The sequence below is a fragment of the Salmo salar genome, chromosome 18, assembly GCF_965601325.2.
Source record: "Salmo salar chromosome 18, fSalSal1, whole genome shotgun sequence".
NCBI lineage: Eukaryota > Metazoa > Chordata > Actinopteri > Salmoniformes > Salmonidae > Salmo > Salmo salar.
Window position 1 is genome coordinate 64248137 of NC_138308.1, and position 72089 is coordinate 64320225.

Genomic DNA, 72089 nt, shown 5'->3' on the forward strand with positions numbered 1-72089 from the left:
GTGCCTACACATTGCACACCCTTTAGTTTGTCCATTTTCATCTCACTTGATTTTACATTCATTTTTCAAAATTGAATATTTCTATAGCGCCTTTGTCATGTGACCTAACTTCAAACAAGGTGCAGAATGTCCACTGACTACCCTTCTATATTGCACACCCTTTAGTTGGTCCATTTTCATCTCACAGGTTTTTACATGAATTTTTCTAACTTTACAATTTCATTAGATCCGTGGTCATGTGACCTACTGACTTCTGGATTCAAACAAACTTTAGAATGTCCACGGACTAGCCTTATATATTGCACACTCTTGTTTGTGTACTGTAAAATCACTCGATGTAATGTACATTTTTCATAGTTTTACATTTCAATAGCTTTTCAATAGTTCCTTGGTCATGTCAATTACACACCTAAGAAGTGTGCAGTGGATATACACCCATATTGCATAACCTCTAGTCATGTATCTTCTATATTGTTGTACATGAATATTAGTTTGACAATTATGGGGTTCAGTCCAGTGTTGTGTTTACCCTTTTCTTTATATTTATCTATAATAATTGGTAGTTCTAAGTAATTATTGTCCCTGTTTTTTTATTTTTACACAGTATTTAACAGTAGGAGAGAGACATATAATATCTCCTTTCATAGTTAATATCAACCATAAAGGAAAAGGGCAAAGTACGAGAGTCATGTTATTATGGTATGGATCAAGGACAGAGGTGTTCGAACAGAGGTGCTTAAAGGAAGGCGCACAGGTAGGCCTCATGAAAAATAATGTTTCATATGCTCTTATTAATCACAGTAATAGGCAGTGATTTGTCAGTCAGAGTGAGCTTGATAATGTGAAATAATTATTTTCATAGCATCACTTTCATATACTGTATATTAAGACAAATCCTTCTACTGTGAGTATTAGCACGCAGTTTACATGACTTGATATTTGAGTGCATTCACATTAAGCCACCTGCAGACAACTTACAAAATCCAATAGTGCATTTGAGGGTTCCTTTTTCTGATGAAAATAATTATTTGATGCATGGCCTACTATTTCTAACTGGAAAATAAATTCCTATGTCTTTTGTGTAACACCAAAATGTATAACATTCACACCACAACTACACGTTGAAACTACAGTTATTTTCCTGTGCAGTGATCAACTTACATTTTGATAGCTTTTTGTATTTCTAAGTGACATAAAGGTATCGACATAGTGATTAACTAACTTTTAATGTCATTACAGAAAACATACAACAAAAACAAAATGATTGAGTTAACAACACATTACAAACAGAGCATGTCATGAAACGGGCAAAAAAGATGACAATGGAAAGGGAAATATTGATGATGGCCAGAAATTCAGTCAACACCAACTAGATCATTACTCCAGAGACAGAGGGACAGAATGTGAGGCAGAGGCTCTAGAGGACAAGAAAGATGACATACCATTACAAAGTGACAAAGAGTACTCCAGAATCAGAGAGACAGAAGATGAGGCAGAGACTCTAGAGGACAGGAAAGATGACATAAAGGCACAAAGTGACAAAAAGTACTCCAGAGACAGAGAGACAGAAGATGAGGTAGAGACTCTAGAGGACAGGAAAGATGACATACAAGCACAAAGTGACGAAGAGTACTCCGGAGACAGAGGGACAGAACAAGAGAATGATGCTAAAAGAATGACCAGACCAGGGGCAAAGTCATTTTCCATTTCTATTAAGATGGACAGGTTGGAAGAAAATAAAGCCCTTACCAGGTACCTCGAATCTACAACAGCCATGGACAGATGTGCTATATTCTGAATTTAATAAGGTCAATCCATCAGCACCTTGGCATTCAAATACCAGCATATCAAAGCTAGTCACAGCCGAAAAAAGCCTCACCTTACTTCTGTGTCTCGGCCACCTACACCTTTCAGTCGTGTAAAGCGAAATACATGTTGAAACAACAAAAAAGGCCTAGCAAATATAGCAAATAACATCATGGTATTCAGATTTGGTGAGGTAACACACCAATGAAGTGAGAGAAGATGTAGGCATGTAAGATATAATCGCAGAGGTGCAGTAGCAAAGGCAGCACAAAAAGCTGTCAGCAACTACCACTACAGACAGTTAAAAAACACACGTACAGAAGAGATTTTGGCAGGCAACATTACAAGAAGCCTTTCAAAAGATATTCTCAAAGTGATTGGGGCTGAAATTAGAAAGAGCACAAGGCTACACGATGACATGATGCTAGAGCCCATGCTTGCACAAAAGGTTTTGAAGGAGTGTGCCACAACTTCAGCTACTACATTTGGATACATGCAGCACCTCTAAGTCGAGCCGTTTGCCATTCACTTGTACACAGAAGAGGGTTTGAAGATCCTAGTTGAACATCTGATAAAGCGCAGTCCAGTGACTCTTCATCTTGATGCCACTGGTGGGGTTGAGGATATACTAAATGGCTGAGGATATACTAAAAATGTCTGGTATGTAATGACATTGAATTCAAGGTAAATGTAAATTCTTTATTTGTATGTACTGTAGTTGTGTGGGACAGCCATACGTTCAGTTCATGCCTATGATTTCAACAAAGCCAATAACTGCTTCATGTGTGCGACTGAAAAAGAACCTGGATGTGGACCAAAGACTGACTGGGTTAGTAACTTTATTTAACATGTTTATAATCTTTTGACAACAGTGACGGCATGTAAGACAATTTATGATATAACACAATGGATGGCTAATTCTTCATACTGCATTGCTATTTTATTATTTATAACGTGTTACGCTTTGTTTTGTTTTAGATTGAATGTTTTGCATGTCAACGGTGGTTCCATGTGCTGTGCCTAGGAATGAAGAGAAGAGTTCAACAGAGTAAAGAACATAAACTGGAAGTGTTGTCTTTGTTGTTGAAAATGTATGCTATACCCCATCCAAATTGAAGAGGCTATGAAATGTTCATCATCCATGTATAAAGAGAAAGTTAACACTGTGAAATGTTTTGCATTTATTTGAAGTAAAGTGTCTGTTGACATGTTGGAAAAGATTAAAGGTCTACAATTTCTGTTTAATTGGTCAATATTACATTTTTATTCATTGATTTTCTGGCCACCATTACTGTGGTTACATGTTCAGTAAATGTATTGACCAGCAAACCCACTGCAGCCTACCTTACTAGCTCACTCTCCATCCCTGCTTTGGGCAATTAATAACATGACTCTCGTACTTTGCCCTTTTCTTTTATGGTTGACATTAATGATGACCAAGGAGCTATTGAGATTTTAAAGTTTGAAAAATTAATGTATATTAATGTGAGATGAAAATGGACAAACTAAAAGGTGTGCAATATAGATGGGTAGTCAGCGGACATTCTGAAGCTTGTTTGAAGTCAGTAGGTCACATGACCAAGGAGCTATTGACATTTTTAAGTTTGAAAAACTTCATGTAAAATCGAGTGAGATGAAAATGAACAAACTAAACGGTTGCAATATAGATGGGTAGGCAGTGGACATTCTGAACCTTGTTTGAAGTCAGTAGGTCACATGACCAAAGAGCTATTGAAATTCAAAAATGTAAATAAATAATTTCAAATAGTGGGATGAATCGACAACAAAAAGTGTGTGCAATGTGTGTCTATGCCATCGGGTTATCTACAACCAGTTTTGAACGTTTTAGGAGTATATGTTAAAGAGCTATTGAAATGATAAAAATTAGATTTGTCACTATGTTGACGGTCCCTATGTTGATGGTCCCTAACTGCTGTTGGTGGACGTAAGGAAAACTTCATGCGAATATCTGTCGAATATCCAACCTGAAACGGATTTTACCTCGGTGTTCTCTCTCGCTCTGTCTGCCTTTATCAAGGGCTGTCAAGGACAAACAGGAAAGTAAAAGGGTGAAGGAGAAATCCACCAAGATATTAAGATAGTTCAGTCACCTGAGCTACAAAATTTACAAGCTATACCAGTGGACTTTACGCACTGCACGTTCTTAACACCAGCTCACAGAATGAGAAAGAAAAGTCAGCCTGCCGACTTCAGAGGCACTTGAAAAGAACTGGGGAATAATAGAATGTCTTTGCTCTGAAAAAAACGAATGACAGAGTACATGAACACATTTATTTTCGGCTCCATTCATGTGTGGATTATTTTTCAACAGGACCATGCTGTGATCAATAGCTAAATCAATAAAAACGTATCTGCCAAGTAATAAAAGCCAGCCAAGAGTGACTTGAGGGCCTTTTTTATGGCAATGACAACAAGTCAGTTCATCAAATGTATGTCTTGGAAAATTGTCTTAAGAATAACACTTCTTACAAGAACTTGTAAATTCAATATAGACTTTAATACAGAGTAGTAAAGCCAAGCCGGTCCACGAACAACAACTGCCTTCCTTAGGCCCCGGCTCTGCTTTTATGCATATACAATACATAGGTCCATCCTTTATGTAAATGAAATAAAACCCCCTATGCGTTCTGCCACCATTTTCTTTCAACCCAATGGACAACGCCCTCATCTGCTTTTAGCTCTAACATATTGATGGCTAGACTCTCCTCATATGGATATGAAAATAATGCCTGCATTGCATGCTTACGCTTGGCATATATTTAGTCATGGCTATACATACAGCTTGCTTGGCCTTTACGTGGTTCCTGCTTGGGGATGTATAGCCATCAGTTATTTCCACTCAGGGCCTGCTGTCAGTCTCCTCTTTCGCTAGCTAATGTATTTCTATCTTTCTTTCCCTCAGCAAGTCTACCTTTCTCCCACATGTATGCCCTGCTAGAGCTGCCCTGGTCTACTGTAAGTGCTGTTATTGTAAAGTGGAAACGTCTAAACAAACATTGGCAGTAGAATGGCCTTACTGAAGAGCTCAATGACTTTCAACGTGGTACCATCATAGGATTCCTCCTTTCCAACAAGTTAGTTTGTCAAATTTCTGCCCTGCTAGAGCTGCCCTGGTCAACTGTAAGTGCTGTTATTGTGAAGTGGAAACATCCAGGAGCAACAACAGCTCAGCCATGAAGCGGTAGGCCACTAATGCTCACAGAACGGGACAGTTGAGTGCTGAAAAATTGTCTGTCCCCGGTTGCAACACTCACTACCAAGTTCCAAACTGACTCTGGAAATGGGTTTCCATGGCCGAGCAGCCGCACACAAGATCACCATGCGCAATGCCAAGCGTCGGCTGGAGTGGTGTAAAGCTTGCCGCCGTTGAACTCTGGAGCAGTGGAAATACATTCTCTGGAGTGATAAATCACGCTTCACCAGCTGGCAGTCCGACAGACGAATCTAGGCTTGGCGGATGCCAGGAGAACGCTACCTGCCCCAATGCATAGTGCCAACTGTAAAGTTTGGTGGAGGAGGAATAATGGTCTGGGGATGTTATTCATGGTTCAGGCTACGCCCCTTAGTTTCAGTGAAGGGAAATCTTAACGCTACAGTATACAATGACATTCTAGACGATTCTGTGCATTCAACTTTGTGGCAACAGTTTAGGGAATGCACCTTTCCTGTTTCAGCATGACAATGCCCCCTTGCACAAAGCGAGGTCCATACAGAAATTATTTGTTGAGATCGGTGTGGAAGAACTTGACTGGCCTTCACAGAGCCCTGAGCTCAACATCATTGAACACCTTTGGGATGAATTGGAACGTTGACTACGAGCCAGGGCTAATCGCCCAACATCAGTGCTCGACCTTACAAATGCTCGTGGATGAATGGAAGCAAGTCCCCGCAGCAATGTTCCAACATCTACTGGAAAGACATCCCAGAAGAGTGGAGGGTGTTACACCAGCAAAGTGGGGACCAACTCCATATTAATGCCCATGATTTTGGAATGAGATGTTCGACGAGCAGGTGTTCTCATACTTTTGATTATGTAGTGTACCTCCTCATAGCTCTCTCTCTCTCTCTCTCTCTGTCATGCAAAACACAGTTTTATTTCCTCCCCCTTTCTCACGAACCCTCTCAACATGAAGTGGGGTAACCTAGCCTAGCCTTGACGATACAACAGGGATAGACCAAAACATTACAGTAATGAACTTTGTGGGGCGGACTTCATATGCAGCCACGTTATCAGGTTTTTTACATCTTCAAAGGACTTTTATGTACACCATATTTCTAACATACACTACCGTTCAAAAGTTTGGGGTCACTTAGAAATGTCTTTGTTTTTGAAAGAAAAACAATTTTTTGGTCCATTAAAATAACATCAAATTGATCAGAAATACAGTGTAGACATTGTTAATGTTGTAAATGACTATTGTAGCTGGAAACGGCTGATTTTTTTTATGGAATATCTACATAGGCGTACAGAGGCCAATTATAAGCAACCATCACTCCTGTGTTCCAATGGCACGTTGTGTTAGCTAATCCAAGTTTATCATTTTAAAAGGCTAATTGATCATTAGAAAACCCTTATGCAATTATGTTAGCACAGCTGAAAACTGTTCTCCTGATTAAAGAAGCAATAAAACTGGCTTTCTTTAGAGTAGTTGAGTATGTGGAGCATCAACATTTGTGGGTTCGATTACAGGTTCAAAATGGCCAGAAACTTCTGAAAGTCATCACTATATACTTGTTCTGAGAAATGAAGGCTATTCCATGCGAGAAATTTCCAAGAAACTGAAGATCTGGTACAACGCTATGTACTACTCCCTTCACAGAACAGAGCCAAATGTCTCTAACCAGAATAGAAAGAGGAATGGGAGGCCTCGGTGCACAACTGAACAAGAGGACAAGTACATTAGAGTGTCTAGTTTGAGAAACAGATGCCTCACAAGTCCTCAACTGGCAGCTTCATTAAATAGTACCCGCACAACACCAGTCTCAACGTCAACAGTAAAGAGGCAACTCCGGGATGCTGGCCTTCTAGGTAGAGTTCTTCTGTCCAGTGTCTGTGTTCTTTTGCCCATCTTAATCTTTTCTTTTTATTGGCCAGTCTGAGATATGGCTTTTTCTTTGCAACTCTGCCAAGAAGGGCAGCATCCCGGAGTCGCCTCTTCACTGTTGACATTAAGACTGGTGTTCTTTCAAAAACAAGGACATTTCTAAGTGGCCCCAAACTTTTGAACGGTAGTGTATGTCTGATGATGAATTGTTGATTTAATATACTAGACCACATTTTATTGCTGTCAATATCCTTGACCAACTACATATAATCGATTCAAGTTCTGTACACTGATTGCACTGAAACTATTTAATATAAATAAAATATAGAAAGTAACAAGGGCCTGAAACAATAATTGATAGAACTTTCCTATATTGTTTCGAGGACATATACATCTGAAGCTATAGTGTGTGGATGGATAAATTGTATAAACTCAGCAGATCTGAGCGAAGGTTGAACTTTGACAATGTGGACGATTGGATGAGACTAGACCACCAGGAAGAAACATCATGGTTAGATTTGCACTCAACCAATCAGGTTACTTCAAGGAAGTTGTTGACCTATGAGTCGCTGAAGGCTCCCGAGTGGGTCAAATCCAGGCTGTATCACATCCGGCCGTGATTGGGAGTCCCATAGGGCGGCACACAATTGGCCCAACGTCGCCTGGGTTTGGCCAGAGTACGCCGTCATTGTAAAAAAGAATTTGTTCTTAACTGACTTGCCTAGTTCAATAAAGGTTAAATTAAGGCTGATTGTTTCTTTGTCTCTCAACCAATCATGCAACTATTTGTATAATTTATCCTCATTTTAGATACTCCTACTGAATGTTAATTCCCTGGGAATGTAAGAGAGACATTCTTCTAATTTAGACAGACATGGATAAGCTAGAATAAACATTGATCTGCTATGCTCCAGACATTCTCATGTCTCCCCCATATCTCTGGTCTCCTCTATTTTCCTTGTAGTAATTTGTTATGGATTCTAATGTTCTCTGTATTTAGTTCTGTCTTCGTTTTAAGGATTATTGAGAAAAGAAAGGTAAACCATGTCATGTGCCACTGTTTAAGAGCCTGATCTGATCCGCATCTTTATATCAGAGCATTCAGAGCCATATATATACAGTACCAGTCAAAAGTTTGGACACACCTACTTATTCCAGGGTTTTTCTTTATTTTAACTTTTTTCTACATTGTAGAATAATAGTGAAGATATCAAAACTATGAAATAACACATATGAAATCATGTAGTAACCAAAAAATGGTAAACAAATCAAAATATATTTTAGATTTTAGATTCTTCAAAGTAGCCACCCTTTGCCTTGATGACAGCTTTGCACACTCTTGGCCTTCTCTAAACCAGTTTCACCTGGAATGCTTTTACAATAGGTCCAACTCATCCCAAACCATCTTAATTGGGTTGAGGTCGGGTGATTGCGGATTCCAGGTCATCTGATGCAGCACTCCATCACTCTCCTTCTTGGTCAAATAGCCCTTACAAAGCCTGGAGGTGTGTTAAGGGTCCAACAAATGATAGTCCCACTAATTGCAAACCAGATGGGATGGCGTATCACTGCAGAATGCTGTGGTAGCCATGCTGGTTAAATGTGCCTTGAATTTGAAATAAATCACAGACATTGTCACCAGCAAAGCACCCCCACACCATAACACCTCCTCTTCCATACTTTAATGTAGGAAATACACATGTGGAGATCATCCGTTCACCCACACCGCGTCTAACAAAGACATGGCGGTTTGAACCAAAAATCTCCTATTTGGACTCCAGACCAAAGGACAACTTTACATCGGTCTAATGTCCATTGATCATGTTTCTAGACCCAAGCATGTCTCTTCTTCTTATTGGTGTCTTTTAGTACATTTACATTTTAGTCATTTAGCAGACGCTCTTATCCAGAGCGACTTACAGTAGTGAATGTATACATTTCATACATTTTGTTTTCCAAACTGGTCCCCCATGTGAATCGAACCCACAACCCTGGTGTTGCAAACACCATGCTCTACCAACTGAGCCACATTTCTTTGCAGCAATTTGACCATGAAGGCCTGATTCACACAGTCTCCTCTGAACAGTTGATGTTGAGCTGTGTCTGTTACTTGAATTCTGTGAAGCATTTATGTGGGCTGCAATTTCTGAGGCTGGTAACTCTAATTAACTTATCCTCTGCAGCAGAGGTAACTGTACATCTTCCATTCCTCTGGTGGTCCTCATGAGAACCAGTTTCATCATAGCGCTTGATGGTTTTTGCGACTGCACTTGAAGAAACTTTCAAAGTTCTTGACATTTCCCGTATTGACTGACCTTCATGGACTGTTGTTTCTCTTTACTTATTCGAGCTGTTCTTGCCATGATATGGACTTGGTCTTTTATCAAATAAGGCTATCTTCTGTATATCCTCCTATCTTGTCACAACACAACTGATTGGCTCTAACGCATTAAGATGGAAAGAAATTCCACAAAATAACTTTTAAGAAGGCACACCTGCTAATTTAAATGAATTTCAGGTGACTACCTCAAATAGATGGTTGAGTGAATTCCAAGTGTGTGCAAAGCTGTCATCAAGGCAAAGGGTGGCTACTTTGAAGAATCTCAAATCAAAAATATATTTTGATTTGGTTAACACTTTTTTGGTTACTACATGATTCTGTATGTGTTATTTAATAGTTTTGATATCTTCAGTATTATTCTACAATGTAGAAAATAGTACAAAAAAATAAATACCCTTGAATGAGTAGGTGTTCTAAAACGTTTGACCGGTAGTGTATGGAATAACATTTACATTTAGCAGACGCTCTTATCCAGAGCAACTTACAGTAGTGAATGCATACATTTCATACATTTTTTTTCTCCATACTGGCCCCCCGTGGGAATCGAACCCACAACCATGGCGTTGCAAACACCATGCTCTACCAACTGAGCCACACGGGACCCCACATGGGACTAGAATAATGCCTTGTAATGCTTGTTAATGTCACGTTCTGACCAGTGAAAAGGGTCATTTGCCATAGTAGAATGGTCAGGGCGTGGCAGGGGGGTTGTTTTGTGTGTTTTGGGGTTTGTTTGTTTCCAGGGGTATGTGTTCTAGTTTTCATTTTCTATGTTTCGTTTTCCAGGTTTGGCCGAGTATGGTTTCCAATCAGAGGCAGGTGTCTTTTGTTGTCTCTGATTGGAAGCCATACTTAGGTAGCCTGTTTTCCTTTGGGTTTTGTGGCTGGTTGTTTTTCGTATAGTCGTAATACCTTACGCAACTGTCGTTTGTTTATTTTGTTTAAGTGTTCTCTTTTAAAATAAAAGAAGATGAGCACTCAACAGGCTGCGCCTTGGTCTGTCCCTTTCGACGCATGTGACAGTTAATGCTTTGTAATTTAAGCTTTATGCCTGTATGTGAATCCATTCATTGTACAATGCTAATTAAATATCTGTCTTTGATATAGACAATTCTCAGACCAATTCTTGCTAGTCAACGTCAACTCATTGCTTAATGCTTGCTTGTATATTTTAAATCAAATTTTATTTGTCACATGCGCCGAATACAACAAGAGTAGACCTTACAGTTTAAAGAAAAATAATAAATAAAGTAACAAATAATTCAAGAGCAGCATTACGAGTCGCGTGTGAGGTGTTTATAATATCATATATAGCCTACTTTATATACACATGTAACAAATTACTGTCCACTACAATAGCATAATGCTTCTTCTTTGAATAAGCCAAGATGCATTGTCCGGCTGACTCCCTCTGAGTCAGATTATATTTATTCAACTGTTTGCAAATGAGTTTGGATCACAGATTTGCAGGTATAGTGTGCCAAGCTGTGCTGTCTTCCATCTCTGTGTGTGTGTGTGTGTGTGTGTGTGTGTGTGTGTGTGTGTGTGTGTGTGTGTGTCTGTATCGTTCTCTCTGTGTCTGTCTGTCTGTGTTTTCTGCTGTGTCAGTGCTGTGAGGTGCAGCAGGAGCAGCTGGCCATTACATGGTTATGTAACACACACAAGCACGCAAACACGCACGCACACACACACACACACACACACACACACACACACACACACACACACACACACACCAAGTTTTTCACCCCCACACAGACTCTTTCCATTCCTCTCTTTCTCTCTCCCTCCATTTCTCTCCCTCTCTTTGTCTGCCCTCTTTAACTCCCTGCCAGCCTTCAACAGATCACTGAAATATGAGATGGACAGACAAAAGTGAGGAGGAGGAGATACAGAAATAGAGACAGGTGCAACTGAGGAGAGAGTGATTAAAAATGAATGAGAGGGAAAAAGAGAAAGGTGTCCTATTGCCCATCCATCCATCCCATCTTTCTTTTCATTTTGGCAGCAGCCCAAACTCTCTGTGTTCATTCCACCTCCCCCCCAACACTGTCACCTTCTCTTATTTATCCAGTGTGTCACCGTGACAGAGTGAGAATGGTAGTTTGGAAGGAGAGAGAGAGAGGAAGAGATAAAAAGGGTGTCTGAAAGCAGGAGAGAGAGAAATAGATAGGGAGGAGAGAGAGTACATTTTCCAATAAACTACCCGATGGCGACACAACCTGAATAGTCTCTGAGCCATGTGTCCCCAATATTACAGAACTTGTCTTGATTGTGACCACAGGTTAATTGTGTCAAGGCCATTATGTAACCCTTCATTGTACGTATATGATTGTTCTGATAAATCATTGTCATAGTGTGTCCATTGAGTTTTTGATGTGATATCATGCCATGCCGAACCACAAACAACGACCGGGTGTAGCCATTGACTTGTATTTCAAATCAAATCAAATCAAATTGTATTTGTCACATGAGCAGAATACAACAGGTGTAGACCTTACAGTGAAATGCTTACTTACAAGCCCTTAACCAACAATGCATTAAGAAAAAAAAATTGTTAAGTAAACAATAGATAAGGAAAAATAGAAAATGAAAGTAACAAATAATTAAACAGCAGCAGCAAAATAACAAGCGAGGCTATATACGGGGTATCGGTACAGAGTCAATATGCGAGGGCAGTGGTTATTTAAGGTAATATGGACATGTAGCTGGAGTTAAAGTGACCATGCATAGATTATAAACTAAGAGTAGCAGCAGCGTAAAAGAGAGGTCTGGGTAGCCCCTTGATCAACTGTTTAGGAGTCTTATGGCTTGGGGGTAGAAGCTGTTAAGAAGTCTTTTGGACCTCGACTTGGCGCTCCGGTACCGCTTGCCGTGCGGTAGCAGAGAGAACAGTCTATGACTAGGGTAGCTGGAGTCTTTGACAATTTTTAGGGCCTTCCTCTGACACCGCCTGGTGTAGAGGTCCTGGATGGCAGGAAGCTTGGCCCCAGTGATGTACTGGGCCGTACGCATTACCCTCTGTAGTGCCTTGTGGTCGGAGGCCGAGCAGTTGCCATACCAGGCAGTGATGCAACCAGTCAGGATGCTCTCGATGGTGCAGCTGTATAACTTTTTGAGGATCTGAGGACCCATGCCAAATCATTTCAGCCTCCTGAGTGGGAATAGGTTTTGTCGTGCCCTTTTCACGACTGTCTTAGTGTGTTTGGACAATGATAATTTGTTGGTGATGTGGACACCAAGGAACTTGAAGCTCTCAACCTGTTCCAGTACAGCCCTGTTGATGAGAATAGGGGCATGCTCGGTCCTCCTTTTCCTGTAGTCCACAATCATCTCCTTTGTCTTGATCACATTGAGGGAGAGATTGTTGTCCTGGCACCACACGACCAGGTCTCTGACTTCCTCCCCACTGTTGTGTCATCAGCAAACTTGATGATGGTGATGGAGTTGTGCCTGGCCATGCAGTCATGAGTGAACAGGGAGTACAGGAGGGGACTGAGCACGCGCCCCTGAGGGCCCCCAGTGTTGAGGAGCAGCGTGGCGCATGTGTTGTTCCTTACCCTTACCACCTTGGGGCGGCCCATCAGGAAGACCAGGATCCAGTTGCAAAGGGAAGTGTTTAGTCCCAGGGTCCTTAGCTTAGTGATGAGCTTTGAGGGCATTATGGTGTTGAACGCTGAGCTGTAGTCAATGAATAGCATTCTCACATAGGTGTTCCTTTCGCCCAGGTGGGAAAGGGCAGTGTTGAGTGTAATAGAGATTGCATCATCTGTGGATCTGTTTGGGCGGTATGCAAATTGGAGTGGGTCTAGGGTTTCTTGGATAATGGTGTTTATGTGAGCCATGACCAGCCTTTCAAACCACTTAATGGCTACAGACGTGAGTGCTACATGTTGGTAGTCATTTAGGGAGGTTACCTTAATGTTCTTGGGCACAGGGACTATGGTGGTCTGCTTGAAACATGTTGGTATTACAGACTCAGTCAGGGACAGGTTGAAAATGTCAGTGAAGACACTTGCCAGTTGGTCAGCGCATGCTCAGAGTACACGTCGTGGTAATCCATCTGGCCCTGCGGCCTTAGGAATGTTGACCTGTTTAAAGGTCTTAATCACATCGGTTACAGAGAGCGTGATGACACAGTCTTCTGGAACAGCTGGTGCTCTCATGCATGTTTCAGTGTTGCTTGCCTCGAAGCGAGCATAGAAGTTATTTAGCTCATCTGGTAGGTTTGTGTCACTGGGCAGCACATGGCTGTCCTTAGTCTGTAATAGTTTGCAAGCCCTGCCACATCCGACAAGAATCGGAGCCAGTGTAGTGCGATTCAATCTTAGTCCTGTATTGATGCTTGCCTGTTTGATGGTTCGTTGGAGGGTATAGCAGGATTTCTTATAAGCTTTCAGGTTAGAGTCCCGCTCCTTGAAAGCGGCAGCTCTACCCTTTAGCTCAGTGCGGATGTTGCCTGTAATCCATGGCTTCTGGTTGGGGTATGTACGTACGTGTAACCGATGTGAAACGGCTAGCTAGTTAGCGGGGTGTGCGCTAATAGCATTTCATTCGGTGACGCCACTCGCTCTGAGACCTTGAAGTAGTTGTTTCCCTTGCTCTGCATGGGCCATGGCTTTTGTGAAACGATGGGTAACGATGCTTCGTGAGAGGCAGTTGTTGATGTGTGCAGAGGGTCCCTGGTTCGAGCCCAAGTAGGGGCAAGGAGAAGGACGGAAACTATACTGTTACATACGGTCACTGTGGGGACGACGTCATCGATGCACTTATTGATGAAGCCAATGACTGATGTGGTGTCCATTGGAAGAACGCCATTGGAAGAATCCCAGAACATATTCCAGTCTGTGCTAGCAAAACAGTCCTGTAGCTTAGCATCAGCTTCAGCTGACCACTTTCTTAATGACCTTGTCACTGGTGCTTCCTGCTTTAGTTTTTGCTTGTAAGCAGGAATCAGTAGGACATAATTATGGTCAGATTTGCAAAATGGAGGGTAAGGGAGAGCTTTGTACGCCTTCTCTGTGTGTGGAGTAAATGTTGTCTAGATTTTCTTTTCCCTCTGGTTGCACATTTAACCTGCTAATAGAAATCAGGTAAAACTGATTTGTTTCCCTGCATTGAAGTCCGAGGCCACTAGGAGAGCCGCTTCTGGATGAGCGTTTTCCTGTTTGCTTATGGCCGTATACAGCTCATTGAGTGTGGTCTTAGTGCCAGCATCGATCTGTGGTGGTATATAGACATCTATGAAAAATATAGATGTAAACTCTCTTAGTAAATAGTGTGGTCTACAGCTTATCATGAGATACTTTACCTCAGACAAGCAAAACCTCGAGACTTCCTTAGATTTCATGCACCAGCGGTTGTTTACAAATATGCATAGGCCGCCCCCCTTGTCTTACCAGAGGCCGCTGTTCTATCCTGCTGAAAAAGCTTAACCTCTCTAGGGTATGTGGGACGAAATCGTCCCACCTACTCAACAGCCAGTGGAATCCCGTGGCGCGATATTCAAATACCTTAGAAATGCTATTACTTCAATTTCTCAAACATATGACTATTTTACACCATTTTAAAGACAAGACTCTCGTTAATCTTACCACACTGTCCGATTTCAAAAAGGCTTTAAAACGAAAGCAAAACATTAGATTATGTCAGCAGAGTACCCAGCCAGAAATAATCAGACACCCATTTTTCAAGCTAGCATATAATGTCACATAAACCCAAACCACAGCTAAATGCAGCACTAACCTTTGATGATCTTCATCAGATGACACTCCTAGGACATTATGTTATACAATACATGCATGTTTTGTTCAATCAAGTTCATTTTTATATCAAAAACCAGCTTTTTACATTAGCATGTGACGTTCAGAACTAGCATACCCACCGCAAACTTCCGGTGAATTTACTAAATTACTCATGATAAACGTTCACAAAAAACATAACAATTATTTTAAGAATTATAGATACAGAACTCCTTTATGCAATCGCTATGTCCGATTTTAAAATAGCTTTTCGGCAAAAGCACATTTTGCAATATTCTGAGTAGATAGCTCGCCATCACGGGCTACCTATTTTGACACCCACCAAGTTTGGCACTCACAACTCAGATTTACTATAAGAAAAATTGGATTACCTTTGCTGTTCTTTGTCAGAATGCACTCCCAGGACTTCTACTTCAATAACAAATGTTGGTTTGGTTCAAAATAATCCATAGTTATGTTCAAATATCCTCTGTTTTGTTCGTGCGTTCAAGACACTATCCGAAGGGTGACGCGCCCGACGCGTTTCGTGACCAAATTTTTTTAAATATTCCATTACCGTACTTCGAAGCATGTCAACCGCTGTTTGAAATCTATTTTTATGTGAATTTTCTCGTAAAAAAGCGATAATATTCCGACCGGGAAACCCTGTTTTCGTTCAAAGACGAAAAAATAAAAACATGGAGTCGTCTCGTGCACGCGCCCCCAGTCTCATTGTTCTCAGATCGACCACTATCCAAATGCGCTACTGTTTTTCAGCCATGGCCTGCAAAGTCATCATTCAACGTTCTGCCGCCTTCTGAGAGCCTATGGGAGCCATAGGAAGTGTCACGTTACAGCAGAGATCCTCAGTTTTCAATAAAGAGAGTGTAGAAGGCCAAGAAATGGTCAGAGAGGGCACTTCCTGTAAGGAATCTTCCCAGGTTTTTGCCTGCCATATGAGTTCTGTTATACTCACAGACACCTTTCAAACAGTTTTAGAAACGTTACGGTGTTTTCTATCCAAATCAAACAATTATATGCATAGTCTAGTTTCTGGGCAGTAGTAATAACCAGATTAAATCGGGTACGTTTTTTATCCGGCCGTGCAAATACTGCCCCCTACCCTAGAGAGGTTAAAACCTGCCAACTGTATGTTAATCATGTCGTCGTTCAGTCACAACTCGGTGAAACATTAGATATTACAGTTTTTAATGTCTCATTGGTATGTGCTCGTAGTTCGTCTATTTTATTATCGATTGATTGTACATTGGCTAATATGACCGATGGTAAAGGTAGATTACCCTCTCGGCGACGGATCCTTACAAGGCACCCGAAACATCATCCACGATACCTCAGTCTTTTCCTCCTGCGAATGACAGGGATGAGGACCTTGTCGGGTGTCTGGAGTAAATCCTTCCCGTCCGACTTGTTAAAGAAGAAGAATTCCTCCTGTATGGGGTGAGTAATCGCTGCCCTGATATCAAGAAGCTCTTTTCGGTCATAAGACACGGTGGCAGAAACATTATGTACAAAATAAGTTACAAATAACGCAAAAACAACATACCCAATAGCACAATTGATTACGGGATCGCAAATCGGCGGCCATCTCCTTCGGCACCATAATATATAAATGTCAAATAAAGGCTTTTGACAAACATTTTCCCATGGCTGTTCTAGCGTGAGACGCAATATTTGGCAGAGAAGGTCCATCTATCAAATTGATTGAGGAAGTACCGTTGCTGAAACATGGGCCACGTTTTAGTCGTGTCTTTAGAAAACTACATTTCATGTGACACACAAAAGACATGAACCTTAGTGATATATATTATTTTTAATCACAGAAATATCATAATTTACATACAAATACAAAGAAGTATATTTGAGTGTATAAAAAATATAAAATAATACAACAATATAAAAACATGTTTAAAACTGTATCTAATGGTTAGCCCTGTGCCCCTGCCTTTTTGGCAGCCATCTTTGGTAGTTTTCACGAAAGTATTTTGTAACGACTCCTTTTTATTTGCTTTTTTAGAATGAGTTTACGTTTCATATTTAGCATATTTGGCTGCTGTTGTGCAGTTGTTGTTAAGTTGGAGGAATGGCATATTTCCTTCTCAGGGATTGGTGGACTGGGCTGTGAGATCAGCATGGTTGGAGTGTGAGAGTGGCCAGTGCTTTGGTGTGGACTGCCTTGTACAGGAGAGCGAAGCTAGAGGGTTAGAGAAGGCCATGTCCCTCCGTGTCCACCTTGCCCATCAACACGTAGTTCGCTCCTGAAAGAATGAATTAATACATGAATGGATGAATGAACCTATTTGTCAGTCAATTAGTCCATCAACCACATAGGCCAGACGGTTTTCCTCTCTAGGGTAGGGGGCAGTATTTGCACGACCGGATAAAAAACGTACCCGATTTAATCTGGTTATTACTACTGCCCAGAAACTAGAATATGCATACAATTGTTTGATTTGGATAGAAAACACCCTAAAGTTTCTAAAACTGTTTGAATGGTGTCTGTGAGTATAACAGAACTCATATGGCAGGCAAAAACCTGAGAAGATTCCTTACAGGAAGTGCCCTGTCTGACCCTTTCTTGGCCTTCTACACTCTCTTTATTGAAAACTGAGGATCTCTGCTGTAACGTGACACTTCCTACGGCTCCCATAGGCTCTCAGAAGGCGGCAAAACGTTGAATGATGACTTTGCAGGCCATGGCTGAAAAACAGTAGCGCATTTGGATAGTGGTCGATCAGAGAACAATGAGACTGGGGGCGCGTGCACGAGCCGACACCATGTTTTTATTTTTTCGTCTTTGAACAAAAACAAGGTTTCCCGGTCAGAATATTATCGCTTTTTTACGAGAAAAATCGCATAAAACTTGATTTTATACAGCGGTTGACATGCCTTGAAGTACGATAATGAAATATTTAGAATTTTTTTGTCACGAAACGCGTCACCCTTCGTCACCCTTCGGATAGTGTCTTGAACGCACGAACAAAACGCCGCTATTTGGATATAACTATGGATTATTATGAACCAAACCAACATTTGTTATTGAAGTAGAAGTCCTGGGAGTGCATTCTGACGAAGAACAGCAAAGGTAATCCAATTTTTCTTATAGTAAATCTGAGTTTGGTGAGGGCCAAACTTGGTGGGTGTCAAAATAGCTAGCCCGTGATGGCTGGACTATCTACTCAGAATATTGCAAAATGTGCTTTTGCCGAAAAGCTATTTTAAAATCGGACATAGCGATTGCATAAAGGAGTTCTGTATCTATAATTCTTAAAATAATTGTTATGTTTTTTGTGAACGTTTATCGTGAGTAATTTAGTAAATTCACCGGAAGTTTGCGGGGGGTATGCTAGTTCTGAACGTCACATGCTAATGTAAAAAGCTGGTTTTTGATATAAATATGAACTTGATTGAACAAAACATGCATGTATTGTATAACATAATGTCCTAGGAGTGTCATCTGATGAAGATCATCAAAGGTTAGTGCTGCATTTAGCTGTGGTTTGGGTTTATGTGACATTATATGCTAGCTTGAAAAATGGGTGTCTGATTATTTCTGGCTGGGTACTCTGCTGACATAATCTAATGTTTTGCTTTCGTGGTAAAGCCTTTTTGAAATCGGACAGTGTGGTTAGATTAACGAGAGTCTTGTCTGTAAAATGGTGTAAAATAGTCATATGTTTGAGAAATTGAAGTAATAGCATTTCTAAGGTATTTGAATATCGAGCCACGGGATTCCACTGGCTGTTGAGTAGGTGGGACGATTTTGTCCCACTGGCCCTAGAGAGGTTATATAAGTATCTTGTGCAGTGGATTAAAATAATCAGTTGTGTGAATTGGTGTGTGTGCTTGTGCAAACCAAGATGGCAAACCAAGACGTGTTTTGTTCGTCCTCTCATGTACTTTTGTATTTTTTGTCCTTTTTTGTATATATTTAAATTTTTATTTTCAATCTCTTTTCCATTTTAACTCAATTATACCTTCCGGTAACCTGCCTCACCCAATGTGATACAGAACCGCTATTATTTTAAATTTTTAGACCTTATAGGAAGAGCCACCTAGCCATCAGACGCTAACCAGCTAATTTAACTACAAGCTATTCAGTCATTGTTAGCCACTGTTAGCGGCCTTTACCTTCATAGATACCAGCCCTTTTTTTAGCTTGGATAATACTCGCCAGCCTACCAGTATCGGACTGTCTCTCCACTACAACGCCGGATTCCTGCCGTAATCCCTGGACCATTACTCCTGATCTTCACAGCCAGCTAGCACCCACCGAGTTACCCAGTACCGAAGCTATCCCTGAGGCCCACCTCCCGGCCTACTCAGTTGTTCACCCCAACTCCACCCAAACACGGCTAGAACCCACTACTCCACCGGATCCTTGCCGTAAGCTCTGGACCTTGGCACCGGATCACCGCTGCTACCGAGTGGCTATAGTGGCTAACGCCCCATGCCCTGAAGCTAGCACCAGTTAGCCGTGAGCCAGGCGCATCCCCGGCTAGCAAACTAAATTACTACATCTACAATACCTCATTCGCCATCTGGCTTGGATCCTTTGTCGACATGGTGCCCCACCGCACCACCACAACTGGTCTGCCGACGAATACTCCATCCGCTGTGCCTCCAACCGGCCTCCGTCAGACGTCGGAGCAGACGCTTCTACTAGCCCCGGGCTACTAACTTTAAGCACCGTGTCGCCCGCCGCCCGCGGAGTAGTCGCTACTACGCGGCCTTCCTGTTCCATCTACCGCTGCCCCCTGGACCCTATGATCACTTGGCTACATAGCTGATGCCTGCAGAACTGGCCATTTATCACGGTACTCCATTCTGTTTATTATTTGTTTATCTGTCGGCCCCAGCCACGAGCTCAGGCTGTGTGTGTAGTCAACCGACCCTCTCTGCCCAGTCATCGCCATTTTACCTGTTGTTGATGTTTTAGCTGATCAGCTGTTGTCTCACCCGTTGTTGTCTAGCTAGCTCTCCCAATCAACACTGTGATTACTTTATGCCTCGCTGTATGTCTCTCTCAAATGTCAATATGCCTTGTATACTGTTGCTTAGGTTAGTTATCATTGTTTTAGTTTACAATGGAGCCCCGAGATCTACTCATCATACCTCTGTTACCTCCTTTGTCGCACCTCCCACACATGCGATGACCTCACCCATTATAACCAGCATGTCCAGAGATACAACCTCTCTTATCATCACTCAGTGCCTGGGCTTACCTTCGCTGTACCCGCACCCCACCATACCCCTGTCTGCACATTATACCCTGAATCTATTCTACCACGCCCAGAAATCTGCTCCTTTTATTCTTTGTCCCCAACGCTCTAGGCGACCAGTTTTGATAGCCTTTAGCCGTACCCTCATCCTACTCCTCCTCTGTTCCTCGGGTGATGTGGAGGTAAACCCAGGCCCTGCATGTCCCCAGGCACCCTCATTCGTTGACTTCTGTGATCGAAAAAGCCTTGGTTTCATTCATGTCAACATCAGAAGCCTCCTCCTTAAGTCTGTTTTACTCACTGCTTTAGCACACTCCGCCAACCCTGATGTCCTTGCCGTGTCTGAATCCTAGCTTAGGAAGGCCACCAAAAATTCGGAGATTTCCATACTCAACTACAACATTTTTCGTCAAGATAGAACTGCCAAAGGGGGAGGATTTGCAATCTACTTCAGAGATAGCCTGCAAAGTTCTGTCACACTTTCCAGGTCTGTATCCAAACAGTTCGAACTTCTAATTTTAAAAATTAATCTCTCCAGAAATAAGTCTCTCACTGTTGCCACCTGCTATCGACCCCCCTCCGCTCCCAGCTGTGCCCTGGACACCATTTGTGAATTGATCGCCCCCCATCTAGCCTCAGAGTTCGTTCTGTTAGGTGACCTAAACTGGGATATGCTTAACACCCCGGCTGTCCTACAATTTAAGCTAGATGCCCTCAATCTCACACAAATCACAAAGGAACCCACCAGGTACAACCCCAAATCCGTAAACATGGCCACCCTCATAGACATTATCCTGACCAACCTGCCCTCCAAATATACCTCCGCTGTTTTCAATCAGGATCTCAGTGATCACTGCCTCATTGCCTGTATCCGCTATGGGTCCGCGGTCAAACGACCACCCCTCATCACTGTCAAATGCTCCCTAAAACACTTCTGTGAGCAAGCCTTTCTAATCGACCTGGCCCGGGTATCCTGGAAGGATATTGACCTCATCCCATCAGTCGAGGATGCCTGGTCATTCTTTAAAAGTAATTTCCTCACCATCTTAGATAAGCATGCCCCATTCAAAAAATGCAGAACTAAGAACAGATATAGCACTTGGTTCACTCCAGACCTGACTGCCCTTGACCAGCACAAAAACATCCTGTGGTGGACTGCATTAGCATCGAATAGTCCTCGTGATATGCAACTGTTCATGGAAGTCAGGAACCAATACACGCAGTCAGTCAGGAAAGCAAAGGCTAGCTTTTTCAAGCAGAAATTTGCATCCTGCAGCTCTAACTCCTAAAGTTTTGGGACACTGTAAAATCCATGGAGAACAAGAGCACCTCCTCCCAGCTGCCCACTGCACTGAGGCTAGGTAACACGGTCACCACCAATAAATCCATGATAATCAAAAATTTCAATAAGCATTTCTCAACGGCTGGCCATGCCTTCCTCCTGGCTACTCCAACCCCGGCCAACAGCTCTGCCCCCCCCCCCCCCCGCAGCTACTCGCCCAAGCCTCCCCAGCTTCTCCTTCACCCAAATCCAGATAGCAGACGTTCTGAAAGAGCTGCAAAACCTGGACCCGTACAAATCAGCTGGGTTAGACAATCTGGACCCTCTCTTTCTAAAACTATCCGCTGCCATTGTTGCAACCCCTATTACCAGTCTGTTCAACCTCTCTTTCATATCGCCCGAGATCCCTAAAGATTGGAAAGCTGCCGCGGTCATCCCCCTCTTCAAAGGGGGTGACACCCTAGACCCAAACTGTTACAGACCTATTTCCATCCTGCCCTGCCTATCCAAAGTATTTCGAAAGCCAAGTTAATAAACAGATCACTGACCATTTCGAATCCCACCGTACCTTCTCCGCTGTGCAATCCGGTTTCCGAACCGGTCACGGGTGCACCTCAGCCACGCTCAAGGTACTAAATGATATCATAACTGCCATCGATAAAAGACAGTACTGTGCAGCCATCTTCATCGACCTGGCCAAGGCTTTCAACTCTGTCAATCACCGTATTCTTATCAGCAGACTCAATAGCCTTGGTTTTTCTAACGACTGCCTCGCCTGGTTCCCCAACTACTTTGCAGACAGAGTTCAGTGTGTCAAATCGGAGGGCCTGTTGTCCAGAACTCTGGCAGTCTCTATGGGGGTACCACAGGGTTCAATTCTCAGGCCGACTCTTTTCTCTGTATATATCAATGATATCGCTCTTGCTGCGGGCGATTCCCTGATGCACCTCTACGCAGACGACACCATTCTGTGTACTTCTGGCCCTTCCTTGGAGACTGTGTTAACTAACCTCCAAACGAGCTTGAATGCCATACAACACACCTTCCATGGCCTCCAACTGCTCTTAAACACTAGTAAAACCAAATGCATGCTTTTCAACCGTTCGCTGCCCGCACCCACCCGCCCGACTAGCATCACCACCCTGGACGGTTCTGACCTAGAATATGTGGACCACTACAAATACCAAGGTGTCTGGTTAGATTGTAAACTCTCCTTCCAGACTCATATTAAACATCTCCAATCCGAAATCAAATCTAGAATCGGCTTTCTATTTCGCAACAAAGCCTCCTTCACTCACGCCGCCAAACTTACCCTCGTAAAACTGACTATCCTACCGATCCTCGACTTTGGCGATGTCATCTACAAAATAGCTTCCAATACTCTACTCAGCAAACTGGATGCAGTCTATCACAGTGCCATCCGTTTTGTTACCAAATCACCTTATACCACCCACCACTGCGACCTGTATGCTCTAGTCGGCTGGCCCTCGCTACATATTCGTCGCCAGACCCACTGGCTCCAGGTCATCTATAAGTCTATGCTTGGTAAAGCTCCACCTTATCTCAGTTCACTGGTCACGATAACAACACTCACCCGTAGCACACGTTCCAGCTGGTATATCTCACTGATCATCCCCAAAGCCAACACCTCCTTTGGCCGCCTTTCATTCCAGTTCACTGCTGCCAGTGACTGGAACAAATTGCAAAAATCGCTGAAGTTGGAGACTTTTATTTCCCTCACCAACTTTAAACATCAGCTATCTGAGCAGCTAACCGATCGCTGCAGCTGCACATAGTCCATCTGTATATTGCCCACCCTATCTACCAACCTCATCCCCTTACTGTTTTTATTTTATTTACTTTTCTGCTCTTTTGCACACCTGTATCTCTACATGCATACCATCATATGCTCATTTATCACTCCAGTGTTAATCTGCTAAATTGTTATTATTTGCTCCTATGGCCTGTCTATTGCCTACCTCCTCATGCCTTTTGCACACACTGTATATAGACTTTATTTTTTCTACTGTATCATTGACTTGTTTATTGTGTTATTGGCTTGTTTGTTATTTACTCCATGTGTAACTCTGTGTTGTTGTCTGTGTCACACTGCTTTGCTTTATCTTGGCCAGGTCGCAGTTGTAAATGAGAACTTGTTCTCAACTTGCCTACCTGGTTAAATAAAGGTGAAATAAAAAATAAAAAATAAAAAAATGCTCCTTTGTGTATGTGTGTTTAGGTGTCCAGTGTGTATGTGAGATTTTGCATACCTTTGCGTAGGCCAGGGCACTTCTTGCAGGTGGAGGTGAGTTTGATGGACGTGGCTGGTCCTGATTGGGTGATGACCAGGCGGCCACTCCTTTCGGCCTTGATGAGAGACACGTCCACAGTCACACTGCCCCTGGGGCCTGGGACCAAGGATGTCACCTTCCCCGTGATCACTGGTAGGGGGAGAGAGGGTGAAATAGTGAGATGTAGGTTGAGGATGAGGGAAAAAGGCGACAGGGAGGGGTGGAAAAAATAATGAGTGGAAGGGTTTGTACCATGATTCTAGTTCTATGGTTTGTACATTCTGACTCAATTATCCCACTCCCTTCTCTGGAATTAAGTGATGTGGGGATGTCCATTTGTGTAGGCAGAGATAATATATAATTGTCAAATAAAGGCTTATGACAAACATTTTCCCATGGCTAGTGTGAGTCGCAATATTGAGTGACAGTCTGAGAATGGCGTAAATACACTGAGTATACAGAACACCTGCTCTTTCCATGACACAGACTGACCAGGGGAATCCAGGTGAAAGCTATGATCCCTTGTTGATGTCACCTTAAATCCACTTCAATTAGTGTGGATGAAGGGTAGGAGACAGGTGAAAGAAGGAGTTTTAAGCCTTGAGACAATTGAGACATGGATTGTTTATGCGTGCCATTCAGAGGGTGAATGGCAAGACAAAATATTTAAGTGCCTTTGAACGGATTATGGTAGTAGGTGCCAGGTGCACCGGTTGAGTGTGTCAAAAACTCCAACGCTGCTAGGTTTTTCATGCTCAACAGTTTCCCATGTGTATCAAGAATGGTACACCAACCAAAGGACATCCAGACAACTTCACACAAATATGGAAGCATTGGAGTCAACATGGGCCAGCATGGGCCAGCATCCCTGTGGAACGCTTTCAACACTTTGAAAAGTCCATGCCCTGACGAATTGAGGCTGTTCTGAGGGCAAAAAGGGTTGCAACTCAATATTAGGAAGGTGTTCCTAATGTGTTGTACACTCAGTGTAGTGATTTATTTATAGATACAGTACCAGTCAAAAGTTTGGACACACCTATTCATTCAAGTGTTTTTCTTTATATTTTACTATTTTCTACATTGTAGAATAATAGTGAAGACATCAAAACTATGAAATAACACATATAGAATTATGTAGTAACCAAAAAAGTGTTAAACAAATCAAAATAAATGTTGTATTCTAGATTCTTTAAAGTAGCAACCCTTTGCCTTGATGACAGATTTGCACACTCTTGGCATTCTCTCAAACAGAATCATGAGGGATGCTTTTCCTACAGTCTTGAAGGAGTTCCCACATATGCGGAGCACTTGTTGGCTGCTTTTCCTTCACTCTGAGGTCCAACTCATCCCAAACCATCTCAATTGGGTTGAGGTCGGGTGATTGTGAAGGCCAGGTCATCTGATGCAACACTCCATCACTCTCCTTCTTGGTCAATTAGCCCTTACGCAGCCTGGAGGTGTGCTTTGGGTCATTGTCCTGTTTAAAAACAAATGATAGTCCCACTAAGCGCAAACCAGATGGGATGGCGTATCACTGCAGAATGCTGTGGTCGCCATGCTGGTTAAGTGTGCCTTGAAATTGAAATAAATCACTGACAGTGTCACCAGCAAAGCACCCCCACACCATCACACCTCCTCCCAGCTGGGAACCACACATGCAGAGATAATCAGTTTCACCTACTCTGCGTCTCACAAAGATATGGCAATACTAGAAAATCTCAAATTTGGACTCCTCTGACACAAGGACAGATTTCCACTGGTCTAATGTCCATTGTTCGTGTTTCTTGGCCCAAGCAAGTCTCTTCTTCTTATTGGTATCCTTTAGTAGTGGTTTCTTTGCCATGAAGGCCATGAAGGCCTCTTCGACCATGAAGGCCTAATTCATGCAATCTCTTCTGAGCAGTTGATGTTCAGATCTGTCTGTTACCTGAACTATGTGAAGCATTTATTTGGGCTGCAATCTGAGGTGCAGTTATCTCTAATGAACTTTTCCTCTTCAGCAGAGGTAACTCTGGGTCTTCCTTTCCTGTGGCGGTCCTCATGAGAGCCAGTGTCATCATAGCACTTGATGGTTTTTACGACTGCACTTATCATTTCAAAGTTTTTGAAATGTTCTGCATTGACTGACCTTCATGTCTTAAAGTGATGATAGACTGTCATTTCTCTTTGCTTATTTGAGCTGTTCTTGCCATAATATGGACTTGGTTTTTTACCAAATAGGGCTATCTTCTCTATGCCACCCCACCTTATTACAGCACAACTGATTGGCTCAAAAGCATTAAGAAGGAAAAATATTTCACAAATGAACTTTGAACAAGGCACACCTGTTAATTGAAATGCATTCCAGGTGACTACCTCATGAAGCTTGTTGAGAGAATGCCAAGATTGTGCAAAGCTGTCATCAAGGCAAAGGGTTTGAGGAACTTTGAGGAATCCAAATGTAAAATATATGTTTTTGGTTACTACATGACTGGTACTGTATATCAATATATATGAGAGAGATGGTCATTTTCCCACAGCACATTGTTTTAAGCTATTTATAATAATTGTTCTTAGTGCTGTGGCTTCTTCCTAACTGTCTCCCATGCCAATGAACGAACGAACGAACGAGAGAGAGAGAGAGAGAGAGAGAGAGAGAGAGAGAGAGAGAGAGAGAGAGAGAGAGAGAGAGAGAGGAGAGAGAGAGAGAGAGAGAGAGAGAGAGAGAGATCAGTAGGGAAGACTGAGAGGAGAAGAAAATTTAAGGAGCAAGAAGAGGGTATATGAGTGTGACTCACCGAAATCATTAGGGCATAAGTTGGATTGTAGTGTTCCTGTCCTCTTACAAGCCTGGTTACACAGCGGGTTCATCGGTAGGGCTGCAAAATACACACACATGCGCGCACACACACACATACACTGTTATTTCAAAACAAAACGTATGAAAAGTAGCAGCAACAATCACAGTGGCCAGCAGCACAATGTCGGTAACACACTCACGTTTCTTGCTCACTGCAGGTTTCTTAGTCACCGTCTTGGTCCGGCCTTGTCCAGACTTAGCTGTCGCTTTAGGCTTAGTCCCTGATTTAGGTGTAGGCTTGGCTCCAGGCTTTTAGAGAAGAGTTTCTTTGTTGGTTTCACTGGTTTGGCCCTTGGTTTTGGTGTGGGCTTGGATTTCGCTTTGATGCTAGGTTTAGGGGTTGGCTTAGCCTTGGTACCATGTTTAGGTGTAGGCCTAGCCCCAGATTTAGGAATAGGCTTAGCAGGTTTAGATTTAAGTATGGGTCTGACTCCAGGCTTGGATGTGGGCTTACGTGGTGTAGGTTTCACTGGTATTCTTACACTAGGTCTGGTGACTGGTTTTAGGCTGGGCTTGGCCCGGATGGCTGACTTGGGTTTAGGGGTAGGCCGGGCTGGTTTGGCCAGCTTGAAAATAGAGTTCTGGGTTGTGGAGGCGACCCGAGGCCCGTGGATGGTGTCTCCCTCCGCGGAGGGTGCCCGGGACCCTCGGGGAATGCTAGAGTAGTGGGCCATGAAGCCATTAGATGTCACACTGAGGTCCGACACAAACTGAACCAGGAGCTAATTTCCATTAGTCACTATGGTCCTGTAGGAGAGAAGGGAATGGAGGAGAGGAGGGAGAGGAGGGAGAGAGGGAAGAGGAGGAGGGAGGAGATGGAGCAGATGGCGGGAAAGAGAAATGAGGGGGAAGAGAGAGGAGAGGAAGAGGGAAGCGTGAATAGCGAAGGGAAGGAGAGGGGCGAGAGAGTGAAAGGGAAGGGGTAATTTTGGATTTAAAAAATATATGCTCAGGTAGTGGAAATTTGGCAGCCATCTCAGTTTTCAAAATATAAGTTAACAACTTTCGATAAACATTTCAATAACATAGTAGGAACATTTTCTGACCCTGGTACCCTGTCACCACAGTACTTCCCAATGCGACGCGAGTCGTCCCTCTCGCCTCCATTGAAGAATGCCACGTAGTCATAGCGACAGTAACTGTCAGCCTCAATATCCAACTTCTCAAACTTGACCTTGATCACCTAGGAAGACATAACTCATAATGTCATGTCATTCATAAGATGACAGAAACACAGCACCAAACATACAGTAGAGTACAATGTTCTCTACCTTAATAGTATTATAAATACCCTGTAACAATTGTTAGTGTTATTACATTAACCATTGTTTTTACATTAACTGTTGCTACATGTTGTTAAGTTACACAAGATACAAGTTGCTCACACCATTCAAACCAATGAGGGTTCGGAACTTGGAAGCCAATTATCTCAAAATCATATTTTGGGAGATAGAACCTTATAATTCAAAGGTCACAATATGTTCTAGTTATACAATATACAGAACATTCGGAAAGTATTCAGTATTTCTGCAGCATTGAAGGTCCCAAAGAACACAGTGGCCTCCATCATTCTTAAATGGAAGAAGTTTGGACCCACCAAGACTCTTCCTAGAGCTGGCCGTCCGGCCAAACTGAGCAATTGGGGGAGAAGGGACTTGGTCAGGGAGGTGACAAAGACCCAATGGGAGAACCTTCCAGAAGGACAAGCATCTCTGCAGCACTCCACCAATCAGGCCTTTATGGTAGAGTGGCCAGACGGAAGCCACTCCTCAGTAAAAGGCACACAACAGCCCGCTTGGAGTTTTCCAAAAGGCACCTAAAAGACTCAGACCATGAGAAACAAGATTCTCTGGTCTGATGAAATAAAGATTGAACTCTTTGGCCTGAATGCAAAGCATCACGTCTGGAGGAAACCTGGCACCATGCCTACAGTGAAGCATGGTGGTGGCAGCATCATGCTGTGGGGATGTTTGTAGCGTGGTTCGTTCTGCGTTGTGTACTTTTAATCAGGACACTGCCACAACTGGAATTATGATGGTTGAATCATGTTTATTGGTCCTGCACACGAAAAGACAACACACAATATGTTAGCCCTCGGTGCAGTCACAGCTCTCGGGCACCTTGCTAGCTGAAGGTCCGGCCAAAAGAGCAGAGCCAGAAGAGGACAGAGCGGAGCGCAGAAGAGGACCGAGCAGAGCACAGAAGAGGACCGAGCAGAGCCAGAAGAGGACAGAGCAGAGCCAGAAGAGGACAGAGCAGAGCCAGAAGAGGACAGAGCGGAGCGCAGAAGAGGACCGAGCAGAGCACAGAAGAGGACCGAGCAGAGCCAGAAGAGGACAGAGCAGAGCCAGAAGAGGACAGAGCAGAGCCAGAAGAGGACAGAGCGGAGCACAGAAGAGGACAGAGCTGAGCCAGAAGAGGACAGAGCGGAGCCAGAAGAGGACAGAGCGGAGCGCAGAAGAGGACCGAGCAGGGCACAGAAGAGGACAGAGCAGAGCCAGAAGAGGACAGAGCGGAGCCAGAAGAGGACAGAGCGGAGCGCAGAAGAGGACCGAGCAGAGCACAGAAGAGGACCGAGCAGAGCCAGAAGAGGACAGGGCAGAGCCAGAAGATGACAGAGCAGAGCCAAAAGAGGACAGAGCAGAGCCAAAAGAGGACAGAGCACAGAGCAGAGCCAAAAGAGGACAGAGCAGAGCCAAAAGAGGACAGAGCAAAGCCAAAAGAGGACAGAGCAGAGCCAAAAGAGGGCAGAGCAGAGCCAGAAGAGGACTGAACAGAGCCAAAAGAGGACAGAGCAGAGCCAGAAGAGGGCAGAGCAGAGCCAGAAGAGAGCAGAGCAGAGCCAAAAGAGGACAGAGCAGAGCCAAAAGAGGACAGAGCAGAGCCAAAAGAGGACAGAGCAGAGCACAGAAGAGGACAGAACAGAGCCAGAAGAGGGCAGAGCAGAGCACAGAAGAGCAGGCTGTTTGTGCGTGTGTGTGTGTACGCGTGTATGTGAGTGTGTGTGTGTCTCTGTATCTCCCCCCTGTGGGCAGTACTCCTTTCAAAGTCTGCCCAAATGTGATAGTAATAGTGGTTCTCAGAATCTGGGGGCCAGGCTGTGACTGACCCAAATATAACAGTCCGTCAGACAGATGGACAGACAGCCATGCAGACTGATAAAGGGGATTGACAGCAACAGAAGAGCAGCTGTATTATCAAGGAAGTATGCAGAGACATAAAACCCTCATCTGGAAGTAACATCCTCCCAATGAAAAGCTTGTGCATTCTCACATTACAGGCAAACAGTTCCTTTAATTCCTACAGAAAAAGGCTTGGGACATTAAAGGAAGCTTAAAAGTGTTTATAAATGAATAGAGAACATGATTCAGTTAAATGATCCAAAGGTAGACTCCCTCGATGTATGTCCGCAAACACCTTCAAATCCAATCAGAGATAGAAAGCACACTGTTTAGTTTAACTGTGAATTGGGGCTTAATGATCCGTTACAGAGCTGAGATTGGGAGATGTCTGACTGCTGACGTTCTGTTGTCGTTGAGCCGACAGTAGAGTTTCCCATATCAAGATAGAAACATGGCCAGTAGAAAGAAGGCTGTGTCAACAACAGAACACACAAGTACTATTGCACTTTGATACTTGATGCTCCCGACTCTTACTGGAAACACTTTATATTGCCTGTTTCTCCATAATCTTTACATTAATCACTTTTGACATTATCTTGTCAAGCTATCCAGAGTAATTTGCAGAGCTCTTATACAAAACATGACAGATTAATCTAAGACAAGTACTTCTACATAGTGTTCTGATCTCACCATGACCAACTGTCGGAAGGCAACACATTGCATCATCCAGTTGGCAAGTGTAATAAAGGAGTTATTAGACTGAAATGATCGCACGTTAACACTGTCCCAATGTTCACACTGAAATGACCGCACGTTAACACTGTCCCAATGTTCACACTGCAATGACCGCACGTTAACACTGTCCCAATGTTCACACTGAAATGATCGCACGTTAACACTGTCCCAATGTTCACACTGAAATGACCGCACGTTAACACTGTCCCAATGTTCACACTGAAATGACCGCACGTTAACACTGTCCCAATGTTCACACTGAAATGACCGCACGTTAACACTGTCCCAATGTTCACACTGAAATGACCGCACGTTAACACTGTCCCAAGTACACTGGCTGGAGAAATCACACTGCTGTCGGGAGTCGATCCATTTCAAAAGGACCTCACATGTGTTTTTCAGATAATAGCCAATGGAGGAGATGGTTGTGACATGCTTTAGGAATGGTTCCATATCCATTTGGATGGATAGTAATATGTTTTATGGTTACTACTGAAATATGTCCCCTGGAGTTACCTCTAGATGGAAATGGAACTTTGATAAGACTAGTTTGCATTCCATTGATCATTGGACATGGGGTTTTCAGTTCAGATCTCCAGAATGAAGTACCTTACAGTGGTCTACAGTATTGAAACTGACAGGAAAATGATTCGTTTGAAATTGGTTCCTATTAAGCCCATATGAAAATATGCATATCTCTTTCCATCAGAAGGACCACTGAAAATATCAGAATATCTCACACTCAAAATATCAGAATATCTCACACTCAAAATATCAGACTATCCCAATGAGTTTTGAAAGATATAGTGTGAGGAAATAATGTAATTCCCTTGTACAGTAGCAGTGTTAGTTTAGGACCATGCATAAATAAAGGGTGATGATCTGGAGTTAAACCTGCGATTCTCCTTTTGATACGGCAGAGTACTCACGCTCAGTACAGAGGGCTGGCATACTGTACAATACTGCATGCAGTGCATGAAAGCCTGGTTTTATAATAAGTCTGTCTGACTGAAGCTTAGAGGAGAACAATAGGTTAGCAATAACAAGAGACTAGAGGAGCTTCTATAAGAGAACAGAGGGGCTATTTTCAATAACACTTACACTGAGGGGAGGGCTGGACGGCACACTGGTGGTTACAGTTGTTGCTGAGCTTGTTGATCACTCCAGTGATGTTCTCCACCTTGCTGTCCACGATGGCCTCCACGTTCCTCATGTTGATGAGGCTTAGTTCCTCTAGACGGCCCTGCAGAGCCGTGATCTGGCCCCGTGCGTTACGCAGGCTGCTGGACATCTTGTTCATCTTCACCTGCATCTCAAACACAGAACCGCCGTTTGAGCCAGTGCCTTTGCCTTTGCCAGAACCGGTGCTAGTGCCAATGCCATCCCCATCAGGTCCTGTGTTGGTTCCCCCGTCTCCTCGTTCCTCCTTACTGGTGCTAGACTGTATTTCCAGAAACCCTGGTCCCATCCCCGTACCGGGACCCCCTGCTGCCTCCCCGCTGTCCCTCTGCAGGCTCTGGTCAGCCTGCTGCCGGCACTCCAGACAGTCCCTCTTCAGCCGGTTCACCGTCTCCTTCAGGCTCTGCAGCTCCTTCATGGTCTTCTCCAGCATCCTGAACTGCTTGGGCAGCTGGATGGTCAGTGGAGGCAGGGTGATCTGGTAGGGGCAGTCGTCCTCTTCTCCACACTGGCCAGAAGGCTTCATCCTCACAGGGCAGCCCCCTGAAACCCCTCCTGTAGCAGGCTTATCCTGGACCTTATCCCATCTCTGGGCTCCGTCTCCTGGGTCTGCTGCGGAGCTCCATGGGACTGCCAGCAGAAGAGTGGTGAAGGCCACAACACACAGCACGACCAACCTCATGGTGTGTGTTTGACTGAGTGTGTGTGTGTGTGTGTGTGAGTGAGTGTGTGTTTCTCAGCTACGCAGTCAGAGAGAGTGAGAGCAGCGTGAGAGAGCAGCCTGCAGGAGAGTGAGCGCAGGAGACTGCCTCCTGCCTGAGATAGTTGTGTCATTAATATCAGGGGAGAGAGAGAGAGAGGGAGGGGTGGGTGGGAGGGGCTGTGTTGCGTAATTCCACCACTCCATACCAGCAGCAAAGTCAACCATTTAAAGAGAGAGTAGGAAGGCAGAGTTCTGACTGAGCTGCAGTCCTTTTAAAAGTCAGCCCATTTCCCTGAACAGACAAGTGAGTCAGTACAAAGGAATTAAGATACTCTCCTGTAGGTTTTCCCCATCTTGTTGTTTTGCTGTTTTGTGTTCTTGGATATTTAGCCTGAACTAGGACACTAAGCCCTTTATGAAGTGGCAGAAGTGGTCGGTTTGAGGGCCTTAGAGGGATGATACTGTCACGCCCTGACCATAGAGAGCCGTCAGGGTTCTCTATGGTGTTTTAGGTCAGGGCGTGACAAGGGGGGTTATCTAGTATTTTGTATTTCTATGTTTGTTGGTGAGTATGGTTCCCAATTAGAGGCAGCTGTTTATCGTTGTCTCTAATTGGGGATCATACTTAAGTTGTCATTTGTTCCCACCTACTTTGTGGGATATTGTTTTGTGCATGTGCATGTTGCACCACTGATGTCACGTTTCCTTCTTGGTTTATTGTTTTTTTTGGAAGTTTCACTGCAAATAAAGATGTGGAACTCTCATCACGCTGCGCCTTGGTCCGTCCATTATCACGACCGTGACAGAATATCCCACCATTCAAGGACCAAGCAGCGTGCTCGGGAGGATAAAGTGAGTTGGACCTGGGAGGAAATCCGGGGAGGATGCGAGTCCCTTCCTTGGAGAGAATCACAGAAAGATCAGGAAGGACAGCGACGACGCCGGGGACCACGGCCACACGGTCGCTCAGTTGGGGACTACGGTCCCGTGGTGGCTCAGTTGGTAGAGCATGGTGTTTGCAATGCCAGGGTTGTGGGTTCGATTCCCAAGGGGGACCATTACGGAGAAAAAAATGTATGAAATGTATGCACTCACTACTGTAAGTCGCTCTGGATAAGAGCGTCTGCTAAATGACTAAAATGTTATGTAAATGTAAATGTTTTTCAATGGCAGGGAGACTAGTCAGGTTCAAGGGAAAGATGAACAAAGCAAAGTACCTAGAGATCATTGATGAAAACCTGCTCCAGAGCGCTCAGGACCTCAGACTTGGGTGAAGGTTCACCTTCCAACAGGACAACGACACTAAGCACACAGCCAAGACAACGCAGGAGTGGCTTTGGACAAGTCTTTGAATGTCCTTGAATGGCCCAGCCAGAGCCCGGACTTGAAACCGATTGAACATCTCTAGAGAGACCTGAAAATAGCTGTGCAGCGACACTTCCCATCCAACCTGACAGACCTTGACAGGATCTGCAGAGAAGAATGGGGGAAACTCCCCAGATACAGGTGTGCCAAGTTGTAGCGTCATACCGAAAAATATTTGAGGCTGTAATCGCTGCCAAAGGTGCTTTAACAAAGTACTGAGTAATAGGTCAGAATACTTATGCAAATGTGATATTTCATTTTTGCTTTGTCATTATGGGGTATTGTGTGTAGACTGATGAGGGATTAAAAAAAAAAATCTATATTAGAATAATGCTGCAATGTAAAAAATGTGGTAAAAGTCAAGGGGTCTGAATACTTTGCACATGTACATGCCCTACTCCTTCAAAGAAGCCTTTCATTAACACAGTCACAACACCGCAGTCAGGTGGTATACACACACACGCAAATTTTAACCCATAACTTGAGGACTTGCATCAAGCTTCCAGGACAGTCTCAGAATGTCAAATAAAGTTATCCAATGAAAAAATAAAGATAAAACAGGTGTGTGCTGATGCTGTGTTGTGATTGGTATAGCTTGACGTTGCTGGGCTCCACAGAGATGTGCCAGGAGCAGCTGATGCCTGCTGGGTAATCTGAGTTGGGCCAGTTGGGGGTCTTGACAGAACCCTGAGCCTTCGTCAGCCTCCCCCCACAAAACTGGTTCTCTGAAGAGAGGTAGTGAGAAAGAGAAAGACCATGCAAATTAAATTCTAATGAAAGCTAAAAAAAGACACAGTACACAGTTGTGAATGAGGGTTGAGGAGTTGAGAGTGTGTGAGAGTGAGTGTATGAGCAGCTGTTTGTGTAAATTGTGGCTGAATACACAGTAGAGCCACAGTAAAAGAGAAGAGAAAGAAATGAAAAGACAAATATAAAGGAATAAAGGGTAACCTCACCATCCATGTGTGGTTTCCCTCCTTGATAGTGAGCCACAAACCCCCGTCCTCCTGTACTACTATCAGAGACCATCTCCAGCATCATGGTGTTGGAGGTAGAGATGAGAGCCCCGGGGCGGAACGTCCCACAGAACCTCCCCAGCTTCTGCACCGTGTGCGAGTGGCCGTTGTACACATCCAGGTAGTCATAGTGACAGGTGGGGTCGGCCTCCAGGTCAAACATACGGAAGGAGAGCATGACGACATGGCCTTCGGGGACCTGGGTATTATGGGATGTAGATGAGGGGGGTAAAAGGTCAGACGTTAAGCCTTAGAGTGTCAAGTGTTTGGTTATAGCCAATTGGAAATTGGTGTTGGAGGTATTTCTGTGTTTGGCCGGTATTCCTGTGGATATGGTTGAGAGTTGAATATGCTGATTGTAAGTCGCTTTGGCTAAAATTGTCTGCTAAATGACCATACAGTACCATACAGTATCATGACCCTATCAGGACCTTCCACTAAAGGTCGGTCCCTCTCCTTGTTCAGGCGACGTTCGGCGGTCGATGTCATCGGTGTTCTAGCCATCGCTGATCCACCTTTCATTTTCCATTGGTTTTGTCTTTGTTTTCTACACATCTGTTTTTTATTCCCCAATTACATGTTCATGTATTTAACCCTCTGTTTCACCCATGTTTTTTGTGCGTGATTGTTTCAAAATTCATTTTGGTTCATGATGGCTGGTACTTCGACGGGTGCTGTTTTCACCCATGCGTAATATATTTACCGTTTGTATTTGGTCAAGTGTATTTGTTACCTTGTGCCTTTATTTTTGAGTAAAGTACGTTGCTCACTCATTTTGCTCTCCTGCGCCTGACTTCATGCACTAGCTACACTCACCTTCTGACAGGACCATATCAAAGGACACCTTGATGTTACAGTGAGTCACACTCATGATTTGATCACTCATTATCTTACTATTGTCTGACCAGGTCATATAGAGGCATTATAGCTGCATCATAACTGGATTTATAATATTGAGTGAGCTGTAGTTGTAGTGTCATAGAGTGTTGCGATGTACACTGAGTATATAAAACAGTAAGAACACTTGCTATTTCCATGACATAGACTGACCAGGTGAATCCAGGTGAGAGCTATGATCCCCTATTGATGTCACCTTAAATCCACTTCAATCATTGTAGATAAATGGGAGGACACTGGTTAAAGAATGATTTCTAAGCCTTGAGACAATTGAGACATGGATTGTGTGTGTGCCATTCAGAGAAAAATATTTAAGAGCCTTAGAACGGTGTATGGTAGTAGGTGCCAGGCGTGTTGGAGAACTGCAACACTGCTGAGATTTTCACACTCAACAGTTTCCGTATGTAACGGGGGGTGCAACTCAATATTAGGAAAGTGTTCCTAATGTTTAGTATTCTCAGTGTATATTCTGCACTGTTGGTTACTCACAGCGATATACCAAGTGCATTTGCGGTTGGGTTTGTAGTGGCTGGGGAAACCCTCACTGCCCACAAAGCCTGAGTCTGAGAGAGCCTGAGAGAGTTAGAGAGTGCATGAGAGAGAGAAAGAGATGGAGAGAGAGATGAACTGTATTGCCTCTTTTTGCAATCATTGACATGAGTTCAAATTATTTTAACTAATCATGGCATATTTTATACATTTAGAAAGCTGTTTCAGAAGTCGCAGGAATTTTGCTACCACTACTAGTGGGGGCAGAACCCCTCTCCACCAACATACCAAAACCACAGGCGCACAGTCCGACTCTGTTCTCCGATCCTGGGAAGGACCAGTGAACTCTCATCAGTGAACTTTCATGTTTTTGTAATGGTAGGCCCAATCTGGGGCAGTAGCACTGATAATATGTACGTTGTGGCATATTCAAGCATACAAACACGCATACACTCGTGTTCAAGCGATGTCACACCAGAGAATTGTCACCAGGCACACACTTTACTTTGGAATGGGGGCACAGGCAGACACTGGCACTTTGAAAACCTGAAAACAGTGAGTACTACACATAGCCTGTTATTTAACATGTTTTAACATGTGTGTGCATGTGCACACACGCACACACACACACACACACACACACACACACACACACACACACACACACACACACACACACACACACACACACACACACACACACACACACACACACACACACACACACACACTGATCAAAGCGGTGTCACGCTTTCTACAACTTTACAGCAGCCCACAGGCTCATTAATTCAGCTTCTGGCTGTATAAAAATCATATAAAAAAACATTTAATGGTTTTGAACTGTAGGAACATAAAGTTGGAAAAGGTGTCAGGGGGTTGGAATATACTGTACTGTATATACACACAGCACAATATTCCAGTCAACACTTTTTATCACAACACCCATAGCTAAACTCATAGTTCACCGGTGTCCTGTCGTAGAATGTTTGGTTTGTAGATGTCAACAACATTTAAACTATCTACTAACCCTAACCTTAACCCTTATCCTAACCCTAAACTAAACCTTTACCCGAACGCTTATTCTAAATCAGGGATGGGCAACTGGCCCCCTTTTGTAGGCCTGCGGACCAATGTGGTTGTTCATCAGCAGCATCAGGGCTCCCGAGTGGCGCAGCGGTCTAAGGCACTGCATTTCAGTGCCATAGGCATCACTACAGACACCCTTGTTTGAATCCAGGCTGTATCACAACCGGCTGTGATTGGGAGTCCCATAGGGATGCACGCAATTGGCCGAGCGTCAACTGGTGTAGGCCGTCATTGTAAATAAGAATTTGCTCTTAACTGTCTTGCCTAGTTAAACAAAGGTTAAAATAGCAAAATATTTTAGATTAGTAAATTAGTCTAGCGGCCAGCTATCTAAACTTGGTCGAATTAAGCATGGTGGAATTACTGACCGAAGTGGGGCCCATTGATCATCAGTTATCCATATTTGGTGTATGGATGTGGGTATGCAGACACACGAGCCACTGTGGCCCCTCATGATGAGTTACGTTTTTCTGTGGCCTCCACCCTTAGCAGGAAGTTGCTTATCAACACATAGTTTGTTGATAGTATAACCATCTGTAGATTATCTATGTGGGACTATCCAAATAAAGTGTACTAAATGTTTCTCTCCCTGACCTGCTTCCTTCACCAACCATGTTCCACAGTCCACACACAGGCCCCGATAGGGTTGCTTGTGTTCAAAGTGGTACTGAAAATCACACTGCATGGTCCAAAGTCCTAAACATCTCAAGTGGTTTGGTCCCACCCTTCTAACCTGCCAAGCTAAATAAAACAGTTCACAAGTATCTGCTTGTCAAACACGCACTAACGGTCCACTGTAGAGTCGTGGCCAAAAGTTTTGAGAATGACAAATATTAATTTCCACAAAGTTTGCTGCTTCAGTGTCTTTAGATATTTTTGTCAGATGTTGCTATGGAATACTGATGTATAATTACAAGGATTTCATAAGTGTCAAAGGCTTTTATTGACAATTACATGAAGTTGATGCAAAGAGTCAATATTTGCAGTGTTGACCCTTCTTTTTCAAGACCTCTGCAATCCACCCTGGCATGCTGTCAATTCATTTCGGGGTCACGTCCTGACTGATGGCAGCCCATTCTTGCATAATCAATGCTTGGTTTGTCAGAATTTGTGGGTTTTTGTTTGTCCACCTGCCTCTAGAGGATTGACCACAGGTTCTGAATGGGATTAAGGTTTGGGGAGTTTCCTGGCCATGGACCCAAAATATCGATGTTTTGTTCCCCGAGCCACTTAGTTATCACTTTTGCCTTATGGCAAGGTGCTCCGTCATGCTGGAAAAGGCATTGTTCATCACCAAACTTTTCCTGGATGGTTGGGAGAAGTAGCTCTCGGAGGATGTGTTGGTACCATTCTTTATTCATGGCTGTGTTCTTAGGCAAAATTGTGAGTGGGCCCACTCCCTTGGCTGAGAAGCAACCCCACAGAAGAATGGTCTCAGGATGCTTTACTGTTGGCATGACACAGGACTGATGGTAGCGCTCACCTTGTCTTCTCCAGACAAGCTTTTTTCCAGATGCCCCGAACAATTGGAATGGGGATTCATCAGAGAAAATGACTTTACCCCAGTCCTCAGCAGTCCAATCCCTGTACCTTTTGCAGAATATCAGTCTGTCCCTGATGTTTTTCCTGGAGAGAAGTGGCTTCTTTGCGGCCCTTCTTGACACCAGGCCATCCTCCAAAGGTCTTCGCCTCACTGTGCGTGCAGATGCACTCACACCTGCCTGCTGCCATTTCTGAGCAAGCTCTGTACTGGTGGTGCCCCGATCCCACAGCTGAATCAACTTTAGGAGACGGTCCTGGCGCTTGCTGGACTTTCTTGGGCGGCCTGAAGCCTTCTTCACAACAATTGAACTGCTCTCCTTGAAGTTCTTGATGATCCGATAAATGGTTGATTTAGGTGCAATCTTACTGGCAGCAATATCCTTGCCTGTGTAGCCCTTCTTGTGCATAGCAATGATGATGGCACGTGTTTCCTTGCAGGTAACCATGGCTGACAGAGGATTAACAATGATTCCAAGCACCACCCTCCTTTTGAAGCTTCCAGTCTGTTATTCGAACACAATCAATATGACAGAGTGATCTCCAGCCTTGTCCTCGTCAACACTCACACCTGTGTTAATGAGAGAATTACTGACATGATGTCAACTGATCCTTTTGTGCCAGGGCTGAAATGCAGTGGAAATATTTTTTGGGGGATTCATTTAATTTGCATGGCAAAGAGGGACTTTGCAATTAATTGCAATTCATCTGATCACTTCATAACATTTTGGAGTATGTGCAAATTGCCATCATACTAACTGAGGCAGCAGACTTTGTGAAAATTAATATTTGTGTCATTCTCAAAACTTTTGGCCATGACTGTACATTTACATTTACGTCATTTAGCAGACGCTCTTATCCAGAGCGACTTACAAATTGGTGCATTCACCTTATGATATCCAGTGGAACAAACAAAACAAAACAAGAAAACGTACAAACGAACAGTAACAAACACACCCCTATATATAGGACCTTCAATCAGAGGCAACGAGAAACAGCTGCCTCCAATTGAAGGCCCAATCCCAATTAGCTAAACAGAACTAAACACCCTAGATCAGACATAGAAATACACTAACATAGAACATAGGCCAAAACCACGGAAACGCTAAACAAACACCCCTCTACATAAACACACAACCGAACCACATAAAACAAATACCCCCCTGCCACGTCCTGACCAAACTACAATAACAAATGACCCCTTTACTGGTCAGAACGTGACACTAACAAACACATTATTTAAACACAAACAGGCACGTGAGCACACACACCTTTTCTAACTCACCTGGTGAAGTTGGTCGTCTGGCTTTCAGCCTGGGTCCATCCCAGTGTCAGCGACAGGAGGACACGCACACTCCACACACACACACCCTGCCCTGCATCCTGCTCTGATGTCCACTAAGACCAAGAGAGGGAACGGACCATGGAGAGGGAGAGTAGAGGAAGAGAGGAAGGAGGGAGGAACCAGAGACGTGGAGAAATAGAGGGTTGAGAGAGGAGAGATGGAGAAAGGGGAGTGAGAGGGGAGAGAGGGATTCTGGAGGAAGGGGTATGAGGACAGGAAGAAGGAGAAAGAGAGAAGGAGAGTGTCCCAGATGGGATTTCATGTTTGATTTGGAGGTGTGGCTGTGGTGTGTGCCATGTGACAAGTAAACAAATACCATACATCAGCCAAAACGACATCCAATTAGCTGCACTCCTGTTTGAATAAGGAGCCCTGTGTATGTGTTTTGCATTGTGTTTGCTCCGTGTTTTTGGAAAACTGTTACAGTAATGGAATATATGTCAATGTGTGTGTGTGTGTGTGTGTGTGTGTGTGTGTGTGTGTGTGTGTGTGTGTGTGTGTGTGTGTGTGTGTGTGTGTGTGTGTGTGTGTATACATAGCATATGATGAATGGCTGCTTCACTACACTGTTGGCTACAGGCACAGCACACTATCCTGAAAAGCAAACTCAAACCTGCTTGAACCACACACAATATTTCCTTCTACAGAGTGAGAGTCAATGTCATTGAGGATTATTATGGGATATGCTGGTAGAAAACCTGTTTCCAGTAAAAAAAAAAAATGGATCTGTTGATATAAAAATAGATTGGCTTGAAATAAATTGTATTTAGTACTGTGCGCCTTCCATAATCTGTTCTGGACTTGGGGACTGTGAAGAGACCTCTTGTGGCATGTCTAGTGGGGTATGCATGTGTGTCCAAGCTGTGTGCCAGTAGGTCAAACAGACAGCTCAGTGAATTCAACATGTCAATACCTCTCAAAAATACAAGTAGTGATGAAGTCAATCTCTCCTCCACTTTGAGCCAGGAGAGATTGACATGCATATTATTAATATTAGCTCTCTATGTACATCCATGGGCAAGCCGTGCAGCCCTGTTCTGAACCGATTGCAATTTTCCTAAGTCCTTTTTTGTGGCACCTGACCACACGACTGAACAGTAGTCCAGGTGCGACAAAACTAGGGCCTGTAGGACCTGCCTTATTGACAGTGCTGCCAAGAAGGTAGAGCAGCGCCTTATCACAAACATACTTCTTAGCTACTGATGTATCAATATGTTTTGACCATGACAGTTTACAATCCAGAGTAACTCCCAAGTAGTATAGTCACCTCAACTTGCTCAATTTCCACATGATTTATTACAAGATTTAGTTGAGGTTTTAGTGAATGATTTGTCCCAAATACAATGCTTTTAGTTTTAGAAATATTTAGGACTAACTTATTCCTTGCCACACACTCTGAAACTAAATGCAACTCTTTGTTAAGTTTTGCTATCATTTCAGTCGCTGTAGTAGCTGACATGTATAGTGTTGAGTCATCCGCTTTCCTCAAAGCCAGTGGCAATTCATTAGTAAAGACTGAAAATGTAAATGGGCCTAGACAGCTGCCTTGGGGAATTCCTGATTCTACTACTATCTACTATTATTTTGGAGGCTTCCATTAAATAACACCCTCTGTGTTCTGTTAGACAGTTAAATCTGAAGTCTAACAAAACATCCCCCCCAATCTTTTTATCATCAATTTCTCTCAGCCAATCATCAGTCATTTGTGTAAGTGCTGTGCTTGTTGAATGTCCTTCCCTATAAGCGTGCTGAAAGTTTGTTGTCAATTTGTTTACTGTAAAATAGCATTTTATATGGTCAAACACAATTTTCTCCAAAAGTTTACTCAGGGTTGTTAACAGGCTGATTGGTCGGCTATTTGAGCCAGTTAAGGGGGCTTTACTATTCTTAGGTAGCGGAATGATTTTTGCTTCCCTCCAAGCCTGAGGGCACTCTTTCTAGTAGGCTTAAATTGATTTAAGATGTAATGTATTACTTTAGTATTAGTTGTGAGCCAAATATCACAAGCCATTTTGTAATCCCTTCCCAATCCCTACAAATATATGTTTCTTTAGCCCTGATTTGAGCCTGCATTGTCCATACTGTAGACAGAGAGTTAGACAGAGTTGTAAGACTGTGTGTTGTAGGCTTCATACGCACGCTGCACACACACCCACAAACACATATGCACACAGAACAAAATGCTACTTACTTCAGTTTCTCCAATTTACAATGTGGATCCTCCAAACTAGCAGAAATCTGTCTCATTGCTGAGTCTCCAGGGTAATTGCAGCTTAGGTCTAGTTCTCTCAGGTGGAAAGGGTTTGAACACAGGGCTAAAGCTAGAGACCCAAAGCCTTTCCCTGTGACAGCACAGCCTAACAACCTGATGAGAGATTTTGATTTAATATGAATACTTAAATATACTATACCAGAGATACTGGATATAATGACTTGATGCCTGTGCCTCGCCCTAGCAGTGGGATTCATTGTCCAGAGCGGAACAGGGGCTGTCAATCTCCCGCCTATTCCTTTCTTTGGATTGGTGGATACTCTCATTATTTTAATACTTTTTTGAATATTTGATGAGGGTGGTTGATGTCAACTGCGTGTATTCAATGGAGAGTGAGATACTATGCTAGCCTCATGAATGCGCATAGACAGTCTCGAATTTCAACAGGGTCAACTCCGATATAAAGTGTTTTTTTTCTCAAAGTTGCCACGATGTCACATGTATCACACATATATCAGTAAACTCTTAACAACCTAAGCATTACAAAACTTCTATAAGATTAAATAAGCCTCATCAAAAGCTATACATTTTTATGTTGACTAAATTTGAGACTCATTGCCCCTCATACAAAAATTCCTCACTTGCTTAATAATGAATGATCTGCTTAATGTGGACAGATTTTGGGCAGAGTAAACCCTCTGAGCTGAGAGCTAAGGCTTTACATCCTTCCTCATGGAAACAGCACTGACTCAACCTTCACAAATGAAAATATGCATTATTCTAAAACAAACCACATTTGAATAAATTCATCCAGGGTCACTCATGCTATTCACTCACAACAATATTTTAGGCCAGGATTCAAACTGATCAGCGGTAGATCTGCATTATAGAGCGCTTGACATTTACTGTGAATGTGGGAATGTGGGAACATGGCCTTTAAATGGTGCAAAGCTGACTAAGCGCGATAGGATTGAATCATGGCCTAAAAATCTACATGGAATCCTGATGAACAGTCTACTGCTTGTCCTCTTCTACACACACAGGCTCCAACTTGGTCTCACAAGATTAAAACAAATATAATGGACAAACATCAAAAGACAAAGGGGATGCTAGTGACCTAGCTGAAGGCCCTAGATTTGAACCAACCTTTCGGTGACTGATTCACATCTCTGACCAGTGATAACAGTAACATGCGATAACATAAGTCTTAGGCAAATATAGGTACTCACCACAATATTTCCAGTTTACAGTGTGGACCCAACAACACACCACAGATAAACTTCACTCCTGAATCTTGCAGGTCATTGTCACAGAGGTACAGTTCTCAGTTGTGAGGAGTGATTCAGCCGACAGGCAACTGATAAATACACAAAAGTGTGATTAGCATCATTCAGTGTGGCTTCTCCAGCCCAGCTGAGATCAGCTTCAGTTTGAATCAATCAGGACATTTTGACTCTGGAGCCCAGCTAGCACATAACATTCTGAGAACCATATGTTTCTTAGAGCTTGGTGAGAGTGTGGTTGTCCTATGGTTATTTTGCATACAATCTTCCCACAACTTTCTGGGAATGGTGCAGGATAGTTACTTGGCTTTGTAACATTCTCAGCGCATTGGTATTTCATTACTTTAACAGAACGTTTCCTGGTGGTTACATTTAAATTACATTTTTGGTAATGTTCTAGGAACGTTCTCCAACTGGTTTGACATTGAGAATGTTCTCAAATAGTTCAGAGAATATTAAGAAACAACGTTCTCCTGTGGGAATTCCAATGCTTCAGCATAAAGTTTCCAGCAGGTTTCCTCATGGTTCTATTTAAATTAATGTTCTTAGAATATTGAGAAAACTTAATGGGCTGTGCGCAGGATGTTCCCCAATGCTAGAAGGGCCCACCCCGAGTGAAAAAGTTTGGGAACCCCTGATGTAGGCAATCGGCGAGCGGTTGACTAAGGCGCACGTGCAAGAAGAGTGGGCACATTCGCTATATAATGCAAAAAAACATCCGTACATGGGAATTTAACCACAAAAGTTTTACTATATATATTTTGGCTATCATTTGTATTTTCTTTAAACTTCATTTCATTTGTATATATTTTTTTTTAAATATATATATATATATATATATATATATATATATATATATATATATATACACTGCTCAAAAAAATAAAGGGAACACTTAAACAACACAATGTAACTCCAAGTCAATCACCCTTCTGTGAAATCAAACTGTCCACTTAAGAAGCAACACTGATTGACAATAAATTTCACATGCTGTTGTGCAAATGGAATAGACAACAGGTGGAAATTATAGGCAATTAGCAAGACACCCCCAATAAAGAAGTGGTTCTGCAGGTGGGGACCACAGACCACTTCTCAGTTCCTATGCCTCCTGGCTGATGTTTTGGTCACTTTTGAATGCTGGCGGTGCTTTCACTCTAGTGGTAGCATGAGACGGAGTCTACAACCCACACAAGTGGCTCAGGTAGTGCAGCTCATCCAGGATGACACATCAATGCGAGCTGTGGCAAGAAGGTTTGCTGTGTCTGTCAGCGTAGTGTCCAGAGCATGGAGGCGCTACCAGGAGACAGGCCAGTACATCAGGAGACATGGAGGAGGCCGTAGGAGGGCAACAACCCAGCAGCAGGACCGTTACCTCCGCCTTTGTGCAAGGAGGAGCAGGAGAAGCACTGCCAGAGCCCTGCAAAATGACCTCCAGCAGGCCACAAATGTGCATGTGTCTGCTCAAACGGTCAGAAACAGACTCCATGAGGGTGGTATGAGGGCCCGACGTCCACAGGTGGGGGTTGTGCTTACAGCCCAACACCGTGCAGGACGTTTGGCATTTGCCAGAGAACACCAAGATTGGCAAATTCGCCACTGGCGCCCTGTACTCTTCACAGATGAAAGCAAGTTCACACTGAGCACGTGACAGACGTGACAGAGTCTGGAGACGCCGTGGAGAACGTTCTGCTGCCTGCAACATCCTCCAGCATGACCGGTTTGGTGGTGGGTCAGTCATGGTGTGGGGTGACATTTCTTTGGGGGGCCGCACAGCCCTCCATGTGCTCGCCAGACTGCCATTAGGTAGCCTGACTGCCATTAGGTACCGAGATGAGATCCTCAGACCCCTTGTGAGACCATATGCTGGTGCGGTTGGCCCTGGGTTCCTCCTAATGCAAGACAATGCTAGACCTCATGTGGCTGGAGTGTGTCAGCAGTTCTTGGAAGAGGAAGGCATTGATGCTATGGACTGGCCCGCCCGTTCCCCAGACCTGAATCCAATTGAGCACATCTGGGACAACATGTCTCGCTCCATCCACCAACGCCACGTTGCACCACAGACTGTCCAGGAGTTGGCGGATGCTTTAGTCCAGGTCTGTGAGGAGATCCCTCAGGAGACCATCCGCCACCTCATCAGGAGCATGCCCAGGCGTTGTAGGGAGGTCATACAGGCACGTGGAGGCCACACACACTACTGAGCCTCATTTTGACTTGTTTTAAGGACATTACATCAAAGTTGGATCAGCCTGTAGTGTGGTTTTCCACTTTAATTTTGAGTGTGACTCCAAATCCAGACCTCCATGGGTTGATAAATTGGATTTCCATTGATTATTTTTGTGTGATTTTGTTGTCAGCACATTCAACTATGTAAAGAAAAAAGTATTTAATAAGATAATTTCTTTCATTCAGATCTAGGATGTGTTGTTTAAGTGTTCCCTTTATTTTTTTTAGCAGTATATATATATATATATATATATGTTTCAGAGGAAAATAGACATCATCTCCTTTCTCTTTCATGTTCCCCTTTGACTGACTTTCCATGGTCGCACACCCTACCTTGTCAGAGCAGCATTACGAGCTTGTTTGCGGTCAGAGATGTATAAACTGTGTGGGAGTTTATTATACTGCACCTAAAAAGTTACAGTGTGTACAGGACGTGTTTAAAAGGCTACATTCCATGTGTCAATACTGAAAAAGACAAGTCATTAAACATGGGATATAATTTCTTTTAAATAATTTTTTATACAAATTCACAAAAATAATTAGGAAACTGTTGTAGACCACTGACACAATGAAGCTGAATATCACATTACTAGTATAGTTCCATACAGAAGAGGGAGGGAGAGAGAAAGAGATTCTCTAAAAACTCTGCACTTAATGTTCTGAAATGCCTCCAATGTTGTTCAAACTCCTTTTTACCAATCAGAGCATTGCCATCGGCCCGTACCATCCATAACTAGATAATCTGTTTTTTAGTATTCAGGCCCTTATGATGGATGCCTCAAATCAAAAGTATGTTATCTTTGTTGCTATGGAAGCTGAAAGTTGACCTAGTTCAGTATCCTGACCTGTTTTCCAGAAAAAAAAGTTGTCTGCAGCAAAGTTTCATGGACCGTTTCGCTGCAGGGTGACCATTAATGCCCAGCCAATCAGGAACGGCGGCAGCGGTCACCCCGGACGATTGCCACTTGCTGTCCCAGAAGGTCAACCATCACCCCGTTGTCCAGAATGAGACTGAATTGGATTGTGTTACCACAGAAACACCCATGTCTACTCCCTTGAGATGAGATGGTACTTTGATTTTCAAAATGTTTGCTTTTTACCAAACACACGTCACAAACACAGACAATTTAAATTTCATGTCGGACAGAATTTTGTGATATAAAATATAAAAATATACATACTGCTTACAAAATAATGTAAACCTGCTCGTGTAAATTTGGTCTCACTGATCTACTCATTTAACAGGCATTTGTTTTTTGTGAAAATAATTATTGGAAAACAATGCAGAAAACTAAAAATGTACAGCAATCCCAGGTTATCAGGGAAAACATTCCAACAGAGAAAAATACCCAGGGGTCTCCTAGCAGCCATGGCTTTTCTGCCATGACTGCCTCGGTCACAACAACTTCTTCATACTGGTGAAGGAATACACAAAGCGAAGTGACTGATTGGACCCAGCCAATTGGGAAATGGCAGTAGTTCCAGCTAATACGAAAAGTATGCACTTCGATTACCCGCAAAAGTCTTGAGTCTCTCAGCTTAGTATTTGACATTTGGGCCTGGAATATGCATCTATTAAAATGCTGTCTGTCAGGTGGAAGGAAAACTCACAATGACTTAGTATTCTTGATCCATCTCAACCCTTCAGTGGGTCGTGTCAGTTTCTGCAGCGGCGCTCGCCTTCTCCTCCGTCAGCGAGGTCACTTCCTGCTCCTCTGTTGTCATTTCCTGGCCGTTGCCTTATGTTTTGGTGTTCGTCACATCCTCCTGCTGCTCCTCTCTGTGAGCCTCACCTCCTGGTCCATGGCGGTCTTGAGTAAAGTGGCTTTCTCCTGAGTATCAGTGGAGGCCTTTTCTGTAGTCTCCAGCATGCTGCACAGCTCCATGTCGTGGATCTCCAAGTCAAACGGAGCAGCGAGCACGATAGTGGGGGAAAACTTGCACCCCATACATGCCTGAGAGAAAGGGGGGTAAAGGAGAGTTAGGCGACATCCAAAACACTTACAGTATCACAATCATGTTGTGGTTGAAAGTAAGTTTGCTAATAATAAAGTTAATATTCCTACTGTTAACCTGTTATGGCTAGGGGGCAGTATTGACACGGCTGGATAAAAAACATACCCGATTGAATCTGGTTACCACTCCTACCCAGTAACTAGAATATGCATATACTTATTACATATGGATAGAAAACACTCCAAAGTTTCTAAAACTGTTTGAATGGTGTCTGTGAGTATAATAGAACTCATTTGGCAGGCAAAAACCTGACAAGGTTTCAGGCAGGAAGTGGCCTGTCTGACAAGGTGTCGTTCTTCTTGTCTCTGTTTATTGAAGAGTGAGGATCTTAGCTGTCCCGTGACACTTCCTACGGCTGCCATAGGGTCTCAGAAGGCGGCCAAAAGCTGAATCGTGGCTTTGCAGGCTCTGGCTGAAAAAAAGTAGCGCGTTTGGGTAGTGGCTGGTTACAGTACTGTGAGACTCAGGCTCGTGCCCGCGTCGACAGTTTAGCTAAAAGGAGATTCCCGGTCGGAATATTATCGCTTTTTTTATGAGAAAAATGGCATAAAAATGGATTTTAAACAGCGGGTGACATGCTTCGAAGTACGGTAATGGAATATTTAGATTTTTTTTGTCACGAATTGCGCCATGCGCGCGACCCTGATTTACCATTTCAGATAGTGTCTGGGACGCACGAACAAAACGCCGCTATTCGGATATAACGATGGATTATTTTGGACCAAACCAACATTTGTTATTGAAGTAGCATTCCTGGGAGTGCATTCTGACGAAGACAACAAAAGGTAATCAAACTTTTATAATAGTAAAGCTGATATTGGTGAGTGCTAAACTTGCCGGGTGTCTAAATAGCTAGCCCGTGATGCCTGGGCTATGTACTTAGAATATTGCAAAATGTGCTTTCACCAAAAAGCTATTTTAAAATCGGACATATCAAGTGCATAGAGGAGGTCTGTATCTATAATTCTTAAAATAATTGTTATGCTTTTTGTGAACGTTTATCGTAAGTAATTTAGTAAAATGTTAGCGAATTCCCCGGAAGTTTGCGGGGGGTATGCTAGTTCTGAACGTCACATGCTAATGTAAAAAGCTGGTTTTTGATATAAATATGAACTTGATTGAACAAAACATGCATGTATTGTATAACATAATGTCCTAGGGTTGTCATCTGATGAAGATCATCAAAGGTTAGTGTTGCATTTAGCTGTCTTCTGGGTTTTTGTGACATTATATGCTAGCTTGAAAAATGGGTGTCTGATTATTTCTGGCTTGGTACTCTGCTGACATAATCTAATGTTTTGCTTTCGTTGTAAAGCCTTTTTGAAATCGGACAGTGTGGTTAGATAAAGGAGAGTCTTATCTTTAAAATGCTGTGAAATAGTCATATGTTTGAAAAATTGAAGTTTTTGTATTTTAGAGGAGTTTGTATTTCGCGCCACGCCCATCATTGGATATTGGAGCAGGTGTTCCGCTAGCGGAACGTCTAGATGTATTAATATTCCTTCAAAATGTATATTCCATTCTTTGTTATACGAGGACATATTTTATTTTAATAAGGTCGTTTTGTGTAGGGTTTACTCACTAAGATGTTTAAGGCGTGGGGCAGGCAACCAGTGCGTATCCAGGGGTGGACCTGGCTCAGGTCTCTCCTCTGTTCCTCAGTGAAGCGTGGCTGGTGTTTGTGCATGGCCCTCAGGGCCTTGTGGTCCTCCCGCAGCACCGTCTCCCTGTCCTTGGAGGGTAGCTGGTAGGTCATCATCACCTTGTCATCCGTGTTGGCCATGAGGAGCCAGATGGGGTCCTGCAGGACACACTTGATGAACTGCTCCTCTCCATCTTCCCCTGCTCCACTGCCACCTGCTGGCTGCTTGCCGGAGTGGTCGTTCTCTGACGAGTCAATGCTGCCAAAGTGCTAGCTGGTACGGCTGCTCTGACTGCGACCTGGGGAAAGACGTTGAAGATGATGAGGTGAGACCTTAATTCAATGCTAGCTAGTTAAGTGTCAACAGTATGTGATTGAGGTATTCTGTTTGACTTTGGAGTGAAAACCTGGCTCTAGGTCAGGGGTATCATTTTGCCCTTGGGGCACGCATTCAGTCTTCAATGCACTGAAAATGTGTTACATTTCCAAGCTGTCAATTTTAATAAAAAATTGTCATTTTCGTTTCTTGAATTTTCGATGCTTGCTGACTGTCTAGCTTTCATTTCTGTGATTATTAGTGAGCTGGACACAGTCAGGAAACTGTATGAATATAGGTACATTATCATTTCTACACAGTTTCGATTTGGTTTAGTCCCCCCCAAAAAAATGTTGGGGGGGATTAACTCAAACCAAATGCCCGTATATTTGACACCCTAGGCGATATCTGATTAAAATGTAAAGGATTTGGGTGATATTAGATTGTTGACATTTTAATGCCTCAACGTCACCACAGTATATTATAATTGCCCTTGCCATTTTAGATAGGCAGTATTGAGGGAGTACTTACTAGTTCCACGCACTGAGGAGCTGCAGCCGTTGGAGCCCAAGGATCCTGAAGACCCTGATCCAGAGGACCCGGAGCCAGAAGCGGCTGAGCTGGTGCCTGAGCGAGAGTCCTCCTGCAGGAGCAAGTCCAGTAGGTCACTGGAGGTGGACTCAGCATACTGGTTGGAATCGTTGACCTGAAAAGAGGAAGGAGGGAGAGAAAGGTTCAAATTGAGTAATGCCTTAGCTGTAAGTATTGAGTTGCTACTATAATGGAGCAAGATGTACTATAAGTGAAATATTTTCAACTCACATTCTCGTTGGAGTTATCTGCCGATCTCTCCTGACTCGCTTGTGCGGGTGGCGTGGCCCGTTGCGCGGCAGCAGCCAGCGCCGTGGCGACCTCCAGCTGGTTGTTGGGCAGCTCCTCCACCAGCTGCAGCAGGTTGAGGGGGGAGGAGTAGCGAGAGTGGAATAGGGGCGACTCTGCGCCCTCACGTTCGGCCGGTACTTGACTACATGACTGGGGGGTGCTAGAGCCAGAGGCTGGCCGTTGGGCCTGGATGGGCATGGCGGTTTGCATGAGCGAGGGCATAGTAGGCATGAGGCATGGTTAACCCTAACATGACCCAGATAGCCACAGCCATGGGCAAAGTGATGAACATGATGGGACGCCCCATGTCCCAGCCAGGAGCCAATGTGGTTACCCCCAGCCCAAAATACTGCATGCAGTATTCCGTTGGTACCGGGGAAGGGGAATACTGCATTGGGGTTTAAGTAGTGCTGTGGGCTGGGGGTAACCACATTGGCTCCTGGCTGGGACATGGGGCTTCCCATCATGTTCATCGCTGTGCCCATAGGTGTGCCCATGGCTGTGGCTATCTGGGTCATGTTAGGGTTAAGCTGGGGGAACATGTAGTTGGCCAGCACCAGGGCCATCATGGGAGGTACCATCTGGTTCTGCATGGAGGAGATGCCAATGGGCTGGGAGAGAGGAGGGTAGATGGGGAGCATCCCTGGGGGGTAGAGCAAAGAGGCCAGGCTGGCCTGGGATCCCACAGAGGCTGGCCAGGAGGAGGAGGTGGTGGGGGGCCCCATGGGCATGGGGAGGGGGTAGGTAGATATGGGGGTTGAATCCATAGGACCGACGTTGGGGTCCCTGAGAGTTAAGGTGATGCCCAGAGCCAGAGGGTCTCTCTGTTCTGACACGCCTATTTACAGTAATAGGCAGAGCTTGTGCACTATTAATGATCTCAGTCAGTCAATTCAACATGATTAACTGTAGAGGTTTGTGTAAATGGCTCACCAATGCATTATAACAGCATCATAATGTATTATATCTGTGGGTTTTAAGTAAAATGTGTAGATAAAATATTCATTCAAGTGGTTCATGTTCATAGGCAGTGAGCCTGTGTGAATACACATCTATTCATGTATAACAGAGCCGTAGCCTCGTGTGATGATGAGTGACCTTGCCTTTGACTGGAAAGTCAACTGTGGCCCCCAAACCTGAGGCTAGATTTTCGGACAATTGTCGCCAATTTACTTTGGAACAAAATGTGCAGGCAACCCAGGTTGATACATATGTGACCAAGTCCCAAACAGGGAATCATGGTATACTGATTGAAAGGAACTGCCAACAAACAACTTGCAGAGGTAATTCTGTTTATAGGAGTAATCTAAAAATATAAATGTGATGGTGACAACAACTTGATGTTCTTCACTTCACTGACTAACATGAGCCAAAAGACCATACAACTATGAGGCTATGATTAGTGCTTGAAGTGGACTGAAATAGGTGCCAGTACTCATTTTGAGTGCCGATACTGTTTATATTTAGGTGCTGGAACTTCGCAATTACGCCAATATTCTATAAGAGGTACCAGTATTCAAGCAGTAGAATTAGTATTTCAGGTGCCGGTAGGTACTCAGTACCAGTGTGTTCAGGCCCAAGCCAAGCACTGGTTTTGAGCATCCAGACAAGATGAACATCTCTCACCTGGACAGAATGTTCAAAAGTGTGATCTTAATTGTTTGGCAAACATTCACGACAAATCAAAAGGCGCGCATTTAAATTATGTAAATTTACTCACTTTCAAGCTTACTCACAGGTGTAAGGCTCCTATCAGTGGTGAAAAATGTACCCAATTGTCATACTTGAGTAATAGAAAATGAAGTAAAAGTCACCCAGTAAAATACTAGTTGAGTAAAAGTATTTGGTTTTAAATACAGTTGAAGTCGGAAGTTTACATACACCTTAGCCAAATAGATTTAAAATCAGTTTTTCACAATTCCTGACATTTAATCCTAGTAAATATTCCCTGTCTTACGTCAGTTAGGATCACCACTTTATTTTAAGAATGTGAAATGTCAGAATAATAGTAGATAGAATGATTTATTTCAGCTTTTATTTCAGTTTACATACACTTTGGTAGCATTGCCTTTACATTTTTTAACTTGGGTCAAATGTTTCGGGTAGCCTTCCACAAGCTTCCCACAATAAGTTGGGTGAATTTTGGCCCATTCCTCCTGACAGAGCTGGTGTAACTGAGTTAGGTTTGTAGGCCTACTTGCTCGCACATGCTTTTTCAGTTCTGCCCACACATTTTGTATAGGATTGAGGTCAGGGCTTTGTGACGGCCACTCCAATACCTTGACTTTGTTGTCCTTAAGCCATTTTGCCACAACTTTGGAAGTATGCTTGGGGTGATTGTCCATTTGGAAGACCAATTTGCGACCAAGCTTTAACTTCCTGACTGACGTCTTGAGATGTTGCTTCAATATATCCACATAATTTTCCTGCCTCATGATGCCGACTATTTTGTGAAGTGCACCCAGTCCCCCCTGCAGCAAATCACCCCCAACACTTTAATGCTGGCACTCCCGTGCTTCACTGTTGGGATGGTGTTTTTCGGCTTGCAAGCCTTCCTTTTCTTCCTCCGAACATAACGATGGTCATTATGGCCAAACAGTTCTATTTATGTTTCATCAGACCAGAGGACATTTCTCCAAATAGTATGATCTTTGTCCCCATGTGCAGTTGCAAACCGTAGTCTGGCTTTTTTATGGCGATTTAGGAGCAGTGGCTTCTTCCTTGCTGAGCGGCCTTTCAGGTTATGTCGATATGGGACTCGTTTTACTGTGGATATAGATACTTTTGTACCTATTTCCTCCAGCATCTTCAAAGGATCCTTTGCTGTTGTTCTGGGATTGATTTGAACTTTTCGCACCAAAGTACGTTTGTCTCTAGGAGACAGAACGTGTCTCTTTCCTGAGCAGTGTGATGGCTGCGTGGTCCCATGGTGTTTATACTTGCGTACTATTGTTTGTACAGATGAACATGGTACCTTCAGATATTTGGAAATAGCTCCCAAGAATGAACCAGACTTGTGGAGGTCTACAATTTTTTTTCTGAGGTCTTGGCTGATTTCTTTTGATTCTCCCATGATGTCAAGCAAAGAGACACTGAGTTTGAAGGTAGGCCTTGAAATACATCCACAGGTGCACCTCCAATTGACTCAAATGATGTCAATTAGATAATCAGAAGCTTCTAACGCCATGACATAATTTTCTGGAATTTTGCAAGTTGTTTAAAGGCACAGTGAACTCAGTGTATGTAAACTTCTGACCCAGTGGAATTGTGATACAATGAATTATTGTCACATGTGTCGTAGTGGAGAGAAGACCAAGGCGCAGCGGGAATGTGGATACTCATCTTTTTAATCAAAACACGAGAAAAGCATCCACAGGGAAAAAAACAATAAACATTACTCACGACGGCAACAGTGTAGCAGGCTAACAAACGCAGTGCTCACAAACAATTACCCACAAACACACAGACAAACACACCCTACTAATATAGGACTCCCAATCAAAGGCAACTCAACACACCTGCCTTCAATTGGGAGTCCCACCTCAATTAACTATACATAGAAAACCAAAGCTAGACAGAACGTAGACACACATACCAAAACACAAAAACCTCTGCCACGCCCTGACCAAAACGAATACAATTACTCCCTCTGCTGGTCAGGACGTGACAGTACCCCCCCCCCAAAGGTGCAGAACTCAGAATGCACCTAAAAAAAAATTACAAAAAAAATCCCCAATACCCCAACAAAACCAATAAACAATACCCCCTAAACAATAAGGGAGGGAAGGGAGGGTGGCTGCTGTCAACGACGGCACTGTGCTACACCCTCCCTCCCCAACCCACCTATCCTGGAGGTGGCTCAGGTGCGGGACGTGGACCTCGCTCCACCTTCGGCATCACCCACTTCGGTGGCGCCGATAGCTGCGCCGGGCAGACGGGCCACTCGGGCTGACCCTGGCAGACGTACCACTCTGGCTGGGCCGGAGGACAGGCGGGCCACTCGGGCTGGGCCGGAGGACAGGCGGGCCACTCGGGCTGGGCCGGAGGACAGGCGGGCCACTCGGGCTGGGACGGAGGACAGGCGGGCCACTCGGGCTGGGCCGGAGGACAGGAGGGCCACTCGGGCTGGGCCGGAGGACAGGCGGGCCACTCGGGCTGGGCCGGAGGACAGGCGGGCCACTCGGGCTGGGCCGGAGGACAGGCGTGCCACTCGGGCTGGGCCGGAGGACAGGCGGGCCACTCGGGCTGGGCCGGAGGACAGGCGGGTCACTCGGGCTGGGCTGGAGGACAGGCGGGCCACTCGGGCTGGGCCGGAGGACAGCTTCTCTTCTGTTATTTCTAGAATACTAAATAATGCCTTGCTCACCAGAATGTCATAAATCGATAGAATGATCAATGCATCATCAACAATCTAGTTGACATTGGTAAAGTTTTCTGATTAATTTCTGCTTCTCTCATGGAGCGAGGACGTTTAGGGACCAGGGATATTTCCAAATGACTTTTGAATGGATTTAAGGAAATGGAAAGCTGTTAAAACGATCCAAAATGTTTCTGATAGTATTTCAATTCATCTTGGATGCATAATTTGTGGTTGACATTGAAATACTGTCAGCTTTTGTCAATGAAAGAAATTGCACGTCAGGCTACACAACAGGTTCACATTCTCTCCAGATTCTGAAATAAATAAATAATATTTATTCATTACTTACCCCGAGATGATTAACATTTGTTCTATCATTTCATTGTGAGGAACACTTCATTCTGCAGGAGATAATATTATAACAGGCTACATGTGTCCAGCCTTCAGTTACTATTCCAGCTATTATGCTACTCCACTCTAAAATAATTTCGGCGTCCTAACAGTGCCATTTGATAAATGCAAAGAGACATCACTTACAAAACACCAAAAAGTGGAGATTTATCTGTCACGTCCTGACCAGTATAAGGGTTATTTGTTATTGTTGTTTGGTCAGGATGTGGCAGAGGGTATTTGTTTTATGTGGTTCGGGGTGGTGGTTTATCCCCTGTGCGGCCTCCGTCCCGTATGCGGGACGGACATCCAGCGAAAAATCATATCGCCATTAGCATAAAAAATGTAATAATTTATTATTTTTTTATTTTCTTCAAATTATATCGTTTTATAGATACACCTCTCCTGAATCGAACCACGTTGTCCGATTTCAAAAAGGCTTTACAGCAAAAGCAAAGCATTAGATTATGTTAGAGGAGTATATCGTAAAAGTAGCCACATAGCCATTTTCCGACCAACCACATGCATCACAAATAACCAAAAAACAGCTAAATGCAGCACTAACCTTTGACAATCTTCATCAGATGACACACCTAGGACATCATGTTACACAATACATGCATTATTTTGTTCGATAAAGTTCATATTTATATATAAAACAGCATTGGTGCGTAACGTTGACTAACTATTTTCCCTCAAATGCATCTGATGAAACAGAGCTACAATTTACTAAATTACTATTCGAAAACATTTTTAAAATGTAATATTGTCATTCTAAGATTTATAGATGAATATCTCTTGAAAGCACCTGTAATGCCAGATTTTAAAATAACTTTACTGGGTAATCACACTTTGCGATAAAAGGGGATGCGATACTCAGAACAATAGGCTAGCAATAGCAATAGGCTAGCCATCTTGGAACAATCGCATATCACATCTAGTCTTGTATACTATTGTCAATAATCCCTTACCTTTGGTTGTCTTCATCAGAAAGCACTTCCAGGAATCCCAGGTCCACAACAAATGTATTTTTGTCCGAAAAAATGACTCCTTTATGTTCCAAGAGCTTGTTCTTGTTAGCGCGTCTGAAGGCTGATCCAAATGCTTCGTCGGCCACGGGACAGCCAATTCGAGAAAATGCATTTTTTCCCATTTAAGTTCGTTCAAACATGTCAAACGTTGTATAACATAAATCTTCAGGGCGTTTTTCAACAAGAGAGCCAATAAGATTTGAGGGGGACGATTGCATTGTGTTTCAAAACGTTTCGAAAGGGGAGGGTAACCAGGGGCGCCGGCGTCATAATGGTGATGGCCCTCTCCATGTGACCACGTTCCACAGCGTCTCATTCATTCAATTTTAACAGTAGAAGGCTCAAACCAATTTGTGAAGACTGGGGACATCTAGTGAAAGCAATAGGAAGTGCTCAATGAACCATAGCTCACGGTGTGATTAATAGGCAACGTGATGAAGTTGAGTTCGCAATTCAGAATTCCACTTCCTGTTTCCATCTGTCTCGGGGTTTTGACTGCCATATGAGTTCTGTTATACTCACAGACACCATTCAAACAGTTTTAGAAACTTTAGGGTGTTTTCTATCCACAAGTATTAATTGTATGCATATCCTAGCTTCTGAGTTTGAGTAGGAGGCCGTTTAAAATGGGCACGAATTTTTTTCAAAAATCGCTTTAGCCCCCCCTATCCTAGGGGAACGCCAAGAGGTTAATTAGTAGGGTGTTTGATTTATTATTTCTGGGTATTTGGGTAATGTTCTATGTTTGTATTTCTATGTGGTCTCTAGTCTTTTGTATTTCTATGTCTAGTTTATTGGGGTTGGACTCTCAATTGGAGGCAGGTGTTTTCTCGTTGCCTCTGATTGAGAGTCCTATATATGGGTATGTGTTCGGTTTAGTGTTTGGGGGAGATAGTTCCATGTTTAGCTTATGGCCTTACAGGACTGTTTATTCGTCGTTGTGTTTTATTTGGTGTATGTGTTTGTTTAGTTTTTTCCATCTTTCCATAATAAAAGAAGATGAGTACACATATACTCGCTGCGTTTTGGCCTCAATCCGACGACAACCGTTACATTATCATTCATTAGGCCTACACAAGTCATGTAACCTGAAGTGATGTATAGGCTACACTGCTGTCCGCGTGAGTGCATCTCTGTCTCAGCCACTAATCTCTGCCTTGGCAAAATGTCAGTTATCATTGAACCACACTGCATTTTGGAGCGTATTCCACAAGTTTATGTCTATTCCCAAATTTTTCATGCGACTGTTAATAAACTTTCGCCAAAAATGACATACCCAAATCTAACTGCCTGTAGCTCAGGCCCTGAAGCAAAGATATGCATATTCCTCGTACCATTTGAAAGGAAACACTTTGACCTTTGTGGAAATATGAAAGGAATGTAGGAGAATATAACAGAATAGATCTGGTAAAAGATAATACAAAAAAAACAAAGTTATTTTGTATTTGTTTTGTACCATCATCTTTGAAATGCAAGAGAAAGGCCATAATGTATTATTCCAGCACAGGGGAAATTTAGATTTTGTCCACTAGATGGCAGCAGTGTATGTGCAAAGTTTTAGACTGATCCAATGAACCATTGTATTTCTGTTAAAAATGTTGTGCCAAGACTGCCCAAATGTGCCTAATATGTTTATTAATAACTTTTCATGTTCAAAATGATGCACTCTCCTCAAACAATAGCATGGTATTATTTCACTATAATAGCTACTGTAAATTGGACAGTGCAGTTGGATTAACAAGAATTTAAGCTTTCTGCCAATATCAGATATGTCTATGTCCTGGGAAATGTTCTTGTTACTTACATACTCATGCTAATCGGATTAGCCTACATTTGCTCAACCATCCCGTTGAAGGGACACCGATCACAAATGTGATTTCTACTGACAATTGAGATGTACAAACTATGGCATAAGGGAACGATGAGTGGATAAGAGGCAATCTGTAATTTAGATTAAGACAATGATCGAGCTAGGATGGACATAGTCAATATAACTATTTGTTCAGCACTTTTTAAATGAACAGTGGCAGAATTCAGAACATGGGCTTTTCTTACAGTATTATCCCTGTACAACAAGTCAGAACCGTAGGATAAATAAAGGGGGCATATAATCAGACAATGAAAACTCTTACAACATTTGATGATTACATTTCTCTAAAACAGATTCAAGGCTACATGGCCACCACCAAGTCAGAACCGTAGGCTAAGTTATGAGGGAGAAAGAGACCAAATGTTTAGGGTGAGACACATGGTCTACCAATAGCTTACTACACAACATACACTTAGTATTACTTTCTTAGCTACAGTATACATATCTCCCTGGCATATTACATAATTTACACAGCAGCATACAATACATTTTTGGACTCACCTTGTTGTGCTGTGGTCCTTCTTGTGGGCAAATTTAGTCATCAAACTTTGTCAACAAAGTCTGGCATTCTCTGGATTTATGGTGCTTTCAAGACAACTGGGAACTATGGGAAAAAAACAAGGTTGAATCATGACATCAGTGATTCTCAGGTCGGAGCTCTAGAAAGAAGCAAGAGTTCTCGATTTGGAATTCCGAGTTGGATGACTGTTGAAAACATATTTTCCCAGTCGGAGCTCGTTTTTTCAGTTCCCAGTTCCCATTTTCCCAATTCACTGAAGTCTGAGATTTCCCAGTTTCGAGTTTCCAGTTGTTTTGAACGCGGCAGAAGTCATGCTGATTTGACATCATGGCCAATGTTATCAAACTTTTCTGGCCCATGGTGTTGCATGTGCATTTTTATAATTTTAAACTTGGAAAAGAGACCCTTAAACCCTGACTTGGACCACACACCAACTCCACTGAATTGCAGGCTAGTGATTGCTTTACAACGCTTGCAGTTAGCATCTGATTCCTTCCAAACCAACTCATTGTTGAATTTGCGATTTCCAACTTGTTGTGTAATGTTTATGTCCAATGGCCGATATGTTTAATCTATAATTTCTCTTCATATGACAAGGATAGAAAAGGATTTGCCAGTAGATTGTCGACTTGATTCATGATGACTACTTGTCTAGCTTGCTAGCTAAGGTCCTAAAAGTATCCTAAAAGACAGAGCACTGAGTGTCAGCCATATTTGTTATGGTCATATTATACTTTCGAATGATTTAACTAAATCTGATTCTCATCTCTTTCTCAAAAGGCAAAATAAAATGACAGGTGTGACACACACATAACTCAATGGAAACAGTGCAGGCTGTATGTGTGTGTGCGTGTGTGTAGGTGGTGAATTTGATAACGTCTGGTAAGGTCAAGAGCAGTTGATAATTCCAGGTATTACATGTTGGAACAAAACATCTCTTCCCTTCCCCTCTCATCACTCTGGCAGTAATATGAAATTAAGACAAGAGCCTTGGCAGCGAAGGTGGATAGAATATATATTCAAAAATCACTATTACTTTATGAGAAAAGTGAGGAAGAGGAGGGGGGTGGCAGGATATGGTGAGGGAAATCAGAGGTTATTGAATACTGAAAATAATGAGGGAGAGAGGGGATGGAGGGAGAAAGGTAAGGAAAGAGGGAGAGAAAATAAATGTTATTGAAGAGGAGAATTGAAAGATACAAAGTTGTTGGTATAATCAATTTAATGTATTGTACAAACATATCTTTAAAAAAAAACATAAAATAGTACTTTACTTATAAACATTGCTCTGCTCATTAAATTATATAGTCTTTTTTATTGGTGTGAACAAATTGTGAGAAAAAAAGCTAACTTTCAACATTTTAGTTAAATTAAAGAAATTTTTTGATACTTTACAGTCTCCAAAGCAAACATTGACAAAATGGACTGAAAGTAAGAGCTAAGGCAAAAGGCCCTTTCCATGCAATAAAAATTCAACATGAAATTATATTAAAAGGTCATACAAATACATTCTTATAAACATTGATACTAAAGCTATTACAGTAAATGAAAGGCATTACAGTTTTAACAAAAAGGTCAGACATACTTTTCAATAGTCTTCCACTCCCAGTCGCCTTTCCTTCATCTGCAAGGAGAGGAGACGTTCAAAGGGATTGATTTTAGACTGTTCAGACATTTTTAAATGTCTGAGGCTAGATTTGGATTTACATTTCTTCTGGAGCTGCATTATGTGTTGTTCAGGTTTGGTCAATGTAGGCCTACTCGTTGAAGATTGTAAAGCTATACTTTAGTTTTGGCAGAGTAAAAAGGAATCCTTTTAAAAAGTAACACCAAAAAAGAAAATACACTGCTCAAAAAAATAAAGGGAACACTAAAATAACACATCCTAGATCTGAATGAATGAAATAATCTTATTAAATACTTTTTTATTTACATAGTTGAATGTGCTGACAACAAAATCACACAAAAATAATCATGGAAATCCAATTTATCAACGTATGGAGGTCTGGATTTGGAGTCACATTCAAAATTAAAGTGGAAAACCACACTACAGGCTGATCCAACTTTGATGTAATGTCCTTAAAACAAGTCAAAATGAAGCTCAGTAGTGTGTGTGGCCTCCACGTGCCTGTATGACCTCCCTACAACGCCTGGGCATGCTCCTGATGAGATGGCGGATGGTCTCCTGAGGGATCTCCTCACAGACCTGGACTAAAGCATCCGCCAACTCCTGGACAGTCTGTGGTGCAACGTGGCGTTGGTGGATGGAGCGAGATATGATGTCCGAGATGTGCTCAATTGGATTCATGTCTGGGGAACGGGCGGGCTAGTCCATAGCATCAATGCCTTCCTCTTGCAGGAACTGCTGACACACTCCAGCCACATGAGGTCTAGCATTGTCTTGCATTAGGAGGAACCCAGGGCCAACCGCACCAGCATTTGGTCTCACAAGGGGTCTGAGGATCTCATCTCGGTACCTAATGGCAGTCAGGCTACCTCTGGCAAGCACATGGAGGGCTGTGCGGCCCCCCAAAGAAATGTCACCCCACACCATGACTGACCCACCGCCAAACCGGTCATGCTGGAGGATTTTGCAGGCAGCAGAACGTTCTCCACGGTGTCTCCAGACTCTGTCACGTCTGTCACGTGCTCAGTGTGAACCTGCTTTCATCTGTGAAGAGCACAGGGCGCCAGTGGCGAATTTGCCAATCTTGGTGTTCTCTGGCAAATGCCAAACGTCCTGCACGGTGTTGGGCTGCAAGCACAACCCCCACCTCTGGACGTCGGGCCCTCATACCACCCTCATGGAGTCTGTTTCTGACCGTTTGAGCAGACACATGCACATTTGTGGCCTGCTGGAGGTCATTTTGCAGGGCTCTGGCAGTGCTCCTCCTGCTCCTCCTTGCACAAAGGCGGAGGTAACGGTCCTGCTGCTGGGTTGTTGCCCTCCTATGGCCTCCTCCACATCTCCTGATGTACTGGCCTGTCTCCTGGTAGCGCCTCCATGCTCTGGACACTACGCTGACAGACACAGCAAACCTTCTTGCCACATCTCGCATTGATGTGCCATCCTGGATGAGCTGCACTACCTGAGCCACTTGTGTGGGTTGTAGACGCCGTCTCATGCTACCACTAGAGTGAAAGCACCGCCAGCATTCAAAAGTGACCAAAACATCAGCCAGGAAGCATAGGAACTGAGAAGTGGTCTGTGGTCACCACCTGCAGAACCACTCCTTTATTGGGGGTGTCTTGCTAATTGCCAATAATTTCCACCTGTTGTCTATTCCATTTGCACAACAGCATGTGTAATTTATTGTCAATCAGTGTTGCTTCCTAAGTGGACAGTTTGATTTCACAGAAGTGTGATTGACTTGGAGTTACATTGTGTTGTTTAAGTGTTCCCTTTATTTTTTTTGAGCAGTATAGTTTTGGCTTTGGTATGGGTAAGCATTTAAAACAGTGTCTGTTTCAACATACTTTGAATTAGTTTATTATTCATGACAATTCCGAGACAAACGATGAATTGTTACTATATAAATTACATTTTAACGCCTAACGCCTAATACATTACTTTCCTCACTGATAATTTTTTTTAAATAATTTGGGTTCAGCCAGAAACAAATCGAGCACTCACACACACACACTTTAAAGGCCACCGTTTTTTCTGAGGTAATGTTATGTAACAAAGTCTTGGACTAAAACCATTATTCAACATACAAAACAAAGCATTTGGTGATATGGCAGTCAATAGCCCTAACAAACTGTTGTAAATACAAAATGTCTCTCTCACACTCCCACACACACACAAAAGTGTACATTCTGTCATACAGTTAGATAGCGGAATGAACTTCGTATATGTACCATTATGGCATCTGTGACATCATGGGCAGTCCCATCTCCATTTTAAAGTAGTCAATTTTCTTATTTTGTGTTTGAAAAAAACGTAAAGCTAATACTGGTTATTTACTGCCCTCTGCAGTGCTGGAGACCTAAACGTAATTTTGTGGCATTCAATGATTGTGGCCACTACATGGCGGATACATCACTGAAAGCAATTTACCAACCATAGGCAACCCAATTTAAAGAAAACAATGCTCTGATCATTGGCTGATCACTCCCAACCAATAAGAATCCTCACCCAGTTGACCACTTTAAAATGGTGGAAGATCTCAATGGCAATTCCCGGACTAAAATGGGTTACATCCATCTACAGTCCTGTATAGTGCATGGATCCAGAAATAAATACATGTTAATTTCTAAGATTTCTACAGAGGTGGAAAAGGGAACAAATCCCTTTTCCACCTCTGTAGAAATCTAAGAAATTAACATGTATCTTTGCACAGTGATGAATAAAAATAATAGAAACCATATGTATTATTTTGAAAGAGATGAGTCAATGGCGAATTAAAATAGGTTGTTTCATCAGGGTGGAATCAGACACGGATCCATATGTCATCACAACCAAAAGGTCACACTGTAGATACAGAGTCAAGGGGAAAGCAACAGGCAGAGTTCAGAGGAACTGAGATAGACAAATGTTCAGAACGTGCGTGAATGAGTCGGGGGGGGGGGGGGGGGGTTATCTTGTTTAAAGAACAGGTTTAGCACCGTAAAAAAAAAATAACACTGGCACTTTACTTTTTTTCCCCTTACTAGCTCCAACTGTTCTGATAGCTACTGTACTTTGAGGACAAATGTACTTACTATGACTGAGATATGTGGTTGTCCCACCTAACTATTTTAAGATTAATGCACTAACTGTAAGTTGTTCTGAATAAGAGCGTCTGCTAAATTACTAAACTGTAAAATGTTAAATGAGAGAAGCACTGAGTCAAGTGCAGTAGCTCAGAAGTGGACATGAAGGCTTGATAGAGATTGTAACTTTAGCATCTGATGTGTATTTGGTTATTGGCTCCTGGCTCTCTCTCACACACACACCGCAAAGTAGTCTCAACTTCCTCGTCAGGTGAGTGTGTGGGAAATGAACCATTAACGTTGGTGGTCGATTCCACATCATTAGTGACAAGCGCTAGTTTGAGAGGGTGTGGGGCGCTGCACAAGGGCTCTTTCTCTCACACACAGATTGTACATATATATACATAAATACAGTACCAGTCAGAAGTTTGGACACACATACTCATTCAAGGGTTTTTCTTAATTTTTACTATTTTCTACATTGTAGAATAATAGTGAAGGCATTAAAAATATGAAAAACACACACATGGAATCATGTAGTAACCAAAAAAGTGTTAAACAAATCAAAATATATTTTCACCTGGAATGCTTTTCCAACCGTCTTGAAGGAGTTCCCACATATGCTGAGCACTTGTTGGCTGCTTCCTTCATGCTTTTTGGACCCCAGCAACATTGGCTAACGTTACGGCATTAGCTAATGGGGATCCTAATAAAAATGTACAAATTAACTCTGCAGTCCAACTCATCCCAAACCATCTCAATGGGTTGAGGTCAGGTAATTGTGGAGGCGAGGTCATCTGATGCAGCACTCCATCACTCTCCTTCTTGGTCATATAGCCCTTACACAGCCTGGAGGTGTGTTGGGTCATTGTCCTGTTGAAAAACAAATGACAGTCCCACTAAGCACAAACCAGATGGGATGGTGTATCACTGCAGAATGCTATGGTAGCAATACTGGTTACGTGTGCCTTGAATTCTAAATAAATCACTGACAGTGTCTCAAAATTGGACTCATCATACCAAAGGACAGCTTTTCACCAGTATAATGTCCATTACTTGTGTTTCTTGGCCCAAGCATGTCTCTTCTTCTTATTGGTGTCCTTTAGTAGTGGTTGCAGCAACTCAACCATGAAGGCCTGATTCACACAGTCTCCTATTTTTATTTAACCTTTATTTAACTAGGCAAGTTGGTTAAGAACAAATTCCTATTTTCAATGATGGCCTAGGAACAGTGGGTTAACTGCCTTGTTCAGGGGCAAAACAACACATTTTTACCTTGTCAGCTCAGGGATTCGATCTTGCAACCTTTCGGTTACTATTCTAACTGTCATAATCCATGTATGTAGGTGGCAGGGAAGTCAGGCGCAGGAGAAACCAAAGTGGTTAAAAAAATGGAGTTTTTATTAACCTCTCTGGGCTAGGTGGGACGTTTGCATCCCACCCTAGTCAACAGCCAGTGGAATCCCGTGGCGCGAAATACAAATACCTCAAAAATGCAATAACTTCAATTTCTCAAACATATGACTATTTTACACCATTTTAAAGATAAGACTCTCGTTAACCTGTTATGGCTAGGGGGCAGTATTTTCACGGCTGGATAAAAAACGTACCCGATTTAATCTGGTTACTACTCCTGCCCAGTAACTAGAATATGCATATAATTATTGCCTTTGGATAGAAAACACTCCAAAGTTTCTAAAACTGTTTGAATGGTGTCTGTGAGTATAACAGAACTCAAATGGCAGGTCAAAACCTGAGAGATTCCTTTACAGGAAGTGGCCTGTCTGACCATTTCTTGAACTTCTTTGCCATCTCCATCTTTTACAAAGGATCTCTGCTCTAACGTGACACTTCCTACGTCTTCCATGGGCGCTCAGAGCCCGGGAAAAACCTGAATGTCGTCATTTCAGCCCCAGGCTGAAACACATTATCGCCTTTCTCAAGTGGCCGATCAAGGGACTGTGGGCTTAGGCGCGTGCACTGGCCGCCCCCGTCTTTGTGTTTTTTCCTCTGTTTGCCGAAAAGGAGATTCCCGGTTGGAATATTATCGCTTTTTTACGAGATAAATTGCATAAAAATTTATTTTAAACAGCGGTTGACATGCTTCGAAGTACGGTAATGGAATATTTAGAATTTTTCTGTCACGAAATGCGCCATGCGCACGACCCTGATTTACCATTTCGGATAGTTTCTGGAACGCACGAACAAAACGCCGCTATTCGGATATAACGATGGATTATTTTGGACCAAACCAACATTTGTTATTGAAGTAGCAGTCCTTTTTACATTAGCATGTGACTAGCATGTGACTAGCATTCCCACCGAACACTGCCGGTGAATTTACTAAATTACTCACGATAAACGTTCATAAAAAGCATAACAATTATTTTAAGAATTATAGATACAGAACTCCTCTATGCACTCGATATGTCCGATTTTAAAATAGCTTTTCGGTGAAAGCACATTTTGCAATATTCTCAGTAGATAGCCCGGCATCACAGGGCCAGCTATTTAGACACCCACCAAGTTTAGCACTCATCAAAGTCAGATTTACTATAAGAAAAATGTTATTACCTTTGCTGTCTTCGTCAGAATGCACTCCCAGGACTTCTACTTCAATAACAAATGTTGGTTTGGTCCAAAATAATCCATCGTTATATCCAAACAGCGGCGTTTTGTTCGTGCGTTCAAGACACTATCCGAAAGGGTAAATAAGGGTGGCGAGCATGACGCAATTCGTTACAAAAAAAATTCTAAATATTCCATTACCGTACTTCGAAGCATGTCAACCGCTGTTTAAAATCAATTTTTATGCCATTTTTCTCATAAAAAAGCGATAATATTCCGACCGGGAATCTGCGTTTAGGTAAACAGACAAAAGAAAAGAAAGCATTCGGTCGACTCGGGCACGCGCCTAAGCCCATAGTACTCTGAGCGGCCACTTGCCAAAAGCGATAAAGTGTTTCAGCCAGAGCCTGCCTCGATATCGTTCAGCTTTTTCCCGGGCTCTGAGAGCCTATGGGAGCCGTAGGAAGTGTCACGTTATTGCAAAGATCCTCAGTCTTCAATAAAAAGAGCCAAGATGAAACACTACTTCTCAGACAGGCCACTTCCTGCATGGAATCTTCTCAGGTTTTGGCCTGCCATATGAGTTCTGTTATACTCACAGACACCATTCAAACAGTTTTAGAAACTTTAGGGTGTTTTCTATCCAAAGCCAATAATTATATGCATATTCTAGTTACTGGGCAGGAGAAGTAACCAGATTAAATCGGGTACGTTTTTTATCCGGCTGTGTCAATACTGCCCCCTAGCCCTAACAGGTTAAAAATGTTATATCGACTGCCCAATGTGCCTAATTTGTTTATTAATAACTTTTTATGTTCAAAATTGTTCACTCTCCTCAAACAATAGCATGGTATTCTTTAACTGTAATAGCTATTGTAAATTGGACAGTGCAGTTAGATTAACAATAATTTAATCTTTCTGCCAAAATCAGATATGTCTATGTCCTGGGAAATGTTCTTGTTACTTAAAACCTCATGCTAATCGCATTAGCCTATGTTAGCTCAACTGTCCCGTGGAAGGGACATCGATCCCGAAGAAGTTTAATCTCTTAGGAACCACTATGTGTAATTTTTGAGCAAGATTGCCTGTCATTTACGCTCGCTACCATGGAAATTCGCTATTACTTGTGCAAATTCTGTCAGCATTCTGGTAATAGACGCACAATGGGCCTTTTTTTGGCGCCCGCTTGTGTACTAAACTGGTAATTCAGTAAATAAAGGACTGTGTGAAGATATGATAATCTGGATACCACCCAACCCCAATGCTAACCTCTCACCATTACCGATAACAGGGGAGGGAAGAATTTTGTGCCTCTGTAATCTTTCATTATTCACGATTCATTCATGATTATCCATAATAATGGTAGCATCCAAATGAATGTAGAAGTGTTCAGCCACATCTCATGTTCTTACGTAAAACAAAAGTGACTCCAAAATGGCACAAGGCATTATTCACCATTTCAAGTCCTATTGGGCAAAACATAATCCAAAACACAACCAAAACAAACCGCAAAAGCATCCAACAAGTTTGTAGAGTCATAAGCTTGATGTAGTCATTGCGTGCTAGGAATATACTAAACTTTTGACTACTTCAATACACAATAAGTGAATTTGTCCAAATATGTATGACTTCTCCAAATGGGGGGACTAGATGCATAAGCACTTTCATTTCTAAAATATATGTTTAAAAATACCCTAAAAAAAAACAGATTATGTCTGTTGCCTAATATGAAACATTCACAAATCTAAAATGCTGGAGCATAGAGACAATTAAAAAAATGTCACTTCCCTATCCAAATACATATGGAGGGGAGTGTTGATGTGAATTGTCAAGAGGGGTTGGATTGGGATTTTATAGGTCGAATATTTTCAACATGGGTTGATTTTTCGGTGTATTTATGTTGTCATGATTCTCACTGCATCTCTGCCTCTCCACAATAAAATTTTCTGGAACCATTACATGTACCCATCTCATTGTTATTTAATTATTAGAGATATACACATGTTTTTTGCACAAACCATGCGTCATGTCCGCAATGGTCATTTGAATTAGAATGTGTATATTTTGGAATGTGAACACTCAGTGTGTTTGACCTGACGAAGATCCGTTTCGGATCGAAACGTTGCCTATAAAGCAGTTTATTGGGAGCTTTAACAGTGTGTGGGTCTTCTTGTTCTATTCAATTAAACTCTATCACCTGAGTTCATGTAAAGGTTTTGATTCAATAGGGTCTCATAGTGTCATAGTCCAAACTCCCAGGCATGTGTCTGTATTCGTATAGGGTCTGTTGTCTCTATTTAGGGCATTTATTGTAACTCTAATTTCATTTTACTCAAGTGTGATTTCTCCCCTTTTCATTTTAGAAGCAGAAAGATGAGGCAGACAATGCAAAGTGACAGACACCAAGGTGACTTTTTATTGGGCTCTATTTTTTTTTAAATCTGTGTAACTCAGCTTCTTCAAGTATCATGTTTCAAACTCTCATTTGATAAAACACTTCCCGAAGAGGAAATATCATTTGCAACACTTTTTAGAGAGAGAGAGATCTATCCTTTCCTTGCCCCACCCCTTCAAAGGTCAGACAATTGAAGATAAACTGGAGGCCCCTCTCTTAGCCCCTTGGCTGACATCAATCTGCCCCACGGTCAAGGTAGTGGGAAGGGGGCCGGTATGGTCTGTGTTATTTATTTATTTATTTACAGGGCCAGTCAAAAGTTTGGATACACCTACTTATTCAAGGGGTTTTCTTTATTTTTACTATTTTCTGCATTGTAGAATAATAGTGAAGACATCAAAACTATGAAATAACACATACGGAAACATGTAGAAACCAAAAAATGTTAAACAAATCAATGGCCGGGCTATGTACTCAGAATATTGCAAAATGTGCTTTCGCCGAAAAGCTATTTTAAAATCGGACACCGCGATTGCATAAAGGAGTTCTGTATCTATAATTCTTAAAATAATTGATATGTATTTTGTGAACGTTTATCATGAGTAATTTAGTAAATTCCCCGGAAGTTTGCGGTGGGTATGCTAGTTCTGAACATCACATGCTAATGTAAAAAGCTGGTTTTTGATATAAATATGAACTTGATTGAACAAAACATGCATGTATTGTATAACATAATGTCCTAGGAGTGTCATCTGATGAAGATCATCAAAGGTTAGTGCTGCATTTAGCTGTGGTTTTGGTTTTTGTGACATATATGTTTGCTTTGAAAATGGCTGTGTGATTATTTATGGCAGGGTACTCTCCTGACAAAATCTAATGTTTTGCTTTCGCTGTAAAGCCTTTTTGAAATCGGACAATGTGGTTAGATTAACGAGAGTCATATGTTTGAGAAATTGAAGTTATAGCATTTTTGAGGTATTTGTATTTCGCGCCACGCTCTACCATTGGATATTGGTGAGACGTTCCGCTAGCGGAACGTCTGTCCTTAATTAATATGTATTCCTGCCTGGCCCGGGGGCTATGTTATTATTCTCACTGAGGGTCCCATAATATAACTTCACACTCCCTGGCGCTGGATAGATTCAATTAAATCACGTAATGAATATTCCCTCCCAGGTCAGCGCGACCCCAGATGTACGGTTCCATTCATCTGAATGAGCAAATTAAAAACAGAGGCCACTCTGCATTCAAATGAGCTACTCTACAGGAAGGGAGAAGTGGAGGATGGGTTGATACACACTCATTCACTTGAACTGGGCAGTCTATCTCAATGAGAAAAAAAATCACGCACATCCACACACATATCTATATACTGACACAATCATCACCACCACCTTTCCTGTCTCTCAGACACTCTCGCTCTCACTCCCCCTCTCGCTCTCCTTCCCCCTCTGGCTCTCCTACCGCCCCACAGCCAGCACTGTGACCTCTACTTGGCTCCTCCTGTCTGCTATCCTCTTGCGGGACACGGCCCTCATCAAGGGTCACATTTTGTGGTGACACTCTAGTATTCATGATCATGAACCTTGGTACTGGAGAGTTACATGAAATGCAGGCTTTTGTTCCAGCCCATCACTAACACACCAGATTCCACTAATCCAAATCAGTTTATTTGTGGGAATTATGGGATTCAGTGCTGGACTGGAACAAAAACCCTGCACACGCTGTGGCTCTCTCCAGGACCGGAGATAACAATCCCTGCTCTAGTAATTGGACTGAGTATCTCTGCGGTACTATTTCAAGCCGGCTACACTCTCTTGATTCAATTATTATTCAGGTTTGTCCTGGGGAGACCTAAAAGTGGAGGAGTGTGCAAGAGTGTACTATATGTGGTGATACTGTGCTGTTGAGTTTGAGAAGAGATGCAAGACACATTTTCCAAAAGGGACACAATAAATCAATTATTGAAAGAAAGAGTCTAACAGCATGCTTACTGTAGGTATTATGTTTGTTTGTGTGTGTGTGTGTGTGTGTGTGTGTGTGTGTGTGTGTGTGTGTGTGTGTGTGTGTGTGTGTGTGTGTGTGTGTGTGTGTGTGTGTGTGTGTGTGTGTGTGTGTGTGTACAATGTGGAGTGTGTGAGAGTGCACGTGTCCTGCGTTAAAGTAACTGTCCAGTGTTTCCAGATGTCTATGAATTATGACCCATAATTAAAACTGCAATATGTAACTTTTTCGGGGACCCGACCAAATTCACCGAAATGTGTGTTTTAGATCTGTCATTCGCATTGAAAGCAAGTCTAAGAAGTGGTAGATCTTTTCTATGTGCGCTACTTCTATGACTCCTGTTCTAAAGTGTAGTTTTTGCATCTTTTACTTTTGGTTTTGTTCACCAGTTTCAAACAGATAAAAATACAATATTTTTGGTTATGGAAAATATATCCCATAACAGTTTAGATAGTATAATGAGTCTCAAGACTACACTATACTTGCTTGTTTTGTTACATAAACTGAAATTAAGCGAACTATTCAAATTTTAGCAACAAGGAAATTGCAGAGCGATTTCTGCATAGTGGATCTTTAATTACAGTATGAGTAAAATAGTTTTCCTTCCAATTGTTTTATATTATGTTAAAAAGCAGCTTTTCTGTGTTGGAATGGTGTGGGCGTACCCCAACAACAGAATGGTGTGGGCATATACTAGTCATTAAAAATATTAACGCTAGTGGACCGCTGATTGGCCAGCTCTTCCTCCTTAGGATGACATGAGGAAATAGCAAGCGTATTTTAAACTGTCTGACATCCAATTTAAAGTATTTTTTTTTATAAATATTTAAAGAAGTATTATTTGGCCACAAATACAAAGATAAGATGAGTAAAGAAAATGTTTTGGGTATGAGTTAACAGAAGCTTTACTTTTAGAAGAGAGAGGAGCAGGGTAATGTCTTCAAGTTTCAAGTTCTATTAGTTGTAGGTACCGGATATGCATGGTATACATCGTCCAACGAAATGCTTACCTGCAGATTCCTTCGACAATGCAACAATAAAAAATAATAAAATATAACAATACGAACATAAAGTAAATGGCAGTAGAATAGAATAATACATTTTAGCATAAGCATAATACAGGAAGGCACAATTTAGAGTCCAATATTTACAGGTGTATTGGGGAAGGGGGCCTAAAATGAACACCCTCCACCTTACCAAATTCCATAGATTTTGGCATTGCGGGTAAGATGTCCATTTCACCAACCACGTTGGCAGGTGGTCAGGGCTCCACAGTGCAAGCATTTCACTCGCATTTGTGAATAAAAATAGTCAAGTATGATCAGATTTATAGTTAAATAAATGCTGCAGTATCCATTTTCAAAGTATTTCTGCCGTTCTGTTTCATAGCTGGTAAATTATATCTCACAAAGTCAAAGAACAATGAATCCTACAGCTGGCTGGGGGCTGTCCACACATAAAGAGCTGAGTGAAAGATTCATTTTTAGAAGTGCTACGCACAGGCATAAACGTTGGTCTAATTTACTTGAAACAAAAGTGTACTGAAGTGAGACTTTGTCCTTGTGTTTCTTGGCTATTTACATTGTTTTGTTCACAAGCA

At 42.8% G+C, this 72089-nt stretch overlaps 2 pseudogenes across 1 annotated transcript; both read right to left on the bottom strand.

Annotated features, from left to right (window-relative positions):
• Positions 1 to 16074: 16074 nt before the first annotated feature.
• Positions 16075 to 47525, bottom strand: LOC106577467 (procollagen C-endopeptidase enhancer 2-like; annotated as a pseudogene). The gene is made up of 10 exons (XR_014381312.1): positions 47481 to 47525; positions 47150 to 47215; positions 36113 to 36196; positions 34667 to 34925; positions 34311 to 34435; positions 27653 to 27789; positions 26747 to 27353; positions 26545 to 26625; positions 23747 to 23917; positions 16075 to 17230 (listed from the first exon to the last, which is right to left on the bottom strand). The product of XR_014381312.1 is annotated as a procollagen C-endopeptidase enhancer 2-like (transcript).
• On the bottom strand, positions 46367 to 51423 carry LOC106577466 (period circadian protein homolog 2-like; annotated as a pseudogene).
• Between the last annotated feature and the right edge of the window lie 20666 nt (positions 51424 to 72089).